At 33.8% G+C, this 72,089-nt stretch overlaps 1 protein-coding gene across 1 annotated transcript; it reads left to right on the top strand.

Annotated features, from left to right (window-relative positions):
- Window positions 1-38,671: 38,671 nt before the first annotated feature.
- COL5A2 (collagen type V alpha 2 chain) lies at window positions 38,672-71,749 on the top strand (the record flags this gene model as incomplete). Its single annotated transcript, XM_084259323.1, has 34 exons — window positions 38,672-38,827; window positions 39,508-39,561; window positions 40,025-40,132; window positions 41,200-41,253; window positions 41,829-41,927; window positions 42,692-42,781; window positions 43,328-43,426; window positions 43,534-43,587; window positions 43,679-43,732; window positions 45,264-45,317; window positions 46,035-46,088; window positions 48,660-48,704; window positions 49,022-49,120; window positions 50,410-50,517; window positions 50,796-50,849; window positions 52,656-52,709; window positions 52,918-52,971; window positions 53,381-53,434; window positions 53,849-53,956; window positions 54,063-54,116; window positions 54,896-54,949; window positions 55,650-55,811; window positions 56,449-56,556; window positions 57,636-57,743; window positions 58,845-58,898; window positions 61,887-61,994; window positions 62,509-62,562; window positions 64,057-64,164; window positions 64,533-64,586; window positions 66,153-66,260; window positions 68,058-68,349; window positions 69,703-69,890; window positions 70,779-71,018; window positions 71,603-71,749. The coding sequence occupies 34 exons, from the start codon at window positions 38,672-38,674 to the stop codon at window positions 71,747-71,749; spliced, it is 3,291 nt and encodes a 1,096-aa protein (XP_084115449.1).
- Window positions 71,750-72,089: the final 340 nt, after the last annotated feature.

Raw genomic sequence — 72,089 nt, 5'->3', positions numbered from 1 at the left:
ACAATACTATCAGATACTAGTTCTCCTCAATATTAGGGTAGTAAAAAAAATATAAATAGCAGGAATAAAAGTGTCAAAGTACTGCATTTTTAAAATTCTTTTCCAGGTTTTGTTAAAAAAAAAAGTTTACCTACATTAAGACCAATAATTTTTTAAGTTCTAGTCATCAGTTCAAGTTTAATGTCAGCTTGGGTTATGATTTTATGATTTGGATAGGGGAATCAGGAAGATAGATCTTTCAGAATGTCATATGGAAATTGCTATTTAGTTATTTTTTATAATATCATTTATAAAGTAATTAGGTCATGACAACTTCATTGCAAATTGACTTTACTTTTGCTTTTTATTTAACTTTTCTTCTCATTTAAGTAAACATTTATATATATAAACAAAAACAGAAAGGACAGCCTAATCATAAGGTGCACAACTATGATGTATAAAACCCCAAAATGCAAGGCACCCTATATTTTGTACCTAGTATTTCTTTGTATCTTTTATGCAGACATGAACAATGAGAGGTCAGTGAGTTTTCTTGTCCTCTGTGATGTGCATGGATTCTTGTGCAGAGGAAGAGAGGGAAGGGTTAAGCAACAAATGTGGTTTTTCATCTCCTTGCCATTTAAAAGCATTCTAGCTCACTTTCCACATCACTTTAAATTTAATTATAAATTTGCAAAGAAAAAGAACAGTGATGACACAGACTATAAAGCTAACTTTTAACAGTTAAGTAATACAATGGCCCACTTCTTTGTCCCTTCAGTTGAGGTCATGCTGTCTTAAACTTTCAGGAAGAAACTGACCTTCTATGATTTAACACAGGACTGAGGAAATGTGTCTTTTAATTCCAGCCCTAAGGAGTCACAATGGACAGACTAACTCACCCCTGAGTAAAGACTCCTGTGTTTTTCATACTTTCCACATATCTAATTATTCCTCCAGTGCAACTGGGAAACACTTTACAATAAGAACAAATATACTTTCAGTATTTCACATGTTTAGTACTAGGCACATACCCCTTAACCTGAGGCTTAGTAAATACATGTCAACACTTTTTTGCCCTCTGGGATATGGGAAGGGAGAAGCAAACTTTATAGTGTATCTAGTTTCAGCCAATTATATTTAGTGATTGTGATTGGGCATTTCTCACTCAAAAAACAAAATCATTTTCATTTCATGTATTTAAGGGATTAGTCAATGGACTATGTCTGGAAGCTCATTTCTGTATAGGTTATGTTTTGTGAAAATATTCATCCTAGAACTGCATTGTTTCATCTAACAGTAACACTGCCTATTTGATGTATAAAATTCTTACTTTTCTTCAAAATAGCCTTGTGTAAAAGCATATTAAAGCAAGAGATCTATTTCTCTTTGTTTTAAAATGTTTACAATAGCACTAGGTACACAAAACCAACAATGTTATATTTATTAACTATATATTGTGGGATTGTAGTGTGAGGATGGGCACTGAGCAGGTTTCCTATGATTCTATGCAGACCCGATAAAGGAGAGTACGGGAGCCCTCAGTGGCTTTCTCAGGCTTTTTTTTGAGCTCTTACATGTAGTGCAGTAACCAGGTACACGGCAGACAGGGAGAGTGATCAGGGAACCAGGAGGCCGGCAGGCTCCCAAGTCCCCTGCAAGTCTTCACTCTGGGCTTCTCTGGCTTTCTTTCTTCCCTTCTCTCTCCTGTCTCTTTCTCCTACTTCTTGTGCCTTTTCTCCTGCTCTGCTTCTCTTGGCAGATATTTCTATACTTAGCCATGGCGCACAGAAGTAAATAATACCACTTACAACAATGTAACAACTAGGGGTATCCCATCAGGCAGGGCAAACCTAATGGTGAGAGGGCAGAAAAGTCTGAAACCCATTTATCCTACAGGGATGAACATCTTTTGATGGAGATAAAATAGATTGGAAACTTTGTGCTCTTCTTATGAATGGCTCAGAAACCAGGATGTGGTGTCATGCTCTGAAAGCAATTTTCCATTTGCCAAATATGTGTGATGAAACACTAGGTGAAGCAAAGTATTCCACAATGTAGTGAGAAGAATATTTTTCCAAGAAAAGTTTTCTAAAGCTAGGATGATGGCTATTTGGGCTAATGTCTTTATCCCAAATTGAAATCATTTTTATCTGTAGTTCTACCTTAACATTTGAGAATCCTTATACGTCAATTTCATAAAATAACTGCAAATGCATTTAAGATATTTTGGTTTATTTTTGAAAACACACAGTAATGCTGTGTGTTTTCAATTAAGTTAGTAAACCATAATTTAGAATCATCCATTCATTCATTCACTCATTCATTCATTCATTCATTCATATTCTTCCATTGAACAAGTATTTGTTGAATATCACTGTATCTGTAAGATTTTGTGTCCAGCTTTAGAAACACTATGATGACCAAAACACAGTAGTCCTTACTTTCATGGGGTTTACTGTTTGGTGGAGGAGATAAGAAAATGAACATATTAAAATAGATAAGTAAATACTAATTGTAATATATCTTATGATGACAGTAATTTTTGCCTATCTGTTCAAAACTTAGTAACTAATTATTTTGCTTTATAGTACATAATGAATGCATAGATGGTAGAAGGATGAATGGAAGAATGAATGGATTGATGACTTTTTAGAGTTCTGTGAAGCCTATCAACTAGTTAAAAAGTTTAATTGTATAGGATAGTCAGAGAATAATTTTTAGGGTAAATTACAATTAAGCAAACCGTAGAAGTTAGAGATATGAGAGTCTGGATGAGGGGTGAAAAGGTAGTGCCAAGCCAAGGGATCAGGTAGTGCAAGGACTAGAGATATGAGAGTCTGGATGAGGGGTGAAAAGGTAGTGCCAAGCCAAGGGATCAGGTAGTGCAAGGACTAGAAGGAAGGACCTTTGGCTTTTAAAAAGTGGTTTTGATGTTTATTTTTTCAAATACTTTTTTTTAAATGGATTTACCATTGATCTATAATTCTATATAAATTTCAAAGAAATAGCTTCACACCTTGCTATATATATTACACTACACCCATCAGCAAAATTCTTAGTCCATCACTATCAGTTCGACTGCCTTTATCCCTTCTTCTCACCCCCATTCTTTTCTCCATCATATTGTTTTCAGGATATAAGAGTTATTTTTGTTGTGTCTTATTAGTTCGTTTGCTTGTAGTATTCTACACATGAATAGAAACATCATTTGTCTTTATATTTCTCACTTACTTAGCTTAGCTCAATCACCCCAAGTTTCATTCTTATATCACAAAAGGCAAGATTTCATCTTTTTAAATAGCTGAGTAGTATTCCATTATGTGTGTGTGTGTGTGTGTGTGTATGTGACATTCATCTGTCAATGGGTTTTAAGTTGTTTTCATGTTGTGGGTTATTTTAATAAACTCATAAACTTTCTTTTAAGATTTTATTTATTACATGAATAATTGTCTTCTGTTGTTATAGAATTTACTAAAGTTTCTAGTGAGTTGAAAGTCTCATAGACTTTACTAAATACTAAAATTTAAATTCTCTTTTGAAGTATTATTTTTCTCTCCCTTTTCAAATGGTTTCTTTTTAGCCTTTTTTCTTGCTCTTTCAGTGTTTGGATATGTATACCTTCAAAAATGAAATCTTTTGGGAAACATTCTTTAAGCATATTTGCTTAATGACTTTTTTCTTCACCTATCAAGCTAGGATATAAGTATCATAGAGATTTCATTTTGAATTACATTTTGCTTCATATATAAATACTAAATGAAGTAAGTTCATCTTTGTTTTGTCTCCTTGGGAGGTTACTGCTTAGCCCAGAATTTTTTAGAACCCACAAAATGACTCACCTTTTAAAATATTTTCCAGATTCCAAAATTTCAGAAGATTGCTAACTCCCTCTTTTCTCCTTACTTTTCTTTTTATTCTAGAAGGATACGGTGAAGAAATAGCCTGTACACAGAATGGTCAGATGTACTTAAACAGGGACATTTGGAAACCTGCCCCATGCCAGATCTGTGTCTGTGACAATGGAGCCATTCTTTGTGACAAGATACAGTGCCAGGATGTGCTTGAATGTGCTGACCCTATAATTCCTCCTGGGGAATGCTGTCCTGTCTGTTCTCATACATCTGGAGGTGGCACCAGTTTTGGTAAGACTTAGACACAATTCAGAATTGATTCAATGGCTTATCTTTATAGTTATAGTATTTTTGCTGTCAGAATTCATCAACTCAAGAAAAAAATTAAATTTCCATTCAGTTAGTAGCCTTTGAAGTTAATTATTTTAGTTACCCATTTTATCTAATATCAGCTAGGAGACAATAGTTTCCTGTCTAAAAAAAACTAGGGAAATTGTTGCCTGAATTTTGTGTGGTTACACCTAATTTGACCTATGTCAGTTAAGATTGTCACTTGTTCCTCTATTCATGCTGGGTCCCTCCATGATATTTGCTGGTTTTCTATGAAGTTCAAGGGGAAAGGTAGAAAACAACTTTGCCCTGGGAATGGATTATTTCTAATGTACTTTAGTTCCACAACTTCTTCTGTTACATTGTTCATAAATGTAAAATACTTTTTATGTTGGCTAAGAAATACAAGAGAATAGGGTGGATTTCCTGGAGAAAAGAATCATGTCTAAGTTACTGGCTTTTTAAAACTATTTTTTTTGGAGAAACGTATTTATGTTTAACATAAACTATTTGAATACATATGTTAAAGACACATATAAAAGAAACAAGTTCACAATTATGTGCTTTAATGAACTCAGTAAAATTAGTATTAAACCTTTAGATTACTTGTTTTTGCAGTCATGAATGGAGATTAGATGCATTATTGTCAACACAGTGTCAAGGTTTTATTTATTCCATTGCAAACAACAACAAATATAATGATGCATTCAGCCATATAGTCATTCAACAGTAACCTCATACCTTTATTAAATACCTCAACTCAATTTTTATCAATATAATAAGGAAGATATAATAAGAAGAATTCAAAACAAGACACCTAAGATCTACCTTAAGCAGATACAATCTGCAAAGAAACCCCAATGATGAAGTAAAATTAATCTTGTAGGAACAAGTATACATTGAGATAATGGTGGCAAATAAAAAATAAAAAGGAAGAAACACAACTTATGGAAATAGCTGTTTTTTAAGAAGCTCAATTTCATTCCAAGGTGAATAATAAAGAATAAACTGGCAACAGCATCAATACAAAGGCAGTATAATATAAAAGTTAAAAGAGGGCCTCCCCGGTGGTGCAGTGGTGAGCGCTGGGTTGCAAAGCTACCCACAGCTTCAGCAGCGTGGGTTCCATTCCATTCCCGGCTGCTCCCCAGCCACCAGAGGAGGGTCCCACAATGCTGTGCCGCAGACCTCTCCTGCGCTCGCTGCTCCCCTCAGCAGTGTACTTCAGTCTGTCTGTTCTGCTCCCTCCTCTGGCTCTGGTGAAGTCTCTCACCCTCCTGCGCTTCTGACTGTACCCGGTGCTTGTAAACAAGCAAACAAACAAACAAACAAACAAATAAATAAATAAATCTTTAAAAAATACATATATATATATAAAGATTATGCAAAATAAAAGTTAAAAGAGCTTGGCTAATTTTCAAGATAAAGAATGTACCAGTGGATATATTACCACAGTACAGATAAAAATTCTAGCCAATCATTTCACTATCAACTAAATAAAACACAGGCAGCATTTAGCTCTAAGAAAGAAACCTAAAGCAGAAATGCAAACAAAACAAAACAACTAATGATAAGGAAAGAAATAGAAGGAAAACTGTCATAGGAAAATGAAAATGAGATTGGAAATATAGCAAGAATCAGTGCTACAGAAAAGATAGTTAGGAGCACAGAAAATAGAAATGAGAAAAGCAAAATAAAATAAGAAAATGTAATTGAAAAGGATTTGAAAGAAAATAATAGTTATAGAAGACAAGTAAAAGTTACCCCTGAAAAAGAGTACCCACAGAAGAAATAAAAGCAATGGAGCAGAACAAATAATGATATAGTAAGAGAAACTTTTCAAAAGTAAAATAAAATACTAACTTTAATAGTGAAAGGAGAAACCAAGGTTATGAAAAAAAAATGGCCCAGAAGTAACAACATAGATATAACTTAGTAAAATAATCAAATTTTAAAGAAAATGAATCTTTTGGAAAGTCAGAGGAAAAGAATGTGTGACATCTAAGAATAAAAAATATTCAGATTAATCACAGGTTATCTTCATGGTAAAGTTCAGAGTAATATAGTAACTCTCCATTAGAGTAGAGCAACATCTACATGTTTATCCAGGAAAGGAATATGTGAATCATAGCTTATATAAAAATCCATTCTCTCATTCAAATAAACTATTGAAAAAATATGAGCACAAGAACTCTGGGAATAGTGTTTCTGTGAATTTCTTAAAAAAACCACCATTGGACAAACCAAGGCAACCAAGAGTTAATTGAGGTGAGCAGTGAATATATTTAAATCTGAAAAGAGATTTTTAAAAAGGATAATTTAGAGTGACAGAAGGGAATGTAAATATTGAATTTGACGATATAGAAATAATGCAATTAACACATAATGAAAGGGGTAAGAAAATGGAAGAAGTAAACTTGAGTTTGCTAATTCCTCATCTTTATGAGTTGAACACCAAAGGAGATCATTCAGTCTGAAAATTCATGTAAGAAGTAGTAGTACTTTTATTTTTTCAAGATTTATTTATTTATGCACATAAGAACTGGGGTACAGGCCAGAGGTGCAGGGTGAGAGGATTCACCAGAGACAGAGTGGGGAGTAGAGCAGGCAGACCCACTGAAATACACTGCTGAGGGGAGCAGCAGATGAGACAGGAGAGGTCTGCTTCACCATGTGGGTTAGCTCCCTGGCCGATCTGGGATCGAACTCAGGCTGCAGAGGCTGCAGATAGCTTCTCAGTGCTGTGCTTAAACTCTCGCAACACCAGGGAGGCCCAGTAGTAGTACATTTAACATTACAAAGATAAGTGCTAATAAAGGACATTTCCTTGTCTAAAATTAAGTGCTGGAACAAAAGATTAGGAAACAAATAGGAAGTACTGTAATATTATTGCTCACTTCAGTAAAACTAATAGAAACTGTCAAAATAAATATAGATCTAAAAGTAAGTTAATTTTAAGGTAAATAGAAGCCCATATAATGTTAACATAAATAGAAAAGACTATAGATTGCCTTAAACATCCAAAGAGTAGCACAACAGAAAATTCAAATATGCTTAAAATACGGTGAAATATTTTATTTTTGAAAAAGTAAAGAAAGTCACACTATTATGCGTACATGTATTAAAATGAAAATATTGTCATTTGCCATCTACCTCAAAAAATTGGAAAAAACAAAATAAATTGATATTAAGCACTAGAAATTGATAAAGAAGACAGATTAGGGCCTCCCTGGTGGCCTACGGGTTAAATCTCAGCACTATCAAAACTATGGCCTGAGGTCAATCCCTGGCCAGGGAGCTAACCTACATATGGTACAACAGACCTTTCTTGTCTCGCCCACTGCTCCCTTTAGCAGTGTATTTCAGTGATTTGCCTCCTCAGTGCCCCACTCTTTCTCTGGTGAATCCTCTCATCCACTGCACTGCTGGCCTATACCCCAGTTCTTCAATGCAAAAAAAACAAATAAAAAAGTATGTATTTATTAAAAAAAAAGTTAAAAAGTGAGAAAATGGAAATATAGTAGAAATAATATGTAGAATAAAAAAGTGATTCTATAAAATACCAATGAAATTAAGTAAGCATAAAATAAGTGGAAAATAACCAAGTAAAACAAAAGAACATAAGAATCATAAGCGGTTCCTTTGTACAACTTCATAATGATAAATTTAAAAGCCTAGATGAAATAGATACTTTTAAAGGAAATTTAATTTTCTGAAATTAGTCTGGCGGAAGAAAACTGAGCACACACATTTTCCTAAAAGAATAGAGAAACATATAAAGTGGTTAGGCCTCTAAAAAAGCAGCAGTTGGTTGCACAGTTGTGAGAAACCATTACAAACCAAATAATTTTATAGTTATTGTGACTATAATTTTCTGTTATTGAATGTATCTGAAAAATTAGATAAGAAAAAGATCTGAGAGTGTTAGAAATTAAATAAGAAGATTTGTAGAAAATGTAATTGCATACTTACAAAACCTGAAGGAGTAGGAAAATAACCTACAAAAATAATTTAGACAGAACAGTGTAAAATTGACAAATTAGATTTACTATATATAACCAACTACATCTTGAATAAGTAATGGGAATAAAAAATAACTCACTCATAATATCAGCAGATAAGAGGAAGATGCTAGGTATGAACTTAACATGAAATTACATCTGTCCAAAGGAAAATTTGAAACACTACTAATTCAAATGCAACTTTCAAAAGTGGATTGTTTTAGTATTATGTTCTTGGTTAGGAAGGCTAACAGGAAAATGAACAATAGTTGTCTCTGGTTCCTGAGATAGGTGGAAAGGGACAACATGGAAGGAGATTTTTTTTTATTGTATAATTGTATTCCTGTAATATATTTTGGCTATATGAATAGCCTACCCAAAAAAGTGTAAAAAGTGAATATTAATTGAAAATAATTCATGGTAATTTTAGAGTAATTTTATAATTTTATGAATTTTAAATGTTATATACAATTGATGTGAAAAATATTGGGAAAATGTCAGAATTTTCCAAAGAGATGTATTATTTGGCCTCTTTGGAAAATATTTGACCCCAAATAACTTTTGAGATGGGCCTACTGGTTATAGGGTATTCCATTTAAGTTAAATTTTCACCCAACCAAAAAAAAAAAAATGATTACTCAAAATATTTAGGAGATTCTCAGTAACGATTTCTGCATAAAATAATGTATTTATTCTTTTCCTTTTTTACAGGTAGAGGAAGGAAGGTAAGTTTTACTTTATATCATTTTATTTTCACAAACTTTCTTCATTATAATACTATCGACACAGGATTATCCTTTGAAGTTTTTATAAATAAACTACAAAGTACTATACAACCAAAAGTATGCAAGTATAATCCAGTTACTTTAATGATAGATAACAGATGCTTCTATTTAATACACTTTGTTAATTTTTGTTTATAAATGTTTCTTCCAGAAAGTTGTAAAGGAATTGTGATTATATCATATTAACTATTGTAATCCTTGCAGTTATCACAGTGCTTAGTGTATTCTGTGGCTACATTAGAAGTGCAATAGATGTTTAAATGAAGGAAACAAAAAAGAAAAGTAGGAAGGAAGGATGGAAAAGAAGCAGGGAGAGAGTCAGGGTCCGGCTGTGTTCTGCTTTCATGGGGTTGTGGTTCCTCTTACTGGTTGAAAAGTAAAGATTCAGTTAAAATAATTAATTGAACATTTTACCAATCGCATATCATCTCCCTTTCTCTCTCGCCCCATGCCCCTTCAAGAAGCCCAAAATCTAATTCCATAGATTTTAAGTTAATCAGAAAACTGAACACTTCCAAGGGAATGGAACTCTTCATTCAATGGGATTTGCCCATGCACAGATAACAAGTCATTGAACTGGTCAATTGTACTAGGGTCATGGCTATATCCCACCATTGTTCTCTTAAATTTTACCTTGAATTTACTCCTACAGATCTCCTTCTTGCTTCTGGGGAGCTATTCCCCTCTTCTGAATTCTCAGTGAAAACCTCACTTTTAGAGTATTTGCTATCTTGACATTAGAATCAGCAGCTATGGTCTAGGTATTGTTAGTTCTGTCATTGAGTGCATCATTAAGACTATCAAGATTGTAAAATAATTTTGAAATTTCATTTTACAAAATTTTCCAGCTGTAAATTGTTAGTGGAATGATGTAACTGGATTGTGCCTTTTAGGAGCTTAGGAGCACAATTTGGTGATCTAGATAAATTCTTAAAGAGGTATATGAAAACAACTTTAAGTTTTAGAAGTGCAACATAAGATATTTGATACCACACGCATATATACAAGCAAATATTATCATTCCATGTTATTTTTAATTGTATATATTTAAAAAAAAATCTGAAATCTAAGAGTAAAATACATAGGCATTGATTTTGTAAACCAAGTTGAAGTACATGATAGAAAACAAAGAATATCAGAGTGTTAACAGTGGTTTTATCCTGGGCATTGCGTATGCTGCTTAGTTTCTTCTGCATGTTTCCTCTATTTTCAAAATTCCTCACTATGAACAAATATTTTCATAATCAGATAAAAGGACATATAAGTGAAGGGAGAAATTAAATAAAATAGAACTAACTACCCTTACTTTTTCTATATTTTGGATTATATCCTTAAATGTATACATCCTCCAGAATTTCTTAGTAAAAAGCATTATTTTGTAATATGTTTATGGAAATTAATATTTCAAGAAGAATTTTTTGAGAGCTTTTATGTGCCAAACTATGGATGTAGAGTAGAGAGATTGTGATCTAGGAAAGACCAATATCTTTGGGGAGACAAATCCTAAAATAAATAATACAAGCAAATATGTGATAAATTAGAGGTATATAAAGGTACAACTAATCCAACATTATTTAACCTACATATGTAAAATGTGAGGATACAATTTTTAAGAATCTTAAGTTTTAGGAATCAAAAGTAATTCCATTTACATCTCTTGTATTTGCTATATCTATTACATTTCTTACATAGAAATTCTGTGTTCATTTATAGCACTCTAGTAGGACATGTACATGCCAAACAAGTTATTATATTTTGTTAATAGAACTTTATTTTTAATTATAGGGACAAAAAGGAGAACCAGGATTAGTACCTGTTGTAAGTATATATATATATATATATATATATATATTGTTTTTATATACCTTTAATAAGGTTAGCTATAGTGTAGTTGCAAATCTTTGATTATATGTAATATATATTATAATATGTCCTCAAAAAGGGAAATTAGCTATTTAAAACTAAATTTTTAGTATAAAACATGCAAATCAGAACAGATGAATTCTTTAATGCAACATTTAATGTTAGTATACAAGTTTATATTTGATAAAATACTGAATATTTAACTAAAATAGATTAATCTACCATGACTTTTGCTAGTACACTTACCTGTTTGACTAGTGGTTTTTCTAAAACTCTGTGGAAACTTTATCTTAACGGAGTATCTTATTTATCATTTGTAGGTGACAGGCATACGTGGCCGTCCAGGACCTTCAGTAAGTAGTTTCTTCCAACATTCATGGTACTCTTATATTACTGAGATACTAAAAATCTTTACAGATTTTTTATATCTTTAAAAAGACAATAGAACATAAAACAATAATGCTTTGCTTCCTAAAATATTTTCTTGTCATGAAACATCTGCAAGTTTAGGTGGCAATGAATGACGCATAGGGCATTTGATGAACTCTCTCACTTGTCATGCTACTATTGGGTTATGTGAAGGGCAAAACAATCTATTGTCATATTGTTAATTTTAGATTAGCTTTGGTTATTGAAATTAGGCACTCCTTGTTTGACCATGATTAGGACTCGAAGACTTTCATCTTTAAAATGAAACAAACTATTAATTTCACTTAATAAAGTTGAGTCATTTGTTATAGCAGAATTTGAGAAGTTCTACATCTGGTTTACCCTAAAAGACTATAAATTTGAGGTTTAGATTGGCAGTAGCATTCATAGATAGCTAGATGAATAATACACACACACTTAATAACACACACAATAATAAAACACACACTTCCTGTAAAATTTAAAACATTGAATGAATGTAAGTAAAATACTAATACACTTTAGCAGACCCATTCCAGTCCTTCTGAAATGTTTGCTTTTAAATGATACTGTATATTGGACAATCTAATATTCATAATATCATTGAAACTCTCTTTTAAAGAGAAATAAATTTTTTCTGGAAACTCCCATATTCCAGGAAAAAGCTAACATAAGATATCAGCACAATAACACCATTTTTGAAATATAATAATCCTTTGTGATTTTAAGGGAGAAATAACTGCAATAGCCATTGGAAAATTCTAAGTGGCTTTTAAATATACAATGGAAATGATGCAATATTCTAAATCAAGTAAAAACAATTGAACATAAAGCAATGAATAAGAGGCTTTTCTTTCCACTGTTTTCAGCAGCAACTTGAACAGTGATGAATAGTTTGGGGTAATATGTACTAATGTGGACTCATAGATTACCTTAGATAATTGTGATTTCTGGTTTGCACATTTATGTAGTTATCACAAAAACTCTTAAGTTTTTGTGCCCATAATTTAGTGGTAAAGTGTTGTCTGGAAAAAGACAGTAAAAATGATCCTTACAAATTTGCAATTATTGTTCAAGCTAATATATTCAATTCATTGGACTCTATGATGCCTTACTATAGTACTTAATTTTTTACAGGCTTTAAGTTTCACTAAGATAAATAGCTTTTCCATGTACACAGATCTTTTGTAGTCTTCAACAGAACTGAATTAACAAGTGCAATCTTTTTGTTTTCCGATTTTCTTATATCAAGCATATCTTTAAAACAAAAACATACATACTTTGACATAACCATGACACAAATGACTTACTCATTGTTTTCTGTTTTAGGGACCTCCAGGATCACAAGGACCAAGAGGAGCGAGAGGACCAAAAGGAAAACCTGTAAGCTGATATCAAAGTTCCCTTTTTTCAATTGTTACTCTTTACTGAATAAGCCCATCGAAACCATATTCCCTGGGTGCAGCAAAGAGCTTGTCAAGCTGTTTCTCTTTCACCTCTATTTAATGTGACACAGATTTCAGGTCATGAAGTGATTGTCTCTTCTGATTCAGAGGAAATTAGCACATGCTAATAATTACCCATTATCTTTTAGATAAATCAAGTGATATTATTTGTCATTTATGAGGTTAAGTTAAAGTAAAGTAGAATCTAAGAAAACATAATGAATACCTCATGTTGTTTTCAGAAGTTGCAACTCACAAGTAACAATGCCAAGAATGTGCTGTTGAGATAAAACACCCAAGTTCTGTGACCTGTGGTTGCTACAGGAATAAGCAAATTGGATAAAGGAAAAATAAATTATTAGAAGGCGAATTTTTCTTTCAAGTGGTTGTATAATGAATTTATTTCCTGAATAATAATTTGCTTTTTCACTGAACATTTGCTGCAGAACAATAAAAGGAATAATTTTAAAAATCAGCAGATTCATTGCCAGAACAAAGAGGACACCTTTTAATTAACTGGGTTAATTTTTGTATTGCTACCACTATCCCATATTTCAATCATAAAACTTTTTGCTATTTAAAGCTCTCTCTGATGGTATCTGGATTTTTAACTTTCCAAACATATATATTTACCCATATTTAAATGGAAAAAATAGATGAGCTAGGAAGCAACAAACATTTGACTATATACATGACAAAATACATATTTTAGAAATTTTTGCAGCAGGTTCCATACATTTTACCTTGTATCGTATGCTCCCAGGACTTCTTCCAAACTGATGCAGGAGTGCCTAGGGAAGTGAAGAATAGTTATACAGAGGGGCAGCAAGGCTTTGTTCCAGTTATCTTATACACTGTTCTTCTACTGCACTGCCTCACCAGTATTGATCACTAAACACTGCTGGTAATTCTTCAGATGTCTATTCAGGCCTAGAATGATCGAGACAGAAAATGACTTTCATTGGGTGGAGAGTAGGTGATTTTGCAGTAAACATCATGTATTTAAACACATGTGCCCAGAATAATTGATAACACTGGGTCTTAAGTCTCGGTGGAAATTGCTAAGGGAATAGTGGTCAGACTTCCTGAATTCCTTGTGAGGATTCAATGAATCTGTTCCCCACTTCTCTTCTTGGCTAAGTATGTGATATGCTCCATTTCCTACAGTGGCTGGGCTGAGACAATATATTCAAATTGGGTAGGAGTAGTGTGTGTGTGTGTGTGTGTGTGTGCATGTGTGAAATAGTTACTTATGAGGAATTAAGGAAGACAATGCTGGAAGGTACCCAAGTGGAAAATCTGCTCCTCTCTAAATCATACAAGCAGTGGTGTGATTGGAAGTGTTTAATAAGTGACTCATTAAAAAAAAAATCCTATAGGGCCTCCCTGGTGGTGCAAGGGGTTAAGATGCAACCTATGAACTTGCCTCAGTCACTGCTGCACAAGTTCAATCCCCAGCCAGGGAGCTACCCACATGGCACAGCAGACCTCTCCTGTTCCGCCCGCTGCTCCTGTCTCGCCCGCTGCTCCTGTCAGCAGTGTATTTCAGTCGATCTGCCTGTTCTGCTCCCCATTCTTTCTCTGGTGAATCCTCTCACCCCCCACAACTCTGGCTTGTACCCCAGTTCATGTATATATAAATAAAAAATCTTTTAAAATATCCTCTAGTTTTTGCCACAGATAGGAATACTGGTATGAATACTCCTACCATGGCTTAATCGAGCTACTGGTACAGTGTCACCAAATACCCATAGGTAGAATGTTTTGCGTCAAGTCCCAAGCCTTCCAGAAGGTGCTTAACTGAACTATGGCTGGCACAATATAGGTAGTACTGAAATGATAAATAACATTTATCTCTTCCTCCTTCAGTTACCATCAAACACTTCGGAAGACTCACAATGTAGAACATAGTTTATCAACTTCAACACTATTGATATTTGGGGCCTTATAATTCCGCATGCACTATAGGGTGGTAGCCAGCTTTCCTGATTTGTGTCAGGTGCCAGTAGCAACACCTGCACCCTCCCTCACCAAATTCTGACAACTGAAAATGTCTCGCCATTGCCAGTTGTCCTGTAGGGGAAAAATTGCTTTGGATTGAGAACTACTGATCTCAGGAAACCTTTATTTCTACCCAGTGCTCATCATGGCTGCCTCATCATACATTCTAGTTTTCAGTGTGTTGTCTTGGTAACTTCATAGCGATAAAACTAGCAACTTATCAGGAGATGATCAATGGTGAACTGAGTTCTAAATGTGCATGACAGGTATCCTCTTTAGGTCTGTTTTCTCATTATAAGATGGGAAATATGCCATTTCTTACTAATTTTAACATTATTGTAATTTTTGTGTGATGCTAGTAACTAGCAGTGAACATAGTTTCTGACTCTTCAGGCTTACATTATTCCTTTATACTCCTGGATGTTTAGAGGTCGCCACCTAGTGGCAATATACAAGTACTTTTTAATTGTATATTGCTGCCTGAGATGCTAGAATAATCTGGGCAGTGGGAGGGAGTGAATTTAAATAGGACATTTACCTTAATATTAAATGTATGTGATTCAGCTTCCTTGGAAACATAAAATAAATACATGTTTTTAATGGATTCCAAAGTTATAATTTTTGTTTTTAATATTTATCAGTAAAAATGCTCATGTATTGTTTTTTTTCACTTATCTTGCTTACTATGTTCACTTAATTTTAGATAAATTTTCATGAGCTTTTATTGCTTCTAATCTTAATTTTTATAAAATTAAATTATGTAAACTATTTAGAGGAGGTGCCATGGAGACACAAAATGCACTATGAAGTCAGTAAAACAGTGGACTGTCTTTGGAGACAACTTTAAAACATGATTACTAATTCCAGATTCCTGGAGAAGGAACATGATTTTTGAGGATTGGTATTACCCAACCTCTACTTCTATTAACACTAAGTGAGATTTTTGTTTTATCTTTGGAAGTTTCTAGGACCAGAAATAATATTTTTTGCTTACTTTTTGTTTTCTAACAATGCCTAGTTATCTGTTAAGAATTTCACATTTCAAAAACACATTAAGATTTCCACATAAGCTCGATGAGTAGGTGTGTAAATATTTCATCTGTGTCCCCATTCTAGTTCATGTTGTTCACATTTGAGGAGTCTAGAGAGCAATTAAAATAAGCCTCCATTATGCATAATGAAGAGTGCAATGAATTGGCAGTGGTTTAGGAGACAGAAAGGGTTTGATTTTTAAAGGATGAGAATAATATTCTGAGAAATTATTTTTCAAAATGTTGTCTCCTATCAAATAGATAAATTTGCTTCCAGGAAGCAACCACATTTATATAAATTGTTTAATAAATTACCATATATTAACAAATATCTAAGTAGCTATCATTTCATCCTCCTCCAAACTATCATGTGCAAATTACCCCCTCTACCACCTCAGGTGGTCCTGTATTTACTCCCTTTGCTCTGTCAGCTCAGATTCCAGTTGTTTATTGTGAGCCAGTAGATAGCCTCATGTTTAGACATGAGAAGCTTCTTTTACTGTCAACCTCTGTTCATTTACCATATTTTTATTGATCCCTGCTTCTCTTTCTTGCCTTTTAAAGTATCTTAAAGTATCTTAAGACCCTTCAGGGTTAAACAGCCAGAAAATGCTTAATGAGTCTTGTGGGAATGATGATGTTAGTGAACTGAGCTTTTCTAGAACTGAGGACGTGGCTAATCCCCAAGCTGCCTTCAGAATGTGGGTTAGGAGGAGGGTGGAACTTGGCACTAGAAATCATATTGCTCACTCCTCTGAGGACTATATTTGGCTGTGTTACTGTGCCTTTCTCTCTATTTCTCATCAGTTTGGTCTACCTTTGGGGATGGTGTACCAGACTTCAAATACTAAAGGGTATGAATGTGTAAATGTAAAAAGCATATATTGAGTGTCTACTATATGCCAGAAGCTATGAAAAGCATTAAAAAACTTAGAAAGATGAAAAAAAAAAAAACCCACCACAATCCCAATCAAGGGAATTTTTTTTTTAAAGATTTATTTATTTATAAAAGCCCTGTGTACAGACAGAGGCACAGGAGGGTGAGAGAATTCACCAGAGCCAGAGCAGGGAGCAGAAGAGGCAGAAGGACCAAAGTACACTGCTGAGGGGAGCAGTGGGGTCAGGAGAGGTCTGAGTGCCATGTGGGACCCTTGCCGGCAGCCGGGGATTGAACCAGCGCTGCAGAGGCTGCAGACAGCTTCGCAGCCCAGCTTTCAACTGCTGGGCCACTGGAAAGACCCGTAATCAAGGGAATTTTGCTGGTTTATTTTATTTATTTATTTATTTTTTGTGTGGGAGGCAGTTAATTAGACTTATAGGTAGTAAACTGTAATCTAATATAATATAAACAAATTAATTTAAAAATTCATGATTAAATAACTTTGAACAGCAAAACTCAACCAAATAAGGAAGCTCATTCTTGAATACTGATGAAATGAATGCAATTTTACAATTATTCCAAAAAGTACGATTACTGGAGATTTAATACATCAAGAGTAATGTTCTAACCCAGAATCCATATGTTGCAATGGTAGAGAAATTGGTAATGATGCACTATTGCAGATTTCTAGAATATGATATTTTTAAGAATTAATTTTTTGGAGAAGTTTGAGGTTCACATCAAAATTGAGAGGAAAACACAGAGCATTCCCATACACTCCTCCGTACACACAGAGGCTTCCTCAATTTCAACATCCTTAGAGTCCATAGTTTACATTAGGGTTCTTCTTGGTGGTGTACATTCTGGGCATTTGGCAAAGTATGTAATGACATGCACTCATCACTATATGTGCTCCATCGATTCATTCCCCATTCCCATTGCTAAACCCTGACAACCAATGATCTTTTTAGTGTCTCCATACTTGGAATCACAATAGTATGGCAATTCATTTTTAAAATAATGAACAATTCAACTCCTTCAAGAAGTCTGTGCTTTTAGCTTTCTATGTAGTACATATTTAGAAATGGGTTATAATTTCCACCAATGTGTTTTTCAGGGTCCTCGTGGTCCTCAGGGAATTGATGGAGAACCAGGTGTTCCTGGTCAACCTGGTGCCCCAGGACCTCCTGGACATCCATCCCATCCAGGACCAGATGGCATGAGCAGGGTGAGTTGTATGCGTTGTTCTATATCATATTTAGGTAATATATTGTTGGTTTCTTTTAGAAACATATTTTGATTTCTTGTTAACATTTTAAATTCTGTACCTTCAGATGTTTACCCTTAACTGTAAGAGCAGTTAAATGAATACAGTGCTGCTATGAACAGTAAAAGTAGGAAATCAACAGGGAATTTTTGAAGGTGCTTCTTCAAATTATTTGTTTCTCAGTGGACTCTGTGAACTTAGTTCTTTCTGCTGACTCTATAGGCCCATTAACGTTGTTCCCAAGATGAGTTGAAAAGGGAGATGCATCTCTATCCTTCTGTGGCACTGTAGACTCAGGAAGCTGGTGAAATTGATGTCTTGTCTTCCTTACCAAGGGAGGATGAAACATCTGTGATCATGTCGATAAAGTTGATGTTAAAAATGCTATATAAATATTTCCAGAAGTAAAATAAAACAAAATCCTTTTCTATATATATCACTGAATTCTGAGTGTCAGAGATAGGGGATTTATGAGTAGTTTTCATAGAATAATAGAAAACATATGGAGCCCTGAAATTCAATTTTTGTTTTACAACAGTTCATACATTTGTTTTTTAACTGATTTTAGACGAAATTGCCAATTAAAAAATTAAAATAATATTGATTTACAACACTGAATATGATTCAGAGGTATAGGATCACACCTCTTCAGATGTATGTTGCAAGTTTATTTTTTTAACCAATAATGCCTTCTTCTCCCATTTAAGTCTGGAAATTAATAGGACTATTATGGACAATTTTTGTCAATTTTGTTACCAGAGACTTTTAGATGTAAAAGTGAATAGATAAAAATTAGAATAGCTATCACTTTGTAGAATGTTCAAGGATTCATTAATAGATTATAAAGTGTTTATCAACTTCACATAAATACAGTTTAATGTTTACTGGCAGTGAACAAAGAAATACTACAATTTAAGTAAAATAGACTGAAATGGAATCTGGAATCTTTAGAATAAATATTTTAAAGGAATCTTTTAGCCTATGTTCAGATGTTTGGTTTGTTCGGATCATGGGAGGAAATCAGATAAAGAAATTTCAACCTGAAATTGATTAGACTGGCTAAGTACTTGTCAAAATGATCCATACTTTTATCAAGTAACAGATATTTGGACCAGTGCAGTGATTTTTCTGAAACAATATCATTGCAATAAAATATTCTGAGGACTTTTCAATCAAAAACACATACAATGAAAGACAAAGGAAATCTTTTCCTTACTTTAAAGTAAAAAGTTTTAAAGCTTCTCAGAAGAGCATTTCTGTATGAGTCTCAGAGAATGTACATTTCTTAATTTAAAATGTATGCTGATATGTCTTTTACTGTTGGAAAAATGTCAACATTTTGCTTTTATAGCCGTTTTCAGCTCAGATGGCTGGGTTGGATGAAAAATCTGGACTTGGGAGTCAAGTGGGTTTGATGCCTGGCTCTGTGGTAAGTGCAGATTTTACTGATAATCGAAGTACTTGAAAAACTGTTACAAAAAGAGAGGTTTGAGTGAACTTGTTAAGAAGGATTGTGTCTTCTTAAGCATCTTTATCCATTCATTTATTCATTCCATTAATTTATCCAACCCTGTTATGTACCAGTCAAAAATCCAGTGGTGTTCCATTCTTAACTATGCAGAATATTTGCTGATATTAAAAAAGTGCTGTATGTATATTTCACTTAATATTTGAAGAAAATAAAGGATTTTAAAACATTTAACCATTGCTGCAACAAAAGTTGCACTTTAAAAAATACTACAATTTTCTGTTAAATTTACAAAATCTGTTTTATGGCATTGTTAGAAACAAGAATTTCACAAAACTTAAAATGAGATTTTTTTCATTTTTATTTTCAGTGTTTTCTCTTCTATGTTCATATTATTCTCCACTGTCCTATGCCAACAACTTTAGTTTCTTTGATGGGGCTCAGACTATCTGCATCCTCTTTTGAGACCACTAAGATTGCCATTTTCTTTGGGCAAGTAACTTAATCTGAGTATTTGCAGCAATGAAATCTCACTGGATAAATGAACACTTTTCAAAACATGCTTTTTGCTCAGAACAGAATTCAGAAGCATCCCAGATTAGTGAAATTTCAGACACTAAGAAGTGTAAAGTCATACCACATAGATAACCACCCTTCTACCCATCTTTAAGGAAGGCCAGCATTGTGAATAACTTAAACATGGTACATTTTTTAAAGTTACTGGCACTCTCTGGTGGTGCAGGGGTTGCAGGTACAGAGCTACCAACTGTTGCCAGCCACTGCCATGGGAGTTGGATCCCCAGGCAGGGAACTAACCCACATGGTGCAACAGACCTCTCCTGTCTTGCCTGCTGCTCCCCTCAGCAGTGCATTTCAGTGGATCCACTTCTTCTGCTCCCTACTGTCTCTGGTGAATCCTCTCCCCCTAGCCCCCGACACCTCTGGCCTACTCCCCAGTTTAAAATAGTTTAATAGTTTAAAAAAGTAAAATAAAAGTTACTAATGATATGGTCTAATCAGTGATTGTCTTGGGATATTTTTCTGAAATACATGTTTTTATCCATTTGAAAACTACATATATATTTTTAATGAAATTTAATTTTCTTACTAGCTAAACATTTAATCAAACTAAAACGCAAATTTATTTTTGCTATCAGAAAAAAAAACTTGATTTTTATTTAATTGATTTTACTTTTTTAAAGTGATATTTAAAACATTATGTAAACATATATTAACTTTTTTTTGTTTGCATTTTCCTTTTTACCTCCTTGTTATGCCTCGGTGTATTAGTTTCATATTCAAAAATGGGGAATTTTGTGTGACTATTTAAATTATGCTATGAGAGAAAGAAATAACCCAGAAAACTCAGTACTCTAGATACTTGTAAATGTAATTTAGAATAATCTAGTCATTACTATTGATGACTTCATAAACTTTTAATTCAACCTGCTAATTTAAGTTACAGGACTTGTTAACTGTGAAGTTGAAAAATTAAACAGATATTTTGATAGCTCCTTCATGCCTGCAAAGACTTCTTTTCTCAGATGTTCAAGTTTAACAGAACCAACACTTAAACATGCCAGTGTTCTTGTCCCAAGGACATTGGGTGTGTACAAGGCATAGTCTTTATTTCTCTTTATGACACAGAGGGTGTGTATGAAATCTTCCCAAATGTTCTCCAAACTTTAATCTCAAATTTGGCTGTATTCCAGATGAGTACACATGGAGAATACCATTGTCTTCCATGTACAGGATATCACTTTTTTAAATTCTAAAGCTGATTCAACATTTTGAAATGTTTTACCTAATTGTCAGAGACATAAAACTTTTCTTATTATTTGTTTTCAAGGGTCCTGTTGGTCCAAGAGGACCACAAGGTTTACAAGGGCAGCAAGTAAGTCTTTTTATAATTAAATTATATATTGTAGCAAAAAAGAAAACAACAAATAAGTCTCTGTAACAAGACTGCTTCTGGCTGGCCTTTCAATTGAATATGGTGATTCTCAAGTTGAATGCGTTGCATTTAATTAATTTTCACTCAGAAATATATGCAGTATGTTTCTCAGTGTTTCTTCATGAGGCCAAAGTTTTACCATCTGGTTCCTTTATGACACTGACCTCTAAAACAAAGAATTTTTATATGTTTTTGCTTCTGAAATAACAGATCATTGTCTCATGTCATGATGGAAATTCTCATTAACAGTTATATGCCAACTCTGAGGTCATGAAATCAGATCATAGAAGGCGTGTGTTCTAAAAACATGGTATTGTTAGTAATAGAAGTTAAAGTGATCACTCCATGGAAATTTAAAAAAGAAGTTTAATACTATATTTCTTTAAGCTATTAGATAACAGAAATAATTATTTTGAGCAATTTTAATTTTTGTTGCAGTTTGACAGACAGTAGGAAATAATTTTTCAGAGAGAAGAAAGAAAAGTTATTCTTGGCTCAATGATGCTATATTGTCATTATCATGTGTGTGGAGTTTTACTTCATGTCACTTTATATTATGAATGGAAGACGTAGGTGACTGTTGATGATGATGAAGATAATCATGATCAGGGTCATAGTGATGACTACTATTGACAGTGATACATGCCCTGCCAGCACTGTTATAAGTTCTTAACATGCATTAACAATCCACAGAGCTGTAACAATGGCCTAATGAAGTAGGCACCATATTATTGTCATTTTACAGAGTAGGAAACTAAGGTATAGCAAGAGTAAGTATCTCACCCAAAGTCACACAGCTGGAGAGTGGTGGAGCCAAAAATTTTAATACTTGACTGTAGAGAATATAGAATTAAGTATTCTTTTTCTCTTGGGTTGGTATATATATTTTGCATATGCTTATATATATATATTCTCAATTTTAGGGTGGTACTGGCCCTGCAGGACCTCCTGGTGAACCTGGTGAACCTGGACCAATGGTAAATGTCAAGTGAGCACATAGACCCAGTTAAATATAGGTCCACCATTGTAGCAGTCTCTTGAGTCCAGTGGCAGAAAATTTCAATATTCAGAGGCTTTGAATATGATTAGCTAACAGCAGTAAGATACATGCCTTTATGAAATTAAACTTTTTTCTTTTTCATTTCATAATTTGAGAGATATAAGATTTGGAATATCAATAAAACTATTTTCTTTGACATTTTCATTTATCTCAATAATATTTTAGATTACACCATTGGTAGGTGTAGGTAAATACTCTTTTTTCCTCTTCTGTTGTTTTGTTATTAGGGTCCCGTTGGTGCACGTGGTCCAGAGGGCCCTCCTGGAAAGCCTGGTGAAGATGTAAGCTGCTTTTCTTCATTGTGCTTTGAAACTTTGAAAGAGGCTAAGAACGAGCTATCCTATTTACATGAATAGGAATCATTAATTTCCATTTAATTTCCTCCACATTTATCTTCCACTTAAGTCAGTCAAAACTGGAGAACTCAGGATGGAATCTTACACAATCTGAAAGTCCTTTTAGTTTTCATGGTACTATATTATTGCATTCTCTTATCTTTCCTTGCATCCTATAGATTTTCCATTATGATTTCTTCATGAGATACTAGAATTATGACAATAGCTGCAACTTTTGCTGCTGGTATCTCTAAAAAATATTATGAGAAAAAAATACTTTGCTCTGATGGCAAAAAAAATACTTTGCTCGAATGCCATTCATTATAAGGTCTACATTAAATAGATTTTTTAAATGCATTAGTAATATAACATCAATATTGTTTTCCAATGCTAAAAAGTAATTTCTCCAATTGTATTTTTAATTAAAATTTAGACTCCGGATTTTAATACTAAGGATTTGTGATCAGAGAACAGATTTGCTTTTCTGGATTCTTTGTCACGCCAGAGTTAAGGATAAAATAATGGATAAACTATTAATTTCTGTGTGATTCTCTTTGAGTGTCATGAGATATGTTTAAAACAGATTATTACATTAATTTAGCACTAAAGAAACAACTCTGGGAATTCTTATTTTTTTAAGCACAACAAAAGATATGGCAAGTAGTACTAATAAACACTTTCAATTCAGGGTCATGTGTTTTTGTTATATTTCATAATATATGTGTGTAAATTTTTATGGTCATGAAATGGAGAGCTAAGTCATCTTAGTATAATTTAATAGTCATTTCTTCTTGATAAATTAATGAAATCTCACAAACTGACTTGTAGTATAGATTGCCATCAGGAATAGAACTGACTGTTTTTATACTGCTGAGAGCATTGAGCATGAGCTTTTTAAAGAAGACCTTTTATTTGCAATTCACTTGTCATCTAGTTTCAGAAGAAGACTTTCATTCCCTTTTATTCCCCCCACTTTGATTTTTTTTTCCCTTGTAAAGGGTGAGCCTGGAAGAAATGGAAATCCTGGTGAAGTGGGATTTTCAGGATCTCCGGTAAGTTTATGCTTATGAATTCAATACCATAAAGACATATTTCAAAATATAAAAAACAAGATTAATTCACATTTCATTGTATGTATGTGTGTTAGAAACTGTTACCATAATATGTACCTTCTGCCATTGCAAAACAGGATGTTTTATCAAAGGGATAACCAGCTCCTTTTTTCTGCTTTGCATTGGCACCATTGAATGACTGTCCCAAAGTCAGAGAATGATACCATAACCAAATGTGGATTCTCTACAAACTGAGTATGGTATTTTCAGATAAGTCATCAGCCTATTTATATATACATTTCACAACATCATGATCCCTTTTATCTTTTTTTATTTAAAAAATTTTTTACATCATTGTTCATTTTTAAACAATATTTGCTTCCCCCCACCCCTTCAGGTGTAGTCCCTGTAATTTCCTTCACCAATGCACCCGTGCACCATCACCTCAGTCCCCAGTGCTCCTCCCTCCCTCCCTCAGATCCCTCTCCCTCCTCCTCCCCTGCAGGATGTCTCTGATTTATAATTGTCTGTTTTTGCTTTCCTGTGTTTTGAACTGTTATTATTTTTTTACACTGATGTCTTATTTGGTTTTCCCCCTTTTATCTTTTAAAAAATCTTTTTAATATGTTTATTTTGTGTTGACAGCATGTCAAAAAATAATAGCTTTATTCATTTGTTTTTTATATGCTATGTACAATAAGTTGTGGATAGGATGCCTCTTTGGTTGCTACCCAAATCTTAACATTGGCTGAAATTCTTGATTGATGTTCTGGGTCCTAAAATCCCCAGACAAGATTCACAGATTGCCAATGCTCTTAACCCAGCTGTTTCCCTCCCACTTGGCTCCCTGCAGGAATAGGTTCCTGCCAACTCAGTCCATGAGAATTCAGGATCTGGGACACTTAACTACACTTTGAATCACCTTTCTGTTCTCACTCATACTACTTTGAGAGGTGTTCCCCAGGATGTGCTACAGAGGCAATGGGGAAAATTAGAGAATATAAGTAGGCATAAATCCTCTGATAACATTCCTGTTCTTAAAGCTTCTCCTATAAACTGATTTTGACTCCAGTTTACCATATTTCCTATAATTTTCTAATGTTTCTACCATTCAACACATCCAACAGTATTGAATTACTCTCCATGTACTTTATGAAAATTGATGAGTTTCAATGCTAGGATTTTTTTTAAACACATGAATGCTGATCTTTTAAGGGAATTTACAGGGCTCCAATGATTATTTAGTTTCAAATGCAAAACCAGTTCCCTAGCTCCTTGTGTTCTCTCTTTTCTTTCCTCTCCCATTAGCCTGGGAAGTCAATCAATACAGATAAAGAAAGGCATGAGGTTTAGTCATCAGCACAGATGTCTATGTCAACCAATCTGGGCTTGAACTTCCCATCCTGCTGCATTCTTGCACAGACTCACAGTGTGTGTCCTCCATGGGGAGGAAATGTGCCTGCCAGCATGTCACAGATGCACTTTGCAAGTGCAATGCAAAGATGTGTGATTGGGGTGTGATGACAGTCTTGGGTCAGCAGAATGAGAAAATTTTATGAGCACTAGTACATCTGGTTTATTTTTTGTGTTAAATTAGAGAAATGTAATCATGTGAGAATTCCCTTGCAGAGCACAAACCCCCTAAAGTTAGCTAATTATTTGAAATAACATAGCTCGGTAATTCCCCTATAGATTTAGTTGATTGTGTGCTGAATTTCCTGCTCAGGATGGAAGGGAGAAAAACTCTCAGGAAAGGGGAGCATTCCAAGTGGAAAAACTTAAAGGAAGTTCTATAGGTGAAAGAATTCCTAAGCAGGGCTATGTAAACAGAAGAATTGGTGGAATTTTTTTGTTCAGAAAGCCAGGTTTGATGTGCCCTTACTGTAATAACCACCATCTCCTTCACAAAACACTCTAAAAATATTTCCCCTGCAAGTGGTCACAGAGAAATTGTTGCTTTCCTTTTATTAGATGAAATTCATTTATTGAGTTTCTTATTCATTATTTCATTGGCAGTGAATGAAGTCAATGACAATGCAGAACAGGAGAATTTTGCTATTTGTATAAGATTGTCCTAGCACAAAACAATTTCCTTAGGAATAGTGGCATGTTAAGAGAAATGTAAACTCATTTCTTCAGTTTTTTAATTCACTGATTATTCATTGAATGCCCACTAACCCAGCATAAGTTTAAGTAACAGGGTATGCAGATTAATAATTGATAACATAAATCTGTGTTATCAAGGTACTCAGTTTGCTGGTGGTAGTAGTAATGACATTCACTTCAAAACCAGAATAATGTGAACAATTAAGTGAATAATTAAGTCACAGCATTCTTATCTATTTTAAGAAAAAGTTTCAAAATCATTTCCAAATAGTCTTCCATTTGGAATTGATATTTTTGTTATATTTCTATTGTTTTGTTATCCAATATGCTTAAATGGAAGGTTATAAAATTATATATTTAACAGATATTATTGAGTCAAGGAACCAGCCCATTCTTTCCATATTTCTTGACTTGTGTTTCTATATGATTGTCATTTCCTCATTTAGATTTTTAGACAGTCAAAATCCACAGAGCTTCTCCTGAATATTTTACTTAAAATATCTAATAAAATTTTCATGTATTTCCAATCATACTCTGCTGCTAGAAGTTGAGAGAAAATAAAACACATTGCTTTGCTACAATTGTGTTTATTCTTCTACCACAAATAAAGCCTGATATAAAGAAGGGAAATCATAGTATTCCTTAATTTCCCTCCTGATTTTTTTCTGATTTTTTCCTTATGCCTTGACCTGATCAGACACTGAACGTGTTGATTCATGCTTGTTTTCTTTTTTTTTTTGCTACTAATCATAATACAATTATGTCACTTGAAAAATTGAAAATGTTATCAAATCAATACTTGCTATTAATCTCTGTCTCTGTGTAAATCAAATTTCCATTTCTAACAGTGTGTTTGCTTTGTTAATTTTTGATCAGGTAAATGTTTTATGATAGATAAAAATGTACTGCTTCTTTCTCTTCTTTGGTATAGATGAAAAAGTATGTACCACGTATATTTTTATATATGTTAAACAATTTCTTATTCTTATTAATAACTGTGAAATGTCTTATCACTTTTTTTTTCCACAGGGAGCTCGAGGATTTCCTGGGGCTCCTGGTCTTCCAGGACTGAAGGGTCACCGAGTAAGTTCAAACTTTTATAGTTCTTTCAGATACTGTGGCTTGCTGAGTAGGGTCTGGGGGATAAATTACCTTCAGTATCTTTACAATTCCATTTGTCAATTGTCCTTCTACTAACTGTGGTTGCAGTGTTAATTTGTTGTCACCAAAATCATACTGTTTTTATATATTTACTTCAAATTTCATTTGATTTTATATAAGCAAATGTATTTTGTATTCTTAATATGCCTTCAGTGCTATGCTGCAAAAGAAGATACAGTGATGAACAAGATAAGTCCATGGTCTTCAGCTTGAGGCTAATAAGGGATACAGTTGAGAAAATAGGCAATTAGTTCTTAGTAGAATATGTGACATGATACTAGACAGTGTACTAGATCATGGGAGGGCCCCAGTCAACATGGACTTGGAAAGTCATATAATGTTTCTCTCTTTATAACTCAAGATAATTAATATGTGACCTTTATATGTTAGGCATGCATATAGAAGCTATACACCTGTCTGTCTATCTTTCAATCTGTCTATCTATAATTATCATCAATCTATCTTCTGTCTATCTGAAATGGTGATTGATATTCAGCACATACTACCTAGCCTTTGTTTTGAGTAGTTGAGCTTCTGATTAGGATTATTGCTGCTGTATTAGTTATTAATTTTTTGCACATCACCTCTGAATATAATCTGTATTGTATAAATCCATAATTCTATAACCATTAACATAAAGCCACCACGACCTTTAAAGATTTTTTTATTTGTAATTATACATTAACTTTCTATGAAGCCATGCAAATTTGAAATGTGAGAACAATGTGAATTGAAGATGTTATTTAAGGCCAAAACCCTAGTTTAGTTTTTTTTTTTTAAATAGATGCTCTAAACACATAGAGAATTCAGAAATATTTTGGATATCAACTTTAAATTTAAGATCCATTTTCAGAAATATTTTGGATATCAACTTTAAATTTAAGATCCATTTTCAAGGCATTTCTGTCTGCTGTTTTGGTTCTTTTTTCATGCTTCTGAGGATAAATGCAGTAAAATGTACATTTATATTTTTCTTCTCAGGGAACCAAAGGTCTTGAAGGCCCTAAAGGTGAAGTTGGAGCTACTGGTTCCAAGGTAATTGCAAAATACCTCAATGTAACCTCACAGTTGCATTTCAGTTATGTTGTAAGTGCATAGCAATATTTTAGAACCACTTTAAATAATTCTGGAAGAAAGATGGATATAAAAATGAATGCTTAAATAGATAAATGTAATTTTCATAGATGAATGGCAATAGATTTGCCAGGATACGTGCCAGTTATTGACTTAACTGTCATCAACAATCACCACCATGGCCTTGGGTTTCTATCAGTGTAGTTGAGCTAAAGTATTCTCAGACATAGACATAAAATTTCCCTTTTGGCAGTAATTAATATGAATAGGTGTGATAGTTCCATCTATTTTTTAAATCCTCAGTTTTATTTTAGACTTATTTCTATAGAAGCTAAATTTCAGTTGTTTTGAGAAAAGGTAATTAGCAGAATTTTGAAAGTCATCGTTGCTACTATGCCTTTAAAATGTTCAGTTGTAAAATACGCTTTTAAACTGACACACATAGAAGAAAGTGATGTGACTATCATTTGTAGCTTTCTCATACTATAATGCAATCTCATTTTTGCTTTAGGGTGAAGCTGGCCCCACAGGTCCAATGGGTGCCATGGGCCCAATGGTGAGTATAAATTTAATTCTTTGTTATTCCCTTTTTTAGATCATATTAAGAGAATGTTTACAATTGGAAAAAAAAAAAGACAAAGAAAATATGTGAGTTGTTGAAACAATCTTGATTGCCAGGGAAATACACCAAGATACAGCATCTAGTTGAGTAGAAAAGTCTTTCTGTGTTTCATTGTTTTTCATAGTTGTTTAATGCCTTTTTTCCTTTTCTGTCTTGTTATTAAAATCAGAATTATTATAAATTTAGTCTATTGAAATTAAGCTAAGTGAAATATATTTAGGTAAGAGGTTGTAGGTTATAAGTCTCTACAGTTAGAGTGTTTTTCATACCCAGAATTGTTCCTTGAAATAATATTGCTTGGTGACCCATTATATTCAGTCTCAATTGGACTGAGTAATTTCTCAAATTATGCTAGTGTTCAAAGAAGATGCTTCAAGAGATGTGTTTTTCTTTGCCATCTACAGGGTCCAAGGGGAATGCCAGGAGAGAGAGGTAGACTTGGGCCACAGGGTGCTCCTGTAAGTATATGTATTTCAGTTCTCTCAGGTGAACTGTTTATGTATTTTAATTGATCTATTTATTAATTTTAAATAAATTTAAATTTATAGAAAAGTTGTGAAGATAGCATAGAGAGTTTCCATGTATACTCTTCACCTGTTTTCTCTTAATTTAACATCTTACATAACCATAGAACACTTGTCTACCTAGTTTAGTACAGAAATTTAAAATATTATGAAAACCTCCAGAAGCAGGGAATATAACCCGTGGTAAACATAAACTTTGAAAAGTAATAAAATTATAATAGGTTATATTTATAGGTACTTATTATATGCCAACATTATTTCAGCATTTTAATTTTATTTAATGTTTGCTACAATACTAAAAGGTAAGTTTGATGAGCGCATCTTTTGTCCATAATTTATATTATTAATTGTATGTCTTGATTAATACACTTGTTGTCTGTCCATATACCTTGAAGCTGCAGGGGGGGCAGGGTTGCATATTTTATTTATTCTTTTCATAGCTCTCTAAAGGTCAGGCTACCCTTGTTAAGGTTTCAACCTTGCAGTGTATGACATTGCACCCACTTTGCTTTGGATGGTTAAGGACCACCACTTGGTCTCTATTACTTGGTGATCCTGTTATCCTTATTATTGCTAGGTGTCTCAGGTTTCTAGTATTCCTTATAGCTACCCCTAGCCTGTGGACGATAACCATCTGAGAACTTCTCAGTGGTATAAAAGCCAGGGCTTTGGTCCAAAGCTCTGACTATGGCATAACAAACTTTTTAGGTTTGAGCATTACCAAGTTTCTCAAGAATTCATAAATATCATATTCTGGGCCCAGTTTTCAGCTTTTTCTTGCTTCTGGTTGTAAGAGTTAAAATTTTGAAATGCTACCAAGAAGCCTTATATTGATGATTGATTACTATCAGATTTTCAACATCCTTCTCTGCTGGATTCACTTAACTAGACCACTCCATCCACATTACAATTGCTATTTCCCGATAAATCATCTTAAATTCCTGATCTATTGCACCCATAGCCCATTTCATTATACTTATACTTATGCCCTTTCTCAGTTTGCCATTGGAGACATTACTACTGCATCACCACACTTTCCAAGATGATCCATAATCTATCTATCACAAACTGGCCAGTGAGGAATTCAGCCTAAAAAGTCCATTTTGAATTTGCTTTCCTGTAACACTTCTGGAACCAGTGGTATTAGGGTCTTAAGTCAGGTTTCTTAGCAAACAGAATCAAAGCAAAGATTTATATGATGGCATTTATGAGGGAATGCTCTTAAAAACTACACTTGTGAATAAATGAATAAAAGCATCAGAATTTATTAGAAGGAGAAATCTCAGTATTTGCAACAGAGACCTCAGTCAAGCCCAATGAGCTGGAGAGCTGGATCTTTAGATTTGTCTCAAATGGAGGCCAATCCTTTGTACCATTGTATTGACCCAGGGAAGTGCATAACCTTGAGAAAGGTGACTTCTTTTTGTTTTGGGCAATTTGTGGAGAGGGTTCAACTGTAAGTCATTAGTTTGTTATACTTCTGTACTTTCTGTCTGTGAAATAAATGCTTTAACCCTGAAATGGAATCTGGCTGATACCCACAGCATGCACTTTAACTTAATCTCTCTTTCTCTCTCTATCTCTCTGTGGTTTATTATTTTTACAAGGATGATTTTCCTTGTCTGAGTTAATCTGGTTATTAGCAATACTGAATTGTTCAAAATGCTTTGAGCTCATATGACAGAAGGTGATACCTTAAAGTAAAAAGAATAATTTTAATCTGTTTCATTTTTCAATCTTGACTGTCTTATTACTAATAAAGATCAATGTGTTTATTACATTACCAGTGTTGTATAGTTGTGTACGTTTTCTACTATTAACCCAGTTAAGATTGTTATCAGTTAACCTTATGTTTATTTTTCAATTTTTAACATGAAAAATTTCATAAAGCAAATGATTTATTTATGAGCAAATAAATGTAATCTTATCCTATTCTTTCTCTTGATTAGGGACAACGAGGTGCACATGGTATGCCTGGAAAACCTGGGCCAATGGTGAGCTATATTACTTTCATATTTATTCATTCTCCATGTATTTATTCATTAAAATATATAGAGCAATACTGTTTTCCAGACACATGGAATAGAAAGATTATAAACACACTGTGCTTGTCCTTGATGACTGCTGTAGCTATTAAGGAAGACCTGTACATCAGTTAGTATTGTGTATAATGCTATTGCTTACTGCTATAGTATGGAGTGCAACTTGAGGTCTAAGAAGAAATAAAGTACCTAAACCTGTAGTGAGTGACAAATGTCAGGGAAGACTTAAAGAGGAACAACTTTTAAACTAAGTCTTGAAAGATAATTGTATAAAATGGGCAAGATTTTAGCATGGTCCATAGGATGGATAGAAGAAAAACATGATGAACCAGGAAAATGCTGATGTGTAATGGGAGTGAAAGGCAGAAGCTAGATCATGAAGGCTTATACTTACTATGTTAAAGGTGTTTTAGCTATTTCCTTTAGTAGGTAATGAGATAACCTTCAGGAATTTTAAACAGAGTAGTGTCATGAACCAGAAAGATCATTTGCTGGTAATATGGAATATAAAGTGAAGATAGCTAGAACTAAAGGCTGAGAGACTAATTTGAATGCCTTTGGCATAACCTTAGAGAGAAATTATAAAGACAAGAGCTAAAATTATAGTGGTAACAAGTATTGACAGTATTTCAAAGGAGTGAACATGACCTATTAGTTTTTGGGTTTCAACAGTTCTATACATGGTGTTACCATTTGTCTGAAACTGGAAATACAAAAAAAAAAAAATGAATAGGCTATTGTTTGTGAGTTTAGGACCAGAAGAAATGAATTCAATTTTGTGATTGGATATGAAAAGTAGAGCTCAAGATAGAAATTTGAATTACAAATATAGATTTGGGAACTTTTAACATATAGTTAATATATAAAGCCATGGAAGTAAAAGTGTAAGATGGACTGAGAAATGAGAAAGACTCACAGTATGCCAAAAATTGATATACTGTGCTTTTTATGCTTGGTGTTAGTGATGCTCTATTGTGTTTTGTTCTATTGTGTTTTGCACTATTTCACAGCTTTTCCTCTGGAATTAAGACCTTTTAACTCACATTTGAAGATGAAAATCTTAACATTTATTTAACTACTGATAGTAATTTTAAACAAAAGTAAAATTTTGTAATTCATAACTTTCTAATGTATCACTTTGCCCCTTACCCTTTTTCTTTCTTTCTTCAATTATTGCTCATTAACTACTTAGATTCTAAAAGGCGTATATGATCTTGTGATATCTGTGAATAGAAAGTAGATTCTAGTTGTAACAGTGGCATAGATTAAGTTTCAATTTTTATTTTGCTAAAAGAACTTAAATTATATCCCTAGAAGCAAAAAATAAAATAAAATAAAAAATGACTCAGTCTATATAAAGTTACCTTACAGACTATATCATAATTAATTCATATATAACTTTTTCCATCAAATTATGTGACTTTAATCGTGGTGACCTGATTTTTTGAAGGAAGAAATGGCATTTAGAAGAAATTATTCTATGATTAAAACTAGTTATAAGCAAAATATGTATGTACATATGTATATATATTATAATATAGGCATTATGTAGTAACCTTTATTTACTATTAAAATGGTGGTTTTCAACACTGGCTGCTTTTGGCAAGCTTTTAAATATATTGATAGCTACAGCAATCAAACACAGTCTCTGGGTATAGACTGAGAAATCCTAATTTTTTTAAAGTTCTATGGGTGATTCCACAGGTCAACAATTGTACTAAATTAAAAGTTTTTAAAAGTACACAAATGTATTTATGAGCTATATTGCATAGCCATGCTTTGTTCTTGGTAAGAATTTTGTAGTAACTGAGCATAAAATATTGTAAGTGAAAATGCTGCTAACTGGTCTGTGGAACAATTTTATCTTCTTGAAACAGCAAAAGTTAAATCAGACTCCATAAGGTAAATTTTGTTAATACAACACCAAGAAAGACAATCTTATGAGAGAGAGTTGTAGAGGAATATTCATGATCAAAATGAACCGATACTGAAAGACCAAGAAAAAATCTTCAAAACTCAGTTTTTCCTACATGCCAAAAGTAGTAATTGAAGTTATTTGACCTTGTTACTTGTAAAAAGGAAACAAAACATAAGAGAATAAAAAAGAAGTATAGCTTGAAAGGACTTTAATTAATGCCAAACTGATAGAATTAAAATGTGTTCTTAAGGAATAAACAGAACAGCCTAGAATAAAATCCTTTTTATGCTTTCTTTAAGTCCAACCTTTGAATACTTATTTGAAACTCTATGTATGCCTTCCCAAATGTAAGATAGTGACAAATGTCAATTTGTTATTAGTTTAATGAAAAAATGCTCTAAATTATTCAAATGATTCTTAAGCATTATTTTTATGGAGATAAAATACAATCTTAGATTTTGATACAAAATAGAGATTTCTAGATATTACCTTCATTGCTTGGTTTGCACAAAGAAAATACATCTCTCAACAGCAATTGTTTCAAGCAATTTGTATTTGTGACTAACTAAATCTTATATGCTACAACTAGGAAATCCTACTACCATGTTTAAGACTACTGGGAAAGTCTTTTAGCACTATTTTACATCAATGTGGAAGTAATTAAAATTATATTATTATGTTTGTGATTTTTTTTAAGATTTATTTATACATGCAAGAATTGGGGTACAGGCCAGAGTTGCAGGGGGCAGTGAGAGGATTAACCAGAGACAGAGTGGGGAATAGAACAGGGCAGATCGACTGAAATACACCGCTGTGTGGAGCAGCGGGCAAGTCAGGTCTGCTGCGCCATAAAGGTAGCTCCCTGGCTGGGAATCAAACTCATGTTGCAGAGACTGTGAATAATTTCATGGGTTGCATCTTAACCCCTTGTGCTACCAGGGAGGACCTGTGATTTATTTTTTTAATTGTTTGTCAAAATACAGAATGTTGTCAAAGAATAAAGGAGGACTTAATTAGTTACCTAATTACATATCTCTGCACTTTTCTGGTTTCTTCTAATAGGGTCCTCTTGGGATACCTGGCTCTTCTGGGTTTCCAGGAAATCCTGGGATGAAGGTAAGATGTTAACATATTTAACTCTACTTGATTACATGAGTCACAAAATTCAGATTATATCACTTATTGAAGAATATGGAAGTACTATTTCTAAAGGTGAAAAGCCAGTTTTTACTTGGATGAACATATAACCTAACTTCAATTTGCATACAAATAAAACATCTGCCATATCAATATACAATGAATTTTACAGCAAAGTAACAACAATAAGAATCAAAGGAAGATGCATTTTTGCAAGTTGATCTAAATTAAGGAGAGAGTGTAGAGTATGCTTAATGTCCATTACAGTGGGGAAAAAATAAAATTAGAGAATTACCTACAATCATATAGTTGTGATCTCAAAGAATCTGTTGGATTTTATTGTCTATAGCCAGATAATTTTAACAGCTGCAAGGAATAAGATGCAATCTGAATTGGAACTCAGTTCTTGGATAGAGTGCCGGGCAGTAATAAATAGCAGAATGTTCTAAACAATAGGAGGCCAAAATAAATCAAAACTTGTCAAAAAATTGTTCTCTCACACAATGTTGGCCTCATTCTTGCCCCCACCCTAAATTTATACAAACATTAAAGGAATGGGCAAGAAGGCTATTTGGCTCTCCATGTGGGAATAGATTAAAGTATTCTGCTGGGATTATTTACTTTTTAGTGAGTCACATTTGTTTTCTCTCAGTATTTTGGATGATGGTTCAAGGATTACAGTAGGAAGTTATTTAGAGTATACTAGCTAGATTAATGAATACTTTCAGAACAAACAGTACTTTCAAATTTCAAGCAACACAATGCACTTGATTGCTCCTCACAGTTTCCCTTTAGCACTAATTTTCAACTTGAAGAAAGAATTTACACAAGATTCTGCTGTACAAATATGACTGTGGCCATGAGAAGTCACCTCACTTCTCCAAACCTTGTTTGCTCAAGGAATTTTGTGGAGTACTAAGTGAGATAATCTATGCTAATGCTGAGCATAGTGCTTGATGCAAGGTCACTCCTCAATAAAGGTGCACGCTTTTCCTAGTTGTGTTACTCAAATTGAATTTGAACTTTGAAGCAAATTACAAAAAAGTCTATAGCTGACATTTGAAATACTCTTTGAAATCTGAGAGTGACATAATCAAATTACTCTTCAGGCTTTCTCTAATGCCAGTGGACTGCAACTGCTTTAAAATTACGCCTTATATCATTTCACTAAGAACTCAGTATGAACTCAGACTGTGGGACTTCAGTTTCTCATGTATATGATCTGCTTCTTGAAATCCTCATCCTGTTGCCACTAACTCTGGTCATGGAGGGCCCAAACTTCTTGAAATCCTCATCCTGTTGCCACTAACTCTGGTCATGGAGGGCCCAACCTCCCAATGTACTCCATTCAAAATCCCTTCCAAGATCTTCTGCTTCCAAACTGAGCTCTGGTCAGAGAATTGAAAAAAATAAATCTTATAATGCCTTGGCCTATGAGTCAACAGAAAATTGTCTCTACTTCTATACTACCAATCAGTTTGTATACCAGTTCATTCTAGATACTTCCCTCTTTTCCTGAGTTTTTCTAGAACTGACTGTTGGCTACTGGCAAATGCTTAATAAAATCAAACACCTATCAAAACTATTTCCTCTCAGAAATTATTACCCTATCCTAAAATACACTCACCACCAGCATAAAATTTTTGGTGTTTACTTTATGGCCAGGATTCCTACATATATGTAAGTTTCTTGCTTGGCATCTTACTCTGGATGAAGAATAAACCTCCACATCCAGTCATTTTCAATTAGGTAATCAGGAGTTAATAGGGATTTTATGTGTTCATCAGTCTAAAGGTCCTCTGAAGGCTTATTTTGTTCTAAAATTCCTGTTCCAGGTGCCTCCAGGATTAGACCCACATAGACAATATGCCAAATAAAATACAAAAAAAAAAAAGTTAAGTTTTGAATTTTAGATAAACAAAAAATAAATTTTGAGTATAAATCCCAAATATTTTATGAGGCAAACTTATGCTAAAAGTTATTTATTGTTTATCTGAATTAAAATTTAACTAGGCATCTGTATTTTTATTTACTATTTGGACTACTATTGGGTTGAAAGAAAGGTAGCTATCAGATTACCTTTAACACTTTGCTTTGCTCTTGGCATTGACATCAAACCTGAAGAGATGGAAAAGTATTTTCTCTTCTTAAACTAGTTTAAGGTTACACATCCTTTGTAAACTTCTTTGTGTTCTTGATACCTTTAAATGTTTGGCTATAAAATGTAAAAGAACAAATAAAAGATCAATTTTGCACCACAACACATTTTGTTTTTCTTAAATGAACATTTCCTTTTGTACCCCTCTAGGGAGAAGCAGGCCCCACTGGAGCACGAGGCCCTGAAGGTCCTCAGGGTCAAAGAGGTGAAACTGGGCAACCAGGTCCAGTTGGCTCTCAAGGTCTTCCTGTAAGTTCCTAGCATATTTTGAATAGCACAAAAAAACCTGGCATATTTTGCAATGTCAGAACAAATGTAACCTATTTCATAATGTTCTCTTTGAATTCTGAATGAGTGCTTACAACTCACAAAAAAAAAAAAACACATTTCACTTGTCAATCCTGCAAGTTTTGTCTATTTTATGAAAAGGAGAATTAGTCAAGAAAAATTTTTTTATGATATAATTGTGGTTGATGCTGTTAGTAAATTTCTGCCTCCTTTTGGAAGGTGGATGGATGTCTGAATCTCACCCTGGATATGGCTTGATATTTTATAAACTTTTCACTTATCTTTTAGGGTGTAGTGGGAACTGATGGTACACCTGGTGCAAAAGGCCCAACGGTGAGTACATTAATGCATTTAGCTATGTGAAGTTCAAATGGATAGTCTCCTTTGAACATTGACCGTGGAATTCTATTTAGGTCTGTTGCTCATGGTGACATTCATTCTCTCTGACAGGGCTCTCCTGGTACCTCTGGTCCTCCTGGTTTGACAGGGCCCCCTGGATCTCCAGGACCTCAGGGTAGTACTGGACCTCCCGGAATTCGAGGCCAACCGGTAATGTCCTTTAAAACAACTATCCTCCATTAATATAATCCACCCAAAATCATCAAGAGAAATAACATGTAATGGGATATAATGATGCATAGATAATGTGGTTTCATCTGAATGAGGCAAACAAGATAGGAATCTTCATAGAGTGAAAGCCAAATGTTAATGTACAATTTAGATGTGAAATTCAATGCAGAGCATTATTGTATTATGTTAAATTTTAGTGTTCTTTTATTTAAAATAATAAGCTCATAAATTCATGGTATACCTCATAGAATTTTATGAGTAGTTGAGTAACAACATTAGGGGACTGTTTTGCAACCAGTTTGGGGGAGATGTGGAGCTTTTTTTGGCTTTCCATTTGAGGTTCACTTTTTCTATATAAAATTTATCCAAAATTTTACAATTTAATAAAAAGTTTAAAATCCAGTACACAATCAATCTTGTAACTTATTACAAACATGATTATCCTTACACCCTTTATCCAGGAGTTAGTCTTGGGTCAATGAGAATCCTAGTTTCTAGTGAGACACATTCTTTGTAAAAACCCTTGTGGTAAAAAAAAAAAAAAAAAAAAGGTATTCAGTATCCTTTGCTTTCAGGAATTTGATTGGTTTATACTTTGCTCAGAAGATACCAAAACAGGGATTTTCATGAGGGGCAGAGAACTTAACACTAAGCATGCAGCAATCACAAAGTACCAGTTGCTTTCTACGGAAGTATCCCCTGAGCCCTCTTGAACCCCACAGCAGGGTGAGTGACTCAGAGTGGGTGGGCTGCAGAAAAGACTACTGCAGCAGAGGACTCAGATGCCAGGCACATCCATGAGGTGGTCACGGGGCTAACAGTGAGCTGAGAGTAGTTCTAGTGGGATTTGTAATGATTTGGCTAAACTTGGGTTCAACAGCTGTATCTTGAAAGTTACTCTTGAAGAAAGATTCCAACACATTGCACATATTCAACACTTTTTCATATTTGTAGAAATTATTTATTAGGAAAGATGTGATAAACCCATAAGAAATAAACATTGAGTACTTGTGCTTATATATATTTTTGCTTGCTATATATAAAAATTAAATAATTTTTTTCCTAGTACTAGTTAAAACATATTTTAAATTCTGTTTCAAGTAATTTGATTATTGTAGGGTAAGTGATGGTTAGGCTTTTGTGCTGTTAGCCTCTGTGGCTATCATCTGCAGCCTTGAATGCAGGAGGCACTTGGGAGGAGTATGGGCTCAGTGTATGCATGCTTGATGGTGGACACCTGGTATGGACATGTGTAAGTGAGCATGCCTAAGCCAAGAGACTAAGGCTATAAGGGCAGCATCACAGAGCATGGTATGTGGCAGAGAGCAGTGGCTGAAAAGCTGTGAGAGGAAGAGACCATGAGAGAATATCAGAATGAGCCCAGAGAGAGTAAAGATTTGCTGGGCCTTGGGAGGTCTGCCAGCATCCTGGCCCCCCTGCATGCCCCCCACCCTTCCATCGACCCTGTGCCTGGATGCTGCACTGCAATTGGTGTAGAAAGAGCAACAAAGCCTGTAAAAAGCCACTGAGGGCTGCAGGACTCTCGTTTACCCATCTGCCCAGATCCATTGAGAACCGGCCCTGCTGTCTGTGCACTACAATTATGCTGATAAACCTTTAAAAATGTTGTTGACAGATTTATTAAAACATGAGTGTTCCTGATATCATACATTTGGTTTTATTGTGTTCTCTGTTAAGCAATACATTTCCCACAATTTGAACTATGATTTAAGAACCAAAAAACACTGGAACAATAAAAAACTGAAATGCTCTATTTGCATTTGTGAAACTCTCAGTCAGTAGAATATCAGTATAAATATATTGTTATTCTAGGTGAACAAGTCTACTTCCAAAAATAAATCTTAAATTATTTATTTATAGAAATTATCATGTTAATTATAATTTTACTATCAAATTATAGCAGAATAATTCTAATTATTCTAGTATATGATAGAAAAAATAAGATTTTACAAATAAATCACTTGAAGACCACTGTAAAATAAACTACTACCAAATTATACTGGATTTTATAAGTTCACACACAAGATTTGCAAAATTAAAAATAAAATGACTGTGTTATACTAGTTCTGTAGACTCAGCTGCAGAAAGTTTTCAAGGCCCATTCACTATATTTACTTAAAGCAGATTGGACGGGCTAAGTGTCCTACTTCTTATTATTATATTTTTATTTTAGGGTGATCCAGGAGTTCCCGGCTTCAAAGGAGAAGCTGGCCCAAAAGGAGAACCAGTAAGGCTTCATTTGTTTTTATTGACAAGAAAAGCTTGAGTATTGTATAGAAGTATGTAGCTTCAAATGCCCAAGTATTTAAAATGACAATGAGATTCGGAATACCTTTGGATAGAAAGAGTTTGTTTAATGGATTTTTTTAATTAATTAATTTTTAACTGAGGTAGCATTGGGGTATCCCCTCAGGAATGACCACCGTAGTGCACCCACCACCAACTCTACCATCCTCCACCACCACAGACCATCATGCTTCCCTCCTCCCTATTCTTTCCTGTCCCCCAGCCCTCTCACTCTTGGGGTCTCAGTTCTATAGTCAGCTGTCAAGGGTTAGTTTTTTTTAGCTTGTCTTTATCTAACTATTAATTTACCTAGTTTAAATGTGCAACTGACTTCATTAAATGACTCTTAATTAACTAGCTTGTTGAATGACTCTTCCTGGTAATTATTATTCTGTTTTTAATAGGGGCCACATGGCATTCAGGGTGCAATAGGTCCACCTGGTGAAGAAGGTAAAAGAGGTCCCCGAGGAGATCCAGGAACAGTCGGGCCTCCAGGTCCAGTGGGAGAAAGGGTAACATTTGAATAAAATCTTTTGTTGTGGGGGAATTACATGAATAAGTTTTGGGATAGTAAGGAAACCTAGAGCAGTTAAGAGAAATGCTTGCAGGACCACTGCACAGTTCAGTGTGGTCATTGAGGAATTAAAGGAGCCAACTGTGTAACCATTCTCATGCATTCATTCAGATATTGGTTGAGCAACTCTTCTATGCGAATTTGATATATTAGTTCTTGGGATATATCAGTGAACAGGAAGTCTGTAGTCCTATCAATAATAGTAACAATAATTTACCGGGATTAGTAAACAATAATTTACTCTAGTGTGGAGGTAGCAACAAATAAGTCAATAAATAAATCAAAATATAGTTGCATATTTTAATAAGTAGTGTATACACTTATTAAATAACAGGTTCTTAGGGGTGAAGAATAACTATTTGACAGTGGTGTGATATTGTATTAGTCGGTTAGGAAATAGGATTCTTTGAGAAGATTGACATTTTAAGTGAGTGCTGAAGGTGAGAGTGAGTCAGCAAGAGTCCATGAGAAAGAATATTTTCGGGAGATGGAAACAGTAAATGCAAAGCCAGGAGGCCAGAAAGGGGTTGGTGAATTCAAAGATCAGAAGAGGTTGTTGTGGAATAGAATGGTAGAGTATAATGGAACTGGTCTGAAAGGGACAACAATAACATCACCTTACATTTGTGTAGTGCTTCAGGGATGTGAAGGGTTCACATACATGACAGCGTTAATATATGTTATCATTGACATTTTGATTGCTGTTAAAACTGCCATTCCTTTTTCTCTCCTGTCTAGATAACAGGTTTTATCTATGTTTATTTTAACAATGAATTATAAGAATAGTTCTTGATTTCAGGAATCATCTGGCTTAGTACTTACATATTCCTGAAAATTAAAATTTCTTTCTGTGTAATCAGTACTTTTTTATTACACATATCGATTGCCATGTTAATCTGATCACAACTCCTAAAACTTTATAGCAATAAAAATAAAAAGTACCTACTCATTATTTATTACAAAAACATCAACAATAATTAAGAATCATGTTTTGGTCATTTGTAGGGTGCCCCTGGCAATCGTGGCTTTCCAGGCTCTGATGGTTTACCTGGACCAAAGGTAAGGTCATCTCGTCAATGTTGGTAGCCATGTGAGTGGTTCTCCAAAAGATTCCACTGTCCAGCAGGGTCCAGGCCTGGCTCCCACAGGTCCAGATCCAGAAAGGATATGAACAAAGATTGAGGACTAAAGCCAACCTCCTCTTATGCAGCTTTTATATTATAGGTTTTTGGAGAGAAGGACAATGGTTGGAGGTGTAGGGAAGTTTGTTTTCAAACTTTCTGGGGATATTTTCAAGAAAAAAAGGTCATAGGTCTTTTCTTTAGCTGAGATCTATTTATACTTTTATTTGGAAAAGAGACTATTTCAAAATTCTTTTTTAAAAGATTAAATTATTGGAGTGGGGCTCTCAACGCAACTTTCAATAGTCAGTGATGAAAAACATTACCCTACAAGGAATTAGATTAGAGCAAAAATGTGAAATGACATTGTTTACAAAGAAGTATTTGTAATTACTATGACAGAACGTCTGTGTCATATGAGCTCTTTGATTGTGAAACACAAATTTATATATGCTTGCTTTTGTTTCCCTGCACCCTTTTTTTCCTGACATGTTGTACTTGCCTTTGGAACAGGGGGCTCAAGGAGAGAGGGGTCCTGTAGGTTCTTCAGGACCCAAAGGAGGTCAAGGGGACCCAGGTCGTCCAGGAGAACCTGGGCTCCCAGGCGCTCGGGTAAGAACACAGATGTTGTTACACAAAGAATGCTCCTGAAGAGTCATTGTAGGCTTTTTTTTTTAATCTTAATTTTATAACTTGGAACATTTCTTTATTTTATGGTTTTGACATAATTCATTATTTTTAAATACTAGTTTGTTATTTTTATTATAAATAGCATTGTATCTTCTAGTTTCCCTTTCTCAAAGGAGTGTATTTTCATACTTATACCACTTGGCATGGAAAAAACCCTGTTTATCAATTTTTGTATTTTCTTTATTTGATAATAAGCAACTTGTTTAATTTTTGGCAGAGAGATAAATAACATTTTAACAAAATGTCACTTAAAATTTTTGTTTGAACTGTGGGACTGCCCACTTCTCAGCAGTGCCCCTGAAAGAGAAAGGTCTATACAAAACGATGGATGGAAAGATTCATTTCATGCACTCCATATAAGTTCTTTCTCTTGAATCCAGCCTAAACTTTATGAGTAAAAGTCTCTTATAGCTTTGTTCTCCTTCTTCATGGGAAACTGGCATTGGGTTCTTCTAAGCTTAGATAATCTTCCTCAGATAAAGGTGGAATGCCAATTGAATGACTGACCAGCATTCTTTATGGTAAAAATGATCTCTGACTGTAGACTGCATTGAACTTGGAGAATATTGAGTGAATTGCAAAAACCTGAAAAAAACTCGAGGCCACTGAGAGTGGGCATTGCAAAGTAGAAATGGGTCTCTTCATGTAATGCTATTTTTACTCTTTAGAATCTATTTCAATTATAGACCAGCAACAAGCTGACAATTGCTTTTAACTTTAAGGGTCTAACAGGAAATCCCGGTGTTCAAGGTCCTGAAGGAAAACTTGGACCTTTGGTAAGTAGTTTAAACCAAAGTTCATTGTTTCTCAATAGAAAAACTGATCAAATTTAATTGAGATAAATATATGAATCTCAGTTGTTTCCCTGACATTAATAAAAAGTTTAAAATGATGTAGTCTTTCAATATTGGTAGTTGGTCTATTCACAATATTTTCATTTCTTGATGTCCTTCCAGTTATATACATTTAAGAGATAAGTAGGTATGAATTTTGACAGCTCGTATATTCTGAGACTTTCCCCTATATTGCAAATGTGAAATAGAAGCCTGAATCTTCATTATCACAAATCAGATTAAAGAAGAAAGATTTCTCCTATTAATGTGAGAGTTTAAAGACATGTGAAGATGAGGCTTGCATATATAGAATAAAATCTGTTTTCCAAATACTCAAATACCTCATTAGCTTCTTTTTAAAAATTCAACTGTTATGATTCACTAAGATAAAAGTATAGGACAATTTAAACCATACAACTTTCATAAGTAAGCACAGGCAAGTCATAATTTGGGTGATACCATATTATATTGTTGCAATCAATTTTTTAGGGTGCTCCAGGGGAGGATGGCCGGCCAGGTCCTCCAGGCTCCATAGGAATCCGAGGGCAGCCTGGAAGCATGGGTCTTCCAGGCCCCAAAGGTAGCAGTGTGAGTACAGCATGCACTATGCTTGCCATCACATCATAACCCTCACTTGGAACGCATATTTTTAGCAAATTAATTGAATTTTAAGATAGTTTCCATATCCTCTTTAGGGTGACCCTGGAAAACCTGGAGAGGCAGGAAATGCTGGTGTTCCTGGGCAGAGGGTAATTATACAGTTTCTGCTAAAGAAAAAAAATATGAAATGATCCAAATTCTCATGGTCTCACTTCACAAATTGTCTCTGTGCAATTCTAGGGAGCTCCTGGAAAAGATGGTGAAGTTGGTCCTTCTGGTCCTGTGGGACCCCCGGTATGTGATCTTTTAGTAAGAGTATATCATTTAACACTGTAATTTTAAATGATACTTGTCTAAGACTTTACTTATGAATAAGTTTCAAGGAGAGTAAATTGGAAAGTTCAGGACTCACGAATTTCAAATACATCTTTTGATTTCGTTGCTGGTGCGTTTTGCCTTTTTAAATGGAGTGACTGTTCTTTTCATTCTAAACCTTAAAATGCTTATGGCAAAAGTTATTTCATCTTCTTTATGTGTCACCATTGGAGAATATATAAGGTGGGAAAAATGTTTGACAAATATAGTGTATTTAGTATAAACTATGTAAAAACTATAAACTATGTAAATGTAAACTATGTAAACTACACTAAATACTAGTGTATTTAGTATAAACTATGTAGCATAAACTGGATTATAATTATCTCCTATAATGTGTGCTATGTAAATTTATTTAAACTGGGTTTTTGTTGGAAGGATAAAAATGAATAATATTTATCCTTTGAGATATGTTTTCATCATAGGATTTAAAAATTGTTTCGCAAAAATATATTTTCACTAATTTGTATATTTGGGGATGAGGCAATTTAAGTATCTTTCTAAAATATTAGTTCTGGGCCTCCCTGGTGGTGCAGCGGTTGAGAGCTGGGTTGCAAGGCTGCCCACAGCCTCTGCAGCGCTGGTTAGATCCCCAGCCGCCGGGCGAGGGTCCCACATGGCTCGCAGACCTCTCCTGCCGCCTGCTGCTCCCCTCAGCAGTGTACCTCTGTCCTTCTGCCTGTTCTGCTCCCTGCTCTGGTGAATTCTCTCACCCTCCCGCGCTTCTGACTGTACCCAGTGCTTGTATAAATAAACAAACAAACAAATAAATAAATAAATAAATAAATAAATAAATAAATAAATAAATATTTTAAGTAAGTAAATAAATAAAAATAAAATGTTAGTTCTTTTTTAAAATTAAGTTTGTCCATTTTCTTTATTTTTTCTCTCCAATTTTGTTTATTGAGGTAAAGTTGGTTACATCATAGTGTTTGTCATAGGCATTATAGGTTCAAACCTCTAAAAATGTATTTTTCATGCAAGTATATGTTTGTACACCATTTCCACCACCAAAACCCAATATTCCTCTACAATGAATGATTTCTTTACTTATTTTAGTTTTAATGGTTTCATTACAATTCTTATGACACTGAGGAATAAACTTCAGTGGAAATATTATCTTTTTAAGATTAAGTAGATAAAGGTAATGAATTTTCATGATCAGTTTATTCAATTTCTCTGTAATTTTATGGTTGGCTCCAGACTTTTTATATTTGGATAAAAATATAGACACATATTATCAGTCTTTTCATTGGCTTTGGAAGATATTTTCTCCCCAAGAGGGACTTTAACCAATACCATTTACGTGACTTTTAATATTAGTTTATTAGCTGGTTACAGTGAAAAGCATGTGATTGGAAGAAATATGAAAACTTCTAGTGGTTCACATAAACAGGAGATAGACATAAAGATCAAACTTCATAAATGATTTTTTTTCTTTCATATTTAGGGTCTAGCTGGGGAAAGAGGAGAACAAGGACCCCCAGGCCCCACTGGCTTTCAGGTATGTACTAATTCAGGTCTATATTTCCTTTTCCATGAATTGATACAACTTTTAAAATATAAAAAGAAAGGATCAAAGGATGTGACATTCTACAGTTTTCAAAAAAGCCATACCTTTTTAAATAAATAGGATAAACATTTGGATAAAATAAAATATTTCTATTCAAACAGAAACTGAAAAACTGAAAAACTCATCAAAACCTAAACTTTTAACACACTAAAAATAAAATATTCTTGATTAGTTTAACAAACTATTAGTTTAACAAACTAATTTATGGCTTATCTAGTTTTATCTGCATAATCTCTAAATTTTTTTAGTGAACAAATTTTCATGATTTATCTAAATATTTAGTATGATAGTATATTTGTGTATATTCTCTTTAATAGTATGGATAATCAAAATGTGGCAGAAAATAAACCTTTCAGAACTGACTTTACAATATTCTAGCAGCCTAAAATATTATAACCATAAAAATCTACAAATATAAAGAATCTCTTCTTTTTTACTAAGCGGAGTACAAATGAAAATCTAAACCTAAACTGAGTAACTGTTGTTATTTTAGAAGATACAATTTTTTTCATTCTGTGTTGTTTAATTTGTACTTGAAAGTTCCATTTGTATTTGGAAGTTCCATGCATTTTAAAAGTGAACTGTTAACATTGGTCGTCTAATAAACTTTCACTGATTCACAGTTTCATTTTGTTACTTTTGTTTTAGGGGCTTCCTGGTCCTCCAGGGCCTCCTGGGGAAGGTGGAAAACCAGGTGATCAGGTGAGGCTTTAAATAATAATATCAGTTACTCATAATATCACTCCTGTGTGTGAGGCTCCATTTTGATTTGCTTTATGTATGTAATTGCTTTTAATGCTGAAGCAACCCTCTGTACTTGGTGCTATTACTGTGCCTATTTTACAAATATGGAAAATGAGGAATACAGATGGTAGGTAACTTTCCATAAGTTGCAGCTGAAATGATAAAAGCCCAGTTGGCCTATTTCCCAAGACTGTTCTTAATCACTAACTGTACCTTACCATAACTCCATTCTTACTTGAGGTTATACACACTCACACACACATACACACAGATATTAACCATTATATTTCTCTGATTTCACCAGAACATATTAATTTATTTTTCTCTGAGTGATTTATTTATTCATGTAAACTGTTCAACAAATATTTGCTGCGGACTCTGTGTTTAGCTTTACTAAGCAGTGTTCTTAACTGATTAAACAAGATGGACTTGGATCTTGTCCTTACATTATATTACAGCAGGGGTAGAGTGCAGTAAAAAAATAAAATAGTAGCATGTTCTGAAAGTCATGGTAGGTGAGGCACTCTCTGTGTAGAAACATAGAAGATGCAACTAAGACTTCTTAAACTTGGGCCTCTAGAGAAAGTTCCCCAGGCAAAGTAAATGTCTCTTGTGAAATATCAAGGATGAATGATGGTAAAGGGGAGGTGGGATACAAAAGCAAGTAAGAAAATACTCCAAGAAGTGGGAAAAGCTGACCAAAATAAGGCAGTTTAAAAGGGGTCATTAATTTAGGAATGTGGACTACACTGTGAGTGTGAATGAGAGCCTGGAGGAGAGAATCAGGGTCCAGATTATGGAGAATCTTAATATGAATCTTATTAGCTCTTTGTATTAGCATAACAAGAAATTAATGAAGGGTGTTTAATAATACTGTTGAAATTGAGTTTTAGAAAGATCATGCTACAATGAAGATACTAAATTTCAAGGAATAAGATTAGAGGCCTATTTAATATTGTTATTATCTTAATTACTGAATGAAATTTTGAAATGACAAACTTTCCTTTAATTAAGAATAAACTGAAACTTTAATGTAGTCACAACTGTGGTAATTGAACCCAAATTTCCTATCAGGTGTATTATCTGTATCACATGCTCAAGAAATATTAACTAAATTAATCAGCTTTTCATTGTTTTTGATTTCAGTTTCTTCTACTTAAACTTTTTCATGTTTCCTTAGGAAATAAGACCTGTAGCATATATTTTGTTGTTTCAAAATATTAATTCACAGTCTTTGTGAGGTAATATTGTGCATATTTTCATTTTCAAAAATCAAATATTCAAGTATAACATAAATTTTTCTGGAAAAATATTTCCTTCTTAAGTATGAGATAGCCCCTTATTTATAAAAGTACACACATTTTTCTTCTTCTTTGCTATGGACTTAGTGAGACTTCTCAGTGCAGTAAAAGAAATTTAATATCTGGAGAGATTTATAAGAAATAACTAAAATTTAGTTTAAAATGTTTCCCTCTAACTACATCAAATTAAAGAGCTTTTGCACAGCAAAAGAGACAATAACAAAAACAAAGAGAAACCCCACCAACTGGGAGAACATTTTTGCACCCAACACTAATGATAAAGGACTGATCACAAAAATCTGCAAAGAGCTGATGAGACTCAACAACAACAAAGAAAATAATCCGGTCAAAAAATGGGCAGAAGAGCTTAAAAGAAACTTCTCTGAAGAGGAAATGCAAATGGCCAACAGGCATATGAAAAAATGTTCAACATCACTTGTCATCAGGGAAATGCAAATCAAAACTACCATGAGATACCATCTTACACCAGTGAGAATGGCACATATTAAAAAAACTAGCAACAACAAATGTTGGCGAGGGTGTGGAGAAAAAGGAACTCTTCTGCACTGTTGGTGGGAGTGCAAACTGGTCCAACCACTGTGGAAAGCTGTGTGGAGATTTCTGGACCTACTAAACATAGAGCTTCCATATGATCCAGCAATTCCACTCCTAGGTATTTACCCAAAGGACACAGAAACATCAATTCCAAAGAACACCTGCACCCCTATGTTTATAGCAGCACTGTTTACAATAGCTAAGCTTTGGAAACAACCCAAATGCCCAAAAATAGATGACTGGATCAAGAAGATGTGGTACATATATACCATGGAATATTACTCAGCATTCAAAAAAGATAAACACATGCAATTTGCAGCAATTTGCAATGGATGCAATTTGCAATGGATGGCGCTGGAAGGGATCATGCTCAGCGAAATAAGCCAAAAAGAAAAAGAAAAATACCGGATGGTCTCACTCATAGCAGGAATCTAGAAAACTTAAATAAGGGACCAGGAAAATGAATAACTATAAGAAAGTGAAAATCAAAATCAACAAAAAACTATGAACCAGAGACACTTTTAGGGGGGCGGGGGCGGGAGGGGAGGGATTGGAGTCAGAATGGGGGGGCTGCAATTGTATGGGGAATATAACAATAAAATTTATAAAAAAAATAAATAAATAAAAGAAAAAAAAAATGTTTCCCTCTAATCATTAAAAATGCATTTTCTAGGGGGTTCCTGGAGATCCTGGAGCAGTTGGCCCATTAGGACCTAGAGTAAGTATTTTCTCCTTCATGATTAATTTTTTCTATCTGCTTTAGATTGAAAAAACTTATCTTAAACTGGGATTTATTTGAAGCATTAAAATCCAACTTGATAAAAGTCAATCTTAGGAGAAATATTTTGTGATGTTAAACTAATATATACTTAATTCATGTTCATTTCTAATCGCCAAAATAGAAAATTTGAACCTTAATAATTGCTCAATTCTAAATTTATCTCTAGTAGAAGTCATTTTGCATTTTTTCCAGATATATTTAACTGATTTTTAGATCAAGGACTGAGACTGTTTGCTATTCTCTTGGTGCATTAGGGAGAACGAGGAAATCCAGGAGAAAGGGGAGAACCAGGAATAACCGGCCTTCCTGGTGAGAAGGGAATGGCTGGTGGACATGGTCCTGATGGTCCAAAAGTAAGTATAGTAATGAACTTGGTATATTATGTTCTGAAATTACTGTTCAGTAAACACACAATGGTATATTTCTCTTGTTTTTTTCTTGATTGAGTAATTTTCTTCTTTAGCAAATAGATGATGAGCCCCTAGTAGGTTTTTTCTTGGTACTAAAGAGTCAGCTGAAAAGAAGTCTCTCCCTATGATAAAATTTATGGTCTAGCACATAGTCATATTTTCTCATATATGAACCCACTCCTGATACTCATTTTTATAAATTTTGTAATGACTTCCATTAATAAGCAGGGATAAGAAAACCAGAAAATTGCACAGTTTATTAGGAGATATTCCTAATCATACTCCAGTTTCCTTGTCTCTGGTTCCATCATTCTTCTTACAAAACACAGGCAAGTATGTACTTTTTGAAATTTGAAAATACAGTACTTAATAAAGGGGAAAAAAACAGTGTTATTTCCTTTTGGGTGCTATTTTTAAGACTGGTAGTAGAAAATGTGGCTAACTTCATAGTAAACGATTGAAGTAAAATTGTTTATCATGTAGTAATAGATCCCTTATCATCTTCATGATATAGAGTGATTGCATAAGATTGACTTGAGTTTAATCACTGAATGAGCCTGATACTAGTTTGGGTTCATGAGAGAGAGAAGGAAATACTCTTCAAATGTAGTATCTTCTTTCTGGATTAGAATCCTCATGATGTTGCCCCCCAAAAGACAACCCTCTAATATATATATATATATATATATATATATATATATACAAAACGGTAGATTTATTATAAAAAGGGAGAGGCGAGCAAAGGACACTTCATAGACACAAGCAGGCAGAAAGAGCTGCCCCTAAAGAGAGAGGTTTGCAAAAAGAGAGGCCTGCGTGGTCACAGGCAGGCAGAAGGCCTGCTGCTTTGCAAAGGAAGAAGTTGGTGAAGAGGAACACCTGCATTGGCACAGGTGAGCAGAAGGGCTGCTGCTTGCTGTAACCTTCTAATATTTACTTGAATGCCAACTCATTTTCTCAGAGAAAAGTTGAGAACATAAACCAACAATCAAAAAGGCAAGGTCTGTTTTTGTTTTTTTTTTTTTAAATGAACTCACAGATGATTTTTCCAAACAAAAAAGTGTAAGCAGTAGGCTGAACCCAGAGAAATAGCTGAGATTCAATTTTTAATCTACCTAAATAGAAAATCTTTAAGTTACTTCAGTGATACATATAGAAACTAAATGACAAAACAATATTTGTAGTTCATATTTAATATAAAATTGAGATTACTTATCGTTGGTTCATTGTAGGGCAGTCCAGGACCAACTGGGACACCTGGAGATACAGGCCCACCAGGTCTGCAAGGTATGCCAGGGGAAAGAGGAATTGCTGGAACTCCTGGCCCCAAGGGTGACAGAGTAAGTCTTCTTTTGTTTTTTTTTTTTAGTGCATTCATTTAGACATTCTAATACCAACTTTCTGGGCAGACTTTTACTTTTGTTATCACAAGTCACATGTCATTCATTCATTCATTCATTCTTTCAATATATATATTTGTAAAAAAAAAAATACCAAATGTCTGGAATTATTCCAGATTGAAGGGGCTACAGCTATCAACATGAGATAACCCAAGTTATTTTAAAGCTACCATGCAAATTGGAAAGACAATCAAATGGTATTTTGTGTGTTTTCCCAGGGTGGCCTAGGAGAGAAAGGTGCTGAAGGAACAGCTGGAAATGATGGAGCAAGAGTAAGTGAAATCATTCCTTTTCCAACTAGGCTAGGAATCCATAATATCATTATAATGTGACCTTGCATGAACTTTGCAAAATAAAATTCATCATGTTTCCATGATAGTAGGATTTGGAGAACAATGAAATTTGGGGTTTGATGTTGGCTAACCATGGATATTCATTTTGCTTATCTTGAATTAGAGCAAACCAAAAAATAAAGTCATTGTTGTGAGAATGACATGAAGCACATTTTTGAAGTGCATATGAGACTGGCCTTTTTTCTGAGGATAGTGAGACAATCAGATTGAAAATATATTTTCAGGCATGCGTGATTCTTTAAGGTAGAGCAGTTAGTTACAACTGCTTAGACAGTCAATAGTTCCTGATACTTGATTAATAATTTGTTTTAGTGGTTGGCTGTCATGCTATGCCCCAGCAATAACATTTGTGCCATGAAAAAAGATCTCACACTGAGTTACTGTTAATACTACTGTTAATACATTGGTTATATTAGTTCTTTAATAAAAATGAAGTAAAATATAGAAAAAATTTAGTTATAGTGATACTTCTTTTTTTTTTTTGAGACTGAAGTTGAAACACAAAGTTTAGCAAATTATGAACGTGAGCTCTCTTGCTGTTTAATTAAATCTAATATTTAACATTTCAAAAGCAGTCTAAATAAATCTGGTATAGTGTATTTTACATAATGAATGATTTGGGTGCATGGTACTATGTGCATACTGTCTAAAGGCATGATCATTGATAGTTTAAGTGGGAATCTAAAATACATTCTATTATTATGAATTAACTTTGAAAATTCAGCATAATAGGATCAGGATTTAGACAATAACTGCTTTATTTTCATTAAGGGCACACATTGTTCTAGGGAAGAAGAAGAGCAGAGAATTATATAGTAAAGGTGTTATATAGTAAAGTGAAAAAAACAGTTTTCTCGGTATGAAAAAAATGGTTTGTCAATTTAATGATATAATCTTTTTAATTGATTCTTAAAAAAGTATATTTAGTAAATCATTGGGAAAATATTGTTCCATTGTAGATTCAGAGAACATAACATCAGTTTCCTCATGTTCTTATCAGTCATATAAAATTCAAAAGTCATTTTTGTTCTTTAAGTTTCTTCAGTAATACATACAGAAATTAAATGATAAAAGCATGTTTGAACATATGAAGAAGTAATACATAAATATCTGAGAACAAGCTTGTTTTAGGCTATATTCCAACAGAGCCCAACAGTTTAGAGATTGTGATCACATGTTGAAATGACCCAGTTTCATATCTCTGTGTGGAAGCTTCCTATGCTCTGAGCATGAACCTCAGTGAAGTTGGGTAGTCACACTCCTGTTCATCTCAGGAGACTGGAGAAAACTAAATACTTTATCACAATTTCACGTTCTTAAAATAAGTGATATTTTGCTAGTGTAATTTAGGAATGCAGTATTCTATACAAAAGAAGAAAAGTTTTTCAATCTATATTCAAATTTCAGATAAGGATTAGCAAACATGAGCTGAGAAACATTGTGAAAGGGTAGCATTGTTTTAGAACTAATATTTATAGTGTTGTGTATGGATGAGTTAAATTGATGAAAGAGATGAAAATATTTTGTGGAGAAAATATGGTATAAATTGCTTTAGAATAGATAGGAAGACTTTGAGAATATACTTATTATATTATTTGTTATGGACGATGTTTTGCAAAACCAGCTAAGTTACAACAAACTTAGAACATCCTAGATAGTTTATTTAAACATGGAGACTTCTGTGCATTCTTTCCCTCAATATGCCTATGTTCTGTTAATTGACAGGGTCTTCCAGGTCCCCTGGGTCCTCCTGGTCCTGCAGGTCCTACTGGAGAAAAGGTAATTTTATAAGATGTAACTTTGTGGACTCAAAATTTTTTTCTGGAAGTTGGCTGCTTCTCATGTTTTCTTTTTCATAAAGTATGGTAACTGTGCTAGATATCTCAGAATCTCCCCCATTATCTGCCTCCCACATAGTGCCAGCATCCATCTAGTGTTATGTTTTGCTATTGTTTTAGGCAATAATCATATAAAATCTGTTATCTAGGGTGAACCTGGTCCTCGAGGTTTAGTTGGCCCTCCTGGCTCCCGTGGCAATCCTGTAAGTGACAACATTTTGATGTTCTTTAGTATAAGATTGAACAGCGAAATAATCCATGTTTTCTTGATATTATAAAACCATGTCTAATTGGTTTATGCCATTTATAACTTCCTAGATTTCTACTTTTGCTTTTTTTCATTAAACTTAAAAAATTATAAGTGAATTATTTCTATAAAATCTACTACTTCTTGGTAAACAGCTGTCCACTAAATAGTTTCTTTGAGACTTCTGACTTTAGAAATTTTTCTGTTACCATTATCCTATATTATTCAAATTTTTTTTCAAGAAATAAGTTGAATTTCTCTTATATACATTTCAAAACACAACAGATTTATACAATTGTATTTTTAAATACTTTTCTTCTTGAGAATAAAGTGTAATATCTACAATAATCTTTGCCTTTTCTTAGGGCTCTCGTGGTGAAAATGGCCCAACTGGGGCTGTTGGTTTTGCTGGACCCCAGGTATAATTTTAAAATATCCTTAATTTACTAATGTACATTTCTTATTATAGAAATTAATTTAATTGATTGTCATTGTCATATGTTTTGAAAGTATATTTAAGATTCTGGAAAGTTTATAGTTTTCTGGGCAATATTCTGATTTTCAATACATTTTTCATGGACTGACACAAAAATGAGTTTGCATTGTTTCAAATGTATGCTTATTTGTTATAATACAAATATAGTGGGATAATTTGTTTTCAGATTGTCTTCAAAGTTTTCATGAGGGGGATTTATTTTTTTCTTCTATTATGTTTTAATACTGATTATAAAACACCATTTTACAATATGAGAAAATGATGTTAGTAATAATTTCTATAAAATAACTTGTCTATAATTATCATAATCAATTTTTTATTTACCTAATTGATATAGGGTCCTGATGGGCAACCTGGAGTAAAAGGTGAACCTGGAGAGCCAGGACAGAAGGGAGATGCTGGCTCTCCTGGACCACAAGGTCTAGCTGGATCTCCAGGCCCTCATGTAAGTGCAAGAATTAAAAAAAAAAAAGTCACAACTTGAACCCAGTGCCCAGTGATTAGCCTCTTTTATTTTACTACAGTGATGTTTTGTTTTTCTTTTATTGCAGGGTCCTAATGGTGTTCCTGGATTAAAAGGTGGTCGAGGAACTCAGGGTCCACCTGTAAGTTTATTTGAAGCTCTGGGAATTATGCATATCTAGTCGCATATGTCCAGTGCTTCATGGGCAATTTAGTCTTTTTTTTTAAAGATTTATTTATTTATACATAGAAGAACTTGGGTGTGGGTCAGAGATGGGAGGGTGAAAGGATTCACCAGAGACAGAGTGGGGAGCAGAACAGGCAGATCTATTGAAATACATGGCTCAGGGGAGCAATGGGCGAGACAGGAAAGGTTTGCTATGCCATGTGGGTAGCTCCCTGACTGGGGATTGAACTCAGGCCACAAAAGTGATAGCACTGAGGCTTAACCCCTAGGCCACCAGGGAGGCCCCTAAAGTTAATCTTAATCCAAAGCTGTTACCGTAAATTTTCTATTAACTGTACATTAATTGAAAGGGCACCTAATTTAGATGGAAACCCAGCTGTTTTCATATGTAACATAAATAATTGATTACCTATGAAGGGGTAAATGAATAATGGGGAGAAACTTTATGTAATACAGTTATTTAACATATTAATATGAGTATAGATTTAGCCTTGAACATACTTATGTATGTTCAAGATAAATTGGAAGTGGACAAATAGTGTCTTTCCTATTAATTAATCCACATCTATTTTCAAAAGCATGGGATAAAAGTAAAAATATGTTAGTTACAAAATATATCAGATATAAAACAAAATGTGAAAGAGAATCTTAAAGATCTAAATATCTCTGTAAAAAAATATATTTCAGGAAGATCTAACTATTATTATTTTAAAATTTCTTATATAATATTTTTAGGGTGCTACAGGATTTCCAGGTTCTGCTGGCAGAGTTGGCCCTCCAGGCCCTACTGTAAGTCAGATCATTAATTCACCTTTTTGGCAGCAGCATAATTATACACAAACATAAAAATATGCACAAAGACACATATGTGTGCATATAGCATTTATACACATATATATTTATTATTTATTCTTTAATTTAATCTCTTAATGATTTGTTTTCCTATGTTAACAACTTATAATAATTTGATTGCTATGTTGTCAAAGAAAATTCATCTTTTATAATTCTATGTTTCTTGGAGGAACTTATTTATAATTTTTTAGTGCCAGTTTTTGACTATTATTCCATCTAGCTAGTGAATACTTGCATTTCTATATGCTAATAGTCATTTCTTCAGTTAGGAGGTATATCTCTGAAACTTCTTAAATAAGATATTATCTTTATAAATAAACAGCTGAGACAGAATCAAATGTTATATAGTCAGTGTTGGAGTAAGTTTCAGTATTTTTAGCAAATTCAAGTTATTTTCATCACACTTTAATACTGGCTCAAGGATAATTGTCTACAAGTAATTTAAATGTTATCCTGTGGAATAAGCCTATATCTATGTTTTACTTAGATTTGTTAAATCTATTGCATGACTGTTTATCTACCAGAACAATGAACCTGTGAGACTTGGGCATTTGCCTCAGAAGCAGAGACCAGTATCATATCAGTCTTCTGTTTTGACTTCCACTTTGCTCTCCTGGGTTTCCTTCTGTTGTAATAGGGAGCTCCAGGACCTGCAGGCCCCTTAGGGGAACCTGGGAAGGAAGGACCTCCAGGTCTTCGAGGAGATCCTGGCTCTCACGGGAGAGTAGGTGATCGGGGCCCGGCTGGTCCCCCCGGTGGCCCAGGAGACAAAGGGGATCCAGGAGAAGATGGACAGCCTGTAAGTTTGGCAATTTTATTCTAGACCACATCTAGTGAGGTATTTCCAAACATAGCTGCACCATATTCACTGCTACAAAGAAACTGTTTCTACTTTTATTTACTTTCATAAAATGTCCTTTAAGGACATTATGCCCTATAGATTTTCAATTTCCAATTTTCTGCTCTAGAAAAAAGTATATGTATAGATATAAAAACATAATAGTAATGGATATGGTGTTAAAAACTAAGAAAATCTGTATTGTATAAATTTTTGGAAAGTACATTATGTTATTTCATACCCATGTCTCCTAGAATTAATGTGTTTGTATAGATCACTATTTCTTTTCTCTGTTATAAATTTTTCTTTGTCTTTTTATAAGGAGGAATAATATTTATCAGAGTAATTACCCCTTTTATCTAGACAATATTCACATTAATCTTCAAATCCTTTCAAATTATGAGCCATTTTCACTTGTAAAAATGTTAGAGGATCCATGTGGAATACCAATTATGGCTACTTATATATAGCCTGGTTTTATGAAACAAGATTTTTTTCTCATACTGAGAGAGACCTGTGAAACTGTTATCAATGGTAAAGTCTTTGCATATATTTTTGTCCTGGAGAATTTCTACTTATACTTTATCCTCAAAATTAGGGTCCAGATGGTCCCCCTGGTCCAGCTGGAACTACTGGACAAAGAGGAATTGTTGGCATGCCGGGGCAGCGTGGGGAGCGAGGCATGCCAGGCCTGCCAGGTCCAGCAGTAAGTAACTGACACGGGTCAATATTTCATCTTATTATATCAGTAAAATTTTTGCGGAGAGAATTCATCATATTTTTTAATAGATTTAGTCCTTTCTAGACATAAATTCTGATATCTTAAGGATGTTTTGATATTAAATATCAAGTTCTTAACTCTCTTACAAGTCTGAAAGGCTAATTAACCCTGGCACTAAAGAAGTAACCCTGGCACTAAAGGAAGTAATGTTTTTGGGGTGACTAATTGTTTTTTAAAGATTAAAGTATCCATAGGACTAGAGAAAGGAAAGTATTTTTTGTGAGTTGGTAGCCACTTTTTAAATAAAGATGCCTAGCAGTAACATCCATATTTGACAGAGTAAGTTGTCATAAATCATCAAAGGGAAATGATCAGGCTAATATAATGTGGAGATTAAAGTTGGTGAAGTATAAAGAACTCTGAAAATAGTCTCCTGTCCCCTGGAAGGTGCTTAATCTTACATTCCCTGAAGTATGGATAAAAGTTTGATTCACTGTTAGCTTTGGTGAGACTAAATTTTACTGCTAAAAATTAGAAGAAAACAAATGATGTTTTATGTCAAATGTAGAAAGAAAGATATACTGGGACCTTCCTTGAAACAGGAGGGACAAGTAGGTAGAGAGCTGAAGCCAGCAAATCAGGGTTAAAAGATATCTTTCTATTATCAGAACAAGACAAGAACCAATAGTGAGACGAAAGTGCCAAATATGGAAATAAAGGGAGCAAGCAAAGCAGAAGTGTGCAAGGATGAGCACATCTAACTAGGGTTACAGACTCCAAAAGAACAGACAGAATTGATGTGGTACACTAGATTAGAGCCAAAAGTGCACACCTAAACTGGTGGGAAGGGATACTTTTTGGTCACTTTGATATGTAGGATGAACGTAATAACTGGGTATGCCTTTAAGAGGGTATGGTAACCTGGGTGTTGGGTGCTAATGGGCAATTATTACCAGAAAGTGGTGGTGGGGGCTGCTGAGATGCTATTTGAATAAACACAGTCTTTTAAAAAACTGCATTCTTAAATTTCTTGAGAAGTGTCTGACCTTCATACTTTTTTTCAGGGTACACCAGGAAAAGTAGGACCAACTGGTGCTACGGGAGATAAAGGACCACCTGGACCTGTGGGACCCCCAGGCTCCAATGGTCCTGTAGGGGAACCTGGACCGGAAGTGAGTACTGCAATGAAAATAACTCTGCTTTTACTATCTGGGTATCATGGGGACAATTTTAGAAATGAGTTTAGAAGTTGAATATACATTTGACCTGAAGAAAGTTTCTTAGTAATATTATTTGATGCTCTATTTATTTATAGAGTTAGCTAAATAATAACATAAAGAAAGGTAACAAGATTGGTGTTTTTGCACTGACTTTCCTCTAGTCTGGAGCTAAGGATTTTAGTTGATTTAGATTGTTACTAAATTGTTTTGAAGGTGAAAGGACACATCCATTCATCCTTTGCCTTGTTATTATTTCATTCTATAATGGCATATTTGTCAAAATTGCCAAGTTTTATGGTGATAGGAATAATGGTGATAGGAATAATACTACAGTTTATGAAAAGGACAGTGTTCATTTTACTTAAATATCATTATGAAATAACACTATGAATGTCATCGTATTAGACTGAGGCTCTTTTGAGAGGAAGTCAATTTTTGAAAAGTCATTTGGTAAGTTATAGGTTGGAATCTCCTCTCTTCAGTGCTTTAATGCCTAAATTACCAAATATTTAATATCATATTTTTTTGAAAGAAACAACTAATTCCTTGCAGAGCTATTTTTGATCATCTGGTAAAATTGCAGTTCTAAGGAAAAAAATCAAAATATAATAAGGAGAGAAAACTGCAGTTTAAAAATCAATTTAATGTCATCTAAACTCAGTTATTTCATTTCAAAACTTTAAAAGCATGTTATTTGGATAGAGTAAAAAGTAAAAATGAGAAAAACCATTTACTGGTTATAAAAACAAAGTACAAAACACCAAGAATCTAATTATTGTCTATTTCAAAGGATATGAGACTCTTTTCCTTTTTAAAATGAGAAATAGAAATGAAGACTTCTGGTTACATAAGAATATGTTAACTATTGCTTGTATAAGCAATGCAATTCAAAGTTATGGAAAAGATGGAAGAAGCCTTTCTTCTGAGATTTCCATAATTGCTAATTTACATTTTATACAAGAGAGGTGGAAAACAGGCTGTAATTTTTCTGGCAACGAGAATGATATTTTTCATGACTCAGTTAATTTGTGTTTCAAATGTGATCCTTTATAGGGCCCTGCTGGTAATGATGGTACTCCAGGACGGGATGGTGCTGTTGGAGAACGTGTAAGGACCATTTTTGCATAGCTGAAATCTCTGCATACTAAAGAGTAAAAATCTACTCCTTTTTCTTAAAACTCCAATACAGCCCTGATTTTTCTGACAGTAGAAATCTCTTTTTTGTAGTATCGTGTGATACATCTTGAATACATGATGAAATTTAAAATCACAACAGTGAGGGGGTATCTTTTATTAAGAATAGAAAAGAGTTGTTTGCATATGTGGTACCACATGAAGGTTTTGGATGAGTTGGATGAGAAAACATGTGAAGTGGGCTAAATTTCAAACTCATTCCTAAAGGTATGAAATCAGAAATAGAGCTGTATGACAGCTGTTTTTTTTTTTTTTTTCTACTCACCCTCTATATGAATGTCCCATGAGGAAGTGAACCATGTGGCTTTCTAAAAATTGATTTTAAAATTAGACATGTGCTGATAGGAACATATCCTCAGCTTCATGTGAACTTTTACTATCTTTGGCCAGTCACATGGTGGTCTCTTGACTAATTATCAGTCCTTTAAAGGTAAAACAAATACACCCCCTATCCCCCACATCTGTTATGATGCAAGACCCTTCCACTCTCAGATCTCACCATGAAACAGAATGGACTTGGAGCCAGACAGACCTGAGTTGACATTTTGATTCCTTAAGTAATTATCTATGTGATCTTCAAATATGATTAATAACTTCATCAAGACTTTGTATATTAAATAACATATTTAAAATGTCTAGTAGTTGTTCAAAAAAGAGGGAGAAAAATTTTGAGGAATCTTGGGATAAACCCTCCACTGTAAAGTCAAAAAATTTCAAGTTTGTTGGCATCTGGGGGTTTCCTTTGCTCTGTATATATTGTCTGATGAAATAGTCTTTAAAGATTTGCTCACATCCTCTCTGATCCAATTTTGAAAATATGTGAAACATGCACATTTTAAGTGCCATTACATTTTTTTTTAATCATTAGCTTAAATAGTTGCAGAGGAGGTAATTCTTGGTAAATTCTAATGTACTTCCATTGTACTTTTTCTAAACCTTGGAGTTGCCAGTTTAACTCATTCAATTTATTATATGTCTGTTCTCTAAACTAATTGCCAAAATTTATCTTGGTTGCCAAACTCATCAGTTAAGACTTTATTTCTTTTAGATAAAAAGACATGACTCTTTCTCAGGTCAAATATTTATGTTAATACATATTCACATAACAGTCACCTCCCCTCTGATATCCTAAGGTGGCAGCTTGGAGCCTTGTCATAATTGGGTCACCTGGATAAAATAAGGAGCATCTTTCAAAAATCAAATTTGTTTTATTCTCATGTGAACATTATGAAAAAGTTTTTTAGTTTGGTGCCCAGAGGTATTTGATCCTTGGGGCACTGTGCCATAATAAGAACAAAGATGGTGTCATATCTGTTTTTCCTTAATAAAATTGAAGGAGGGTGGTGATTAAAGAAAAGGAGACAAATGCTCAAAAATCAGTTTTCTAAAAGAAAAAATATAGAATCAAAAATCTGGAAAGTGGCTTCCTAAAATTTTTTTCTGGCTTCACACTCTGTGAAGCATTTTTTTATACCAAATGAACAAATACCCCAGTTTGAAAACTGAATGTTAAGAAACATGCTAAACTCTGGAGGTGACCGCTCCTATACTCCAGTGATCCTAACTGCGGGAAGATTAAGGCAGGAACAAAGGGAGGGATAAATCTTATTCTTTTCAAATTGTTTTATTAATAAGTAAATATAAATATTTAAAAAAAACCAATACAATTTTGTAAAGTGTACATTCTTTATCATGAATTAGCATGAACATATAGAATATCATTGCTTTACATTTTAAAATTGAAAACTTTTTATTAAATTTCTGGATTTCCAGTTTTTATTTTAAAAGTAGGTGATTTGGCTATACTGAACCCCATTTCTAATAAGTAAATAATCAGCTGAATCTCTGTGGCAGTGACTCCTTCACCTATGCTGTTTGCCACATAAAGGTGATCCCTTTTATGTTATAATTTATAATCCAAAATTGTTATGTTATAATTGTTATGTTATAATCCAAAATTGCTAGATGTCCCTTGCAGTAGTTGACTATTTTGTAACCATTCGCCAAACTTCTAATACAAGTAATTATATCAATGAGTTCACCTCAGGCAGGCCATTAAATCTCTTTGGGGTTCAGTATTTTCACTAAACATTGGAAAAGGCAGGCTAGGACATGTGGCCTCCACATCTCTAAGAGTCCTTCTTGTCCTATTTTTTATTCTAAAATTTAAAATACTCTCTTGTTAGAAATGAACTGCCTGCTTTAACTTCTCTTATCAATGAACTCTTATCTGATCATTAAACTAAATTAAAAATAGTCAGTTTTATTAGTGCATTTAATCACAAAAAAAGAATTCACAAGTTTGGGAGAGTGAAAAGAAATATACTTCAATCTTAAAGCCATTGGAAGGGATTATCTTGCATCAGAATTGATTTGGAAAATTTTTACTAAATGAGCAGTCTCTCTGAACACCTGGGAACTATTGACTTCAATTAGATTACAGCTGGTATCGTCCATTGTCTATTTAAAACCTAACAAAGAAAAGAGAAATGTGGGGACATACTCATTCTTTTCAGTTAAATCTCACACAAACTGATTTAGAAAATGATTTTACTAAGGGTTACCCAAAGTTTCATTGCCATAATTATACTATCTTATTTAATTTGGATTTGTTTTCAATCTGTTATTTCATAAAATGAAGTCATTAAAACACATTGATTAACTTTCTTGTTATTATCTGTCACTTCAGATCATGTTCTCAAAAGTGTATTATATATTTACTACCTCAAACCAGAATAAATATCTATGTAACCACTATCTTCTGGGGTCATCAAGAAAACAAAGTAATGTTTTCCAGGAAACAAAATAATGAATAAAAAACCTGACAACTGTGGGGGGAAAAAAAGGGAATATCATTGCTGTAGAATATATATTTTAAAAAATCATGCTTATTCATATCAGGGTGATCGTGGAGATCCCGGGCCTGCAGGTCTACCAGGCTCTCAGGGCGCCCCTGGAACTCCTGGCCCTGTTGGTGCTCCGGGAGATGCAGGGCAAAGAGGAGAGCCGGTAAGGAGAGAATCAATTTCACACTGATAGTTATAAATATCAGTATGTTAGTTTATAAGATACACATATGCATGCATACAATTATACATATGATCTTAGTTAAGGACTTCAAACGAAGAATGGTAAACAACCAATTATGAATTAATTTTTTTCTTAGTCTTCAGGGAAAACACTTGATTTTTAACAGGTATTCAAAAATTCCAATGCTTTGACTTTCATCTTCTAAAAATAACATAGATATATTGTAAGTATGCATTATGGTAAGTTTAGTGAAGCCAATTAATAAAATTCACTATAGCAGTGTTGCCAGACTTGCAGTGAGAATTATAACTAGATATGTTAACCTGACTTTAATCAGTTAGCCATAAGAACAAACACAGGGAGATATATATATATATATACACACACACACGTATACATCCAATCACAACAAACACATTTTTTTTGTCATCTATTTCTATATAATTTGTGTATATCATTTTTACTTCACAATTTTTGTCAACATTCCTTCTAGGGCTCTCGGGGTCCTATGGGACCACCTGGTCGAGCTGGAAAACGTGGCTTACCTGTAAGTTCTCCATTTATACATAACATGTACTTTCCTGAAGGAAATGAATTTTAAGATTCATAAATTAAAAATAGGAAATTCCTTAAGCTTTGATTAAAAAATTATTTAAAATAATACGCAGGAGTTCGTATTTGTTTTTATAATTCAAGATAACCCTCTGAATTTAACTGTCATTACTTTCAATAATTAATAAATACTTTTAGTCACAATTTTCTCAGAATAGTAGTGACCATTTTCCAGTTTCTAAAATCACATAAGAAAATGGGTTTGAAAATTCTTTGTAAACTTTAAGGGCGCAATTATAATATTGTTTTATTTTCAGGTAGAATGTCCTGTGCATGTTCTGATCTTTTTGTTACTTGTTGTTGTTTTAAGGTTAGTGGTTAGTATATAGATTCATTCGCACCATGAATAAAGTCTCTTATGAACAATATAATAGAACATGTTCCTTTTATGCCCAGTAGAGGAGAAATCCCTATCTATATTCATGAAAAACAATTATAGCTTTAAAATCATGGCCTATTATTGAATCATAATTCTCATCTTTGATTGGAGGTTAACTGGTAAAGATTTCAAAGTTACCTAGTGAGTCAAGTGAGTAGTTTTCTAATCATTTATAGAAGTAATGTGATTCATTTACCATGAATAAATGAATTCTAATTAATAATTTAAATAGGTGCTTTGTAGCTTAGTTTATTTCCAATTATGAAGTTTTGGGGTATTCCTTTAATAAAAGAACCTCTCTAACATTGTGAAAACAGATTGATTTTGCTATTTAAATTTATGCTATTTTTTAAAATATGTAATGTTACTGAGATTTAGTCTAGATTTTATTGTAAAAAGGTTCCCATACTTTTTGGCAATTAGGATGTCCAAAATTAAAAAAAAAACAGAGACAGTTGATTTTCTGGTATCATCCATCCTTCAAAGTCAGATTGATAGGATTTGAATTCTCTTTCAAGAAAACTCTAAAAACAACAGAAGCTGACTCTATGGTAGATGCCCCTGTGTTACTTGTCAGTTTACTATGACCCCTCAGTGATTTTATTCCCCAGGACTAGACCCCTGAGTGATTTTATTCCCCAGGACTTAAAAAAATGTCCTTCACAAATCAGATCAATCTGATAATTTTCACCTCTGTTCTTGATGCAGTTTCTAGCCCCCAATGTTTCTTAACTATTGCTTTTTCTTTAGTTCTCAGGATCTTGGTTGCTGGATTTGGGTATAGATATTGCACATATGAGAACACTGTTTTTTTTTTTTTGTGATTTCTTTAAGGAGAATGCCTTAATTACGATATTTCTATCTCTTTAGCTCAAACAACTTTTTCCAATTCTTAAGAAAAATAGACAAAAACACCTAGTTCTAATTCAACTTAGATAACTAAATGTAACATGCAGTGTTCAAAAATTATAGTAAATACAATTGTAAAAAATAAAGTTGTAGTAAATTGTAGACTCAGCAGACAATATAAATTCCATGACTATATTTTAGGGACCCCAAGGACCTCGTGGTGACAAAGGTGATCATGGAGACAGAGGTGACCGAGGTCAGAAGGGTCACAGAGGCTTCACTGGTCTTCAGGGTCTTCCTGGACCTCCTGTAAGTTATTTATTTAAATATTATTTTGCCCTTTCTGTGAAATATGCAAGTATATCTGACATGAACTTGGTCTGTAAAAATAGATGGATGTTCTGCATCTTATTTTTATTTCAAGGACTTTCTAGATGAATAATTGTCAGTTGTTCATTCTAATTGCCTCCATATTAGCTAAGTTTTTAGAGAAGATATACAGCAGAAGGATAGACTACAGATGTCTTTAGTATTGATCAACTCACTATAGACATCCTAGTGAATATGAACTTCATTAAAGTAGTTTATGCTACTAAAGTTGATGGCCACATATTTAAAGCTGAGAATGACAAAAATCAGCATGTGAATATTTGGGCAACATTTTTTTTTCCACTTAGGGTCCAAATGGTGAACAAGGCAGTGCTGGAATCCCTGGCCCATTTGGTCCAAGAGTAAGTAATGAAATTTAATAAGTTGCAGATGTAAATAATAATGCTTTGAGTGACACGCTGCTGGTGCTTGAGTATTGTTTTCCTGTATTGCAGCTGGAATTGGCCCATGTTCTCTGAAACTGGAAATAAATGTTTGAAACAAGCCTTCAGAAATTACTTTTAAGTAGAAATATCCTAAAATATGACCTGTTGCTTTATAGACCCACATTAGAATCTCTTACCTAGGGTGGATATACTCATTTGATAGTTCGCTTTCTTTTTTTTTTTTTTTAAAGATTTTATTTATTTATTTGTTTGTTTGTTTGTTTATACAAGCACTGGGTACAGTCAGAAGCGCGGGAGGGTGAGAGAATTCACCAGAGCCAGAGTGGGGAGCAGAGCAGGCAGAAGGACTGAAGCACACTGCTGAGGGGAGCAGCGGGCGGCAGGAGAGGTCTGCGCACCATGTGGGACCCTCCTCTGGTGGCCGGGGAGCAGCTGGAGATTGAACTGGCGCTGCAGAGGCTGCGGGCAGCATTGCAACCCAGCGCTCAACCGCTGCGCCACCGGGGAGGCCCTGATAGTTCACTTTCTTATCCTGTGTTTATTGACTATTATTTTATTTATTTTTCTCCTCCATCAAACCACCCATTCCCATACTCCATCTACCTCCCTTTTCTAGACCCTCCATCTGCTCCCCTACTACTTCTGGCAGCCATAATCTTTCTGCTGAATTCAAGTTTTATTTCTTCTATTCTTTTGTGTATATATTAAAACCACATCCTTTGAAATTATATAATAGGATCTTCTATGAAGTGAAGATAGATTTTTAAACTGTATATATTTTTCTGTTAAGTAATTATAATACATTCTTAGATGTTGTTTGTGAAAGTCGAATTCAAAACAAAATTTTAAGTGAAACCAAAATTTGAAGCTTTTAGAAATAATTAGTATTAATACTACCTTTAATAGGTCATTAATGTCATAAAAGTATTGACCTACATAATTGTTTACGGAAATCATTATAAATAATTATTTCTGTCTAAACATGTATATAAAATTGAGAACAGTAGTATTAAAATTACTAGTATGTGTTAAAGTTCTTGGGTATAAGCACATATATTTAACTTACATCAGTCACTCCAAATTCTATCATTTTCATATTCGTAGTTAATTCAGTTTCTTTTCTTTTTTTGAGAAATAGAAAAGGTCATTTATTTAGAGTTTCAGCCGCATATCCCAGAAATTTTAATTTTAATTTTATTGAGGCAACACTGGTTTATAAATACATGTTGTGATAGTTTATAATACATCAGACTTGATGAAATAACTCTTCCTAATAAAAGTGGATGACTAGTCTATTAAAGTTTTTACTGATAATGATCTTTTGTCATGCATGGGTTGATGGTGAATTCATGTCTGATGAAATAGTAAATGCTTGAAAATGCCAGACTCCATTTATTGTTCATTAGCAAAATGAATCAAGAAATCATTGTGATAGCTCTATAATGAAACTTTTAAAATTAGAGACACTCATTGTAAATGTTTTCTATATAAAAATTTTCTAAAAGTTTCTGTTTCATGCAGGGTCCTCCAGGGCCAGTTGGTCCTTCTGGGAAAGAAGGAAACCCTGGGCCACTTGGGCCTGTCGGGCCTCCTGGTGTACGGGGCAGTATTGGAGAAGCAGGACCTGAGGTAAAATTCCAGGGGTTTGCATGCCACTAATGCTGTTGATTCCCATTGCTTGGATTCTATCCCAGGAAATTCTGTGTAGCCTGATAGACAGGAGATTTAAAGGAACCTAAAAACCAGATTTAAAAGTCATATCAGAGCTTGTCTGTCTAGGTAACTGTTTCAAATACATTAATACAGGTTATTCAGAACATATAAAATCTGAACTCAGAATTTATATATTCACTTCAGGTGATACCAGAGAAAATAAGCAAGTAATGATTGTCTTTATAATTAAACTGATAAAAAGATGCTTTGCTTTAAATGGAACTGTACTACATGAGAAAAATGAATGTAGTCATTCATGAAAATGCTCCAAAGTGAAGTTTATGAGTTTTTGACATTGAAAATGTCATTCAGAAAGGATTTCAATTAAAAATTTTCATTAAAAGTGTCAATACTTTTGATGAGGATTATGTAAAACTGTAAATTGCGCTAGTTTTAAACTTTTGCTTCTCAGGTCTTTGGAACACATTCTCAAATATGTAGATGCACATATACAGGTGTGTGTGTGTGTGTGTCTGTGTGTGTGTTTCTGTGTCTGTGTATCTCTGTGTCTGTGAGTCTGATGTTTCTTCCTCTTTTGACATATTTTACATATCCATCTTTATTGCAGCTCTTCCCTTTGCTGTCAATATCATTAAATCAAGTATTTGTTTTTTATAATATGGATCAAATAGCCTCATTTCCTATGGCAAGAGGAGTATTTCTCATTAATTTCTGTGAATGGAAAACAGCTACAGAATTGGAATATCTTTGACTTATGTGGCTCTTAATTGACTTTATTTTGTGGTTCATTGATTCTTCATAGAAAACAAAATCTGTTCTCCTGAGATTAGCATAAATTATTGCATAGACTCATGACCTTAAAGAAAAAATCAGGTAAAACAATCTTGAGGATGAGGAAATAGTTGGTACTGGAGGCTGAAGTAGAACCAGTATTAGAACTCTGACCTTCCTACTGCTAGGACTGTGCTGCCCCATGAGATGTGGACTACCAGTCTGTTAAGATTGTTAGCTAATTCTTTCAAGTTGCTGAGTTTGTCTTTGGGAAAACGCAGGAGGAAATTAGTTGAGAGGATCTATTTCCTGGCCTCTGCCACTTTTGTGTTTATCTCCCTATCACTCTGATAGTTTTTGTATAACACTAATTAGGAGAGCTCTTCAAAACTTTGTTCAGTTTTGATTTTTACCGAGAATTTTGATCTACACACTAATTTAATGCACATAGAAAAAATCTTTGTGCTTAACTCTAATTTGGAAATAAAGGGAAATTCTCTTGTTGGTATTTTCTTGATATTGATGTGTAGTGTTATAGAACTGGTACCCACATGTCCCTCTGTAACTCCTCATTCAGTTCTGTCCACAAATTCTTCAAAAACACTTTAGTTGTAACTTTGCCCAAAATAATTTGGAAAGGAATCTACATGTTCTTAGCATAAAATATATTGCATTTTCCCATTAAACTTCAGAGCAAATATTTTGTGTTTTGATCTTTATTTATCTCAGAGGTTGACTTGCAAATATATTGCCTAAAAAAAACCAGTGCTGTATCATTTCTCATCCTTGAAATGTTAGGGGTTGACAAGTTAAAATCATCTAGTTAAAAAAGGGCATGAGTCAAAATTTTCTCGGTACCATCAAGTCAGTAGGTTGCATTGTAGCTCTCTAAATACTAAGTACCTCCAGAGCTTTTGAGTGAAGTCATAAAACAAACCCCTCCAAAATGTAATTGTATTTCCATTTTTTTAAAAAAAATAGGGTCCTCCTGGTGAGCCTGGTCCACCTGGCCCGCCAGGGCCCCCTGGTCACCTTACAGCTGCTCTTGGGGATATCATGGGGCACTATGATGACAGCATGGCAGATCCACTTCCAGAATTTACTGAAGATCAGGCGGCTCCTGATGACAAAAACAAAACTGACCCAGGGGTCCATGCTACCCTGAAGTCACTCAGTAGTCAGATTGAAACCATGCGCAGCCCTGATGGCTCTAGAAAACATCCAGCCCGGACCTGTGATGACTTAAAGCTTTGCCATTCTGCAAAACAGAGTGGTGAGTGGACAGCAGCCCATTTTTCTGATTGTTGTTTTCAAGTGCATTACAAAAAATGTTATTGATTTTCCACCTAGTGATAGACACACAAGATAAAATGGTAAGCATATCACCGAGTTTGTGGTTTAGTGGTGGGGACATTCAATAGAATGAAAAATTATGGGGTAAGAGAGAACATATTCTATTAGGAGTCAATGTCATAGTGCTATGAAGTTCCAGGTGTCTTAAAATATTGATAATTTTTGTGAAATATAATGTAGAGAATATTTAAATACTTTATTAAGCAAGATGTAACATATTTATCTACCTCCATGACTTCTCAGGGATTTAATATGCAAACATATATCATTGGATCGTCAAGAGTAAAGTGTATATTATATCCCAAATTTATTTGACTGTGAATTCCTTTCATGTAGCTTAATGTTCCACAAATCACACTTTAGAAATTTCTGCTGTCAAAATTATGTTATGGTGAAATTTTAAGTTTTGAAATTAGTTTTTCTATCTAAATTACATGCATCATGTCTAAAGTTTTCATTAAGATGTGGAAAAGTGGGATCCTTGGTGATGGCAATGAGCTGTGAAATGCATCAGAGTTTCAGTTCATTGTGACAGGACATTGAGACAGATAGCTAAAATTGTTGCCTTAGAAGAGCAAGGAACTTGATTTCATTTAAAATGCATTTTTAAAACATATTATGCATGTATACTAACATTATATATGTGCATATACATACAAGTGTATACATGTAGGTATGTGCAAAAGTATGTATTTTTTTGTGTATGTGACCAGTACTAAACAATGGGTTGGTGCCTTTGTGTAATATGTTTCAATAATCTCTTTTATGATATGATAAAATCAATTTTACATAGGGCCAGTGAGATAATTCACATCATTCTCATTATAGTTCAGTTCATTTCCCTACTTTACTCACAGTTTTGATAATATATTAAATTTAAAAATGTATTTCAATTACATTTTAATTATAATTTGAAAAATGGCATTAGAAATATAGTGGGAACATATACATTTTGGCAAAGCCACTTAATCCCTGTGTATAATCTCTTTTGGCATACCTTTCTCATCTCTACAATGGGGATAATTTCCTTCACAAAGGTGTTTTCTACCTTCAGTACAAAGTTTGGCAAAATGCCTTAGATCAATGCCTAGCATGTAGAAAGGAACCAATTACTTAATAGTTACTCTTTCCTTAGCTTTGGAGTATTTCCTTAACTCCCTTAAAAGAGTTCTTAATGAGTTCATAGTTTCAAACCCTCTAATGATTATTTGGAGATTCACAATCATAATTGAAGTAGTATTGATTTAGCAAATATTTCTATTTTGGAAAATAGGTGAATACTGGATTGATCCTAACCAAGGATCTGTTGAAGATGCAATCAAAGTTTACTGCAATATGGAAACAGGAGAAACATGTATTTCAGCAAACCCTTCAAGTATACCTTGTAAAACTTGGTGGACCAGCAAGTCTCCTCAGCAGAAGCCTGTTTGGTATGGTCTTGATATGAATAGAGGATCTCAGGTAATTTAATATGCTTACTTTAAATTATATTCTTTGCTTACCTTTACTTTATATGCATTTTTGCATTTATTTAGGACTACAATATTATTTTTTGGATCCAGTTTATCTTCCCATGCTTATTGTGAAGTGATATATTCTCCTTAGTTAAAATTGCAATATTATTGCAAAAACAAGTTTTACAAAGAATTAACATAATTTTTGAATGCCAATAATCTCATTTATGGAATATAGAAAAGTAATTATTTTTAATCATAGTCCCTTTAATGTATATGGCCTGGACAGGGATTCTATTTAATGTTTAGAGATGTGGTTAACTCTTAGCTGGCTCTTACTGACTTTGGGATCATAAGAAGTCATAACCTTCTGGAACTTCAGTTGTGTCACCTATCTCACCACTATGTTAATATAGAGTGTTTAATGTAATATTTAGTACATATGATTTACAATGAACCACATGGAAAACTTGTAAATCATTTGTCCTACCAGCATATAATAGTTGTGTCTAAAAAGGCCTCATACCAATAGCTAACTCCTAATTCTTCTTACAATTAGTAATAAAAATGAGTTATTTTGATACACAATTGAATATCTGAGCCAATACTCAAGTATATGACTCTAAAATGTAATATTAAGAATTTTCAAACAAATGAAAAAACAGATTTAAAATATGTGAACTTTCTCTGGTGAATTTTTATCATTTTTGGCTTTATCACCTCTTGTGTGGGGTGGTAAGGAGATTCTTATCAATATCTGTAGAAATTTAAGATGTTTATATATACATATCCATATACACTTATTTTATTACATGAAAGCAGAGGATACAGACTATGTGCACATAGACAACATTATTCACTACTGCATTAAATAAAAACTCTCTGTTTTTTCTAGTTTGTTTATGGAGACCACCAGTCACCAAATGCAGCCATTACTCAAATGACCTTCTTACGCCTTTTATCCAAAGAAGCCTCCCAAAACATTACTTACGTCTGCAAAAACAGTGTAGGCTATATGGATGATCAAGCTAAGAACCTCAGGAAAGCTGTGGTTCTCAAGGGGTCAAATGACTTAGAAATCAAGGCGGAGGGAAATGTTAGATTCAGATATACAGTTCTTCAAGATACATGCTCCGTAAGTTCTTTTAATTTATATTGATCTAGTTGAAGAAAATATTATTTTTGCTAAAAAAAATTGTCATGGAATGAAAGGTTGGGTCAATTTTATGTAATTGTTTAAATACACAAATATATGAGCACATCAGTTCTTTACTGTTGTTCTCTAGGGTAAGGTTGTAAATCATATGTCCTGCCAGAATTTATATATAACAATTGTGCTTAACAAGGCATTATACCAATAGTTAACTCCTAGTTCTTTTTGAATGTGTGCTGGTTAATTAAAAAAAAAAAAAAACCAAAAACAAACAAACAAACAAAAAACAGTGAATAAGAGATGCTGATCCAACTCTTCTACAAACTCATCTTGGTTTCCTGAGGCTTCTTATTTAATCCAGTTCCATGCATAAAATTCCTTGATTCGAAAATGTTTGGTCTATATGAGGTACTTTATGATTTTCACTGATTTGTACGTCTCCCTTCTAGACTTTTAGTGGTGCTCTAAAAATCATTAGTTTTGTATTACAATAGCTGTTTTGGAAGTTGCTGTCTAACATCTTTGGAAAAAATTTATATATAACCTGTTGCATCATTTAATTACAGAAACGAAATGGAAATATGGGCAAGACCATCTTTGAATACAGAACACAGAATGTGGCACGCTTGCCCATCATAGATCTCGCCCCTGTGGATGTTGGCAGCGTAGATCAAGAATTTGGCATTGAAATTGGGCCAGTTTGTTTTGTGTAAAGCAAGCTGAGATATCGACAGTGAACACCACCCCAACCATCAGTGACCACCACCATTCACAAGAACTTTGACTGTTTGAAGCTGATCCTGAGACTCTTGAAGTAATGGCTGATCCTGCATCAGCATTGTATATATTGTCTTAAGTGCCTGGCCTCCTTATCCTTCAGAATATTTATTTTACTTACAATCCTCAAGTTTTAATTGATTTAAAATATTTTCAACACAGAAGTTTAGGTTTAAGATGACCAATGACAATGACCACCTTTTAAAAAGTAAACTGAATAAATAAATCTGTTTTTTTTTTCACTTTATTTTAATGTAATGACAGTGTTGCTTAGTA

This window comes from Talpa europaea, assembly GCF_964194135.1.
Source record: "Talpa europaea genome assembly, chromosome: 1".
NCBI lineage: Eukaryota > Metazoa > Chordata > Mammalia > Eulipotyphla > Talpidae > Talpa > Talpa europaea.
The sequence above is the reverse complement of the archived record's forward strand: the minus strand, read 5'-3'. Positions and strand labels throughout refer to the sequence as shown.